Genomic DNA, 72089 nt, shown 5'->3' with positions numbered 1-72089 from the left:
GCATATTCTGCTGGTATATTTTAGCTGTTTTTATGCTGAGATGAATAGGCTATTTGAAGTGAAGGGAGAACTGGTAGTTCCTGTTGGAATAAAAGGATCATAAATCCGTTCATGCCAAACTGTGAACACAGTTAGACAATGCACTGAAGGCAATTTTTATTTGGTAATTACTGTCTTTGTTCAGAAGCTTTGCCAATGCTAACTGATTGAAAAGCTCCCAGAACAAAATAGTGAAAGGATACAGCTCCCTCAGTAGCCTAAACTGCGTGTGAATTATTCCTGCCTTTTGTGACACTTTGGTTTTCTTTTTAAGTATAGAGTTAATGGGCTTTTTAAATTTGTGTCTTTCAGTTGGGGGAGGATGGGAAAGTACCATTATCTCCCGTCCTCCTCACCTTGACTAAAAGAGGCCTTTGAAATGAGACCAAGAGTCTTTCCTATTTGAGAACTTTGCGTTTATGGCTGCTTCATGAAAGGGCAAGAGTAAGCAAGTGAGCTAAATGGTTAGAGACTCTCTTGAAGACAGGAGGAATGAATGAGCCCATGAAAATATCTCCTCACTTCCAGTTGTGCAACGAGGAATTCATGGGGATGAAAGGTACAGGTCGGGAAATACAGTCGATGGTGCTGTGATGGTGTTGTATGGTGACAGGTGGGAGCAACATTCGTGGGGAGTATAGACCTGGTGAATCAGTAATGGTACACCTCAAACTAACGTAACACTGTGTGTCAACTATACTTCAATTAAAAAATAATAATAAAGTCTGTTACGGAAGTGCAGGGAGGCAGGAATTTCCCCACTGAGAAAAAAAAAAACGAAAACCTCCCTGCTGAAAGCAAGTGCACACAATGCCCAGGGTGTCAAGTACTCTCTCTTTGGGGGCATCTTGAATCTCTATTGTCATATCATTGACATGACATATTGGGCCTTGTGAGTGACTGCCTTCAGCATGTCATTGCTGAGAGGGAGAGGGAGAGGAAGAGGAGAAGGGGAGGCAGGGAGGGAAAGGAAGAACTAGGAATTACTATTCAAGCCACTCAAGACTTCCATGCAAGGCTGTGGGTAAGATAGTCTTTTGTGTCTTGCTTGAAGACCCATTCAGTTCAGAGAACGTGTATGAAACACTTGGTAGGTGCCCAAAGTCACTTCTGGACTGGCTTGCTAATGTTGCCACTGATCTAACTGTGCTACACGCTGCTTATTGTGTGGTTCTGGGTGGCCTGTTAACTGATACATACTTTACCACCGTTATTGCAGGTGCAAGATGAGTAAGTCACAGCCTCTCCATGAAAGAGGCTTGTAATTAAACAATTTCAGTGGTGCTTCTGGTCCAAATAGCCAAATGCAGATTGGATAGGGAAGCAAAAGTCAACAGAACATTAAAAATCCATAAAAGGAGTTAAACACTTAGTAAAATTTGTCCCCAGTCAAGCATCTCGTTTGACTGGACACTAAGGCACATCCCTGCCTACTGCGTCAGGGTCTTTACTGGTCAGTATTTGACGGTGAAGATCTCAAATGAAAAGCCATTAAATTTAGCAAAAGGGTGATTGATGCTACTTTATGGCAGCCACTGGGGGTAGAAGATAAATGAGGCACAACCTCTCCATTAAAGAGTTCTTGATCTAGTGAAGGGGCCTGATGATTGGTGGCTCATTGAACGCAGATGTTGTAAAAGCTAAGGATTCAACGCAAATAGTTTTATTTTATTTTTTATTTTATTTGCAAATAGTTTTATTTTTTTTTTTTTAAAGATTTTATTTATTCATAGAGAATGACACACAGAGAGAGGCAGAGACACAGGCAGAGGGAGAAGCAGGCTCCACACAGGGAGCCCGATGTGGGACTCAATCCCGGGTCTCCAGGATCACACCCCAGGCTGTAAGCAGCACTAAACCGCTGAGCCACCGGGGCTGCCCTGCACATAGTTTTAAAACCAAAATCACAAAGCTTGCTAACATAAAGAAGCTCACAGAGCTGATGATGCAGGAGAATGGCTCCAAGTGTCACCAGCTCGACCCCAAGATCTGACCTCTATGGCCCACCTGCTTGTACTTACTGACCTTTGTCCCACCTTTTCCCCTAAGCTCTTCTTTCTGGCTTTTTTCTTAACCCAGGCAAATGGAAAGCAAAACTGCCCCTGAAGCAATAGTGACTGCCCTGACCTCCAAGAGGCCCAGACCACCCAGACCAGTTCGAGATTAACCCCCGACTCCAGCCTGCCGAGAGGGGCCACAGAGTGGCCTCACTATAATATTAAATTACTTTTGTAATATTTACCATTACCTCATTATAATATTACCTCATTATAATATTAACATTTCCACCCAAGGTGGCTTAGCGGTTTAGCACCGCCTTCGGCCCAGGGCGTGATCCTGGAGACGGAGGATCGAGTCCCACGTCGGGCTCCCTGCAGGGAGCCTGCTTCTCCCTCTGCCTGTGTCTCTGCCTCTCTCTCTCTGTCTCTCATGAATAAATAAATAAAATCATAAAAAAAAAATTTCCACCCAAGAAGGAGCACAAGCCTTATTTACATAACCTACAAAGCGTGTATAGGCATGTTTCTCGAAGGCGCATGCGTGAGCTTAGACCCGCCCCTACATCCTGACGATGAGGCTTCCCTATCTAAATATTCATCCTAACCCTTCATAAAAGGAGCCCATCCGTCTTCTCTCGGGGAGTCATGGCTTTGGACACTACTCCCTGTGATCTCCTTGTTTGCTGCTAATAGAGTTTACTTTGTGCAGCAACGCGACCTGGTGTAGTTTCTGACTCACCCAGGAGAGAACTCCATGTTGGTTCAGTCACCGATTCTTTGGCAAAGCCAAACCCAAAGTCGAGTAGGGTGGACATTGGAAGAGAAGAAAATTAACAAGGAAACTATGGAATACCCTGGGTGCATGCACACGATACACTGTCCAGAACAACGGCCAACCAGAATAGGTGTCCTGTGTCACCCCACAGCAGCCGTCGCATCCTCATATCCAAATGAAGGATAAAAGAATATGCCACCTCCAAAAATGCCTCTTTGGCATAAGGGTTATTTTGAGCTGATTGTTTTTGGAAAAAAGCAGACACAGAAGAAGCCCTAAGAACAAAATTTGCTTTCTTGTAAGGGAAATTCCCATTGCCAAGGCAAATCTCTATTCGTAAAGGGTGTCTCCTTCTCTGTATCAGGAAGAGAAACTCTTACCAAAGAAGGCAACCTTACCTTTGTTTACTGTGCTTTTCCTGACAAGCTCCCACAACTGGCCTCCCCAACACCCCACCTTTCTTTTACCTTTATCTGAAGATGGTGGCCTGGACCATTTAAGGAGGTTTTGCTCAGTTTTCCCGAGTATCTCCCACGTTATACCTGAAGTATTCGTGTGGGGTGTCCTGAGCAGGTGGGGGCTGGCAGCATGGGTGGTGAAAGAATTCACCCAAGACAGAATGAAGGAGATAGAAGTTTATGGAATACACTGGGAGCGGGGCAGGCAGATAGCAAGGGAAATGTTGTCTACCATGAGGCAGTGGTGAGGGGCTATAGTTACAGGGCACAGTGAGGGAGTGTGGGGAATGTATGGGATTTTCCCTTTTTTGGTAATCTAGGGAACTGTGCCTGGTTGTAATTGGTCAATTAGGGCCTAAGGCTATTTCGAAGGGGGGGTCACTGAATGAGCCTGTTTGCATCAGTTTGGTGGTCACTGTGGGCCCTTTGGCCTTGCTCGGGTCTCCATTGCTCAAGCCTGCTGCCTAAAAGTGGCCTCTACATCCATGCTATTAAACTAATGTCATTAGACTTCGGGCAGAAGGCCCTTTGGGCAAAGCATCTCTGGATGGGAACGGAAATTATTCCTCAAGCAGTAAGGACCACCCTGAGCCAGCGAGCCCCTGTCCATGATGGACTCCAAGACTGTGATCCATTTGCCCTTTGCTGCCCACCTGCACGTACCCACCAACCTTTGCCCCACATTTCCCTTATATAAACCTGGATGTGTTTTTGGCACTTTGGAGATGGTCTTTGATATGCTAGTTCACTGTCTTCCCCGTGTTGGCCTCGCTGAAATACGTTCTTTCTTGTTTTGCCACCACTTGTTTCTTTCTCTGCCTTTGGATTTTGTCAGTGGTGTGTGGCTGAACCTGGTCTGTTTGGGACCCCCGGAGCCAGGCACTCTTGCACCCCTACACCCCAGCTACAGGCAGAGGGAAAATTATTTTTCGCCACTTCAATGTCAGAATATGGAGTTTGAAAAAAAGATTTGAATATCAAAGGCTTTAGAGAGGTCTTTCAGGGAAATTGATGAAACCTTCAAATGTTTTTGTAAAAATGACCTTCCTTATGACTTTGCCTGGAAGTCAGCTGTGAAGAGAGAGCCACAAAAACTATCATAGTATTTTTTCAGAACAATTATGCCAAAAGAAAAATCAACAAGTATCATTGTTATTAATTTTAAGAACATATAGCAGTTACATCTTGAAGTTTTAATTTATGAAAGTGAATACAATTATTTTCCTACTATTTAAAAGAAATTGGGGGGGATCCCTGGGTGGCGCAGCGGTTTAGCGCCTGCCTTTGGCCCAGGGCGCGATCCTGGAGACCCGGGATCGAATCCCACGTCAGGCTCCCGGTGCATGGAGCCTGCTTCTCCCTCTGCCTGTGTCTCTGCCTCTCTCTCTCTCTGTGTGTGACTATCATAAATAAATAAAAATTTAAAAAAATTCTTTTAAAAAAATTAAAAAAATAAAACAAATTGGGGCAACTGGGTGGCTCAGCGGTTGAGGATCTGCCTTTGGCTCAGCTCGTGATCCCGGGGTCCCAGGATCCAGTTCCACATTGGGCTCCCCACTGGGAGCCTGCTTCTCCCTCTGCCTGTGTCTCTGCCTCTCTCTGTGTGTCTCTTGTGAATAAATAAATAAAATCTTAAAAAAAAAAAACCAAACTGGTTCTCTTGTTAGAATGAAATCCTAGTCTAATCTTTTTTATATATTTACTGTGATATTTGGTTCCTATTTTAGGTGGATTCATTTTAAATGGCTTTTTTCAGATACAAATTATCCTTGGATAGTGAAGTCTTCCAGTATTTATGAAAAGATATGATAAAACACATATAGAGAGATAAGTAAGCACAGACAGAAATGGTAAGATAGTTGAAACTGGAGGATTCTACTGTTGAAATATACCCTACGCATGCACATGTGTCCTGTTGATATTTTACTATAATACTCTTTCGAGTTAGATGCTGTCAGGGTTCAATCTATAGGGATATGATAAAGGCAAACAAATGACAATGGTGATGATTGGTTTCTGAAGTGGGGATAAATACTCAGCTCATGTTGGCTGTCCAAGATGCTGGAAGCCCAGATTTGTCTACTGCCTCTGACCTCTGAGTTGATCCCTTGCTCTAAGGCTGATAGTCCCATGATTCACCTTGGTCCTTCAGGTTCACCAGATTTTCAGCGTTTTGGGGAATCCAGGCTCCTAAGCCACTCTCTTGTTGGGAGAACTGATCAACCAGGGAAAGGGTAGAGTGTGATAAAGCTAATTTGTTAACGAGCACCCACAAAATGGAGACCACTCCAGTGGCCCGGCCCACATCACCAATCTAAAGGTAAGTCAGCCTGCAAAAATGGGAAATACCGTATCAGGGAAACCTGATACACCAGTCACAATCCTCCAGCTCTGCTTTAGCTGACCTACCTTACCCTAGAAAATAGGGCCTGGTAGCCTTTCAAAGAAATCTCTGAATCTTGGCCAATCAGGCCTTGTTTCCATGCTGTCTCTTTTCAGGCTCTATGAAACTTGCTCTTGCCCCAAATCTGTGGGGAATAGTGCTCCACTGCTTGTGAAGCGCCATACCCTCCCATCCATGCATTGTTTTCCCTTGAATAAAGTACATCAAACTTGTTACTAAACTATATTATTTTGGTCATCTGACAAATGTTTGGTGATAATTCTAGAATGCCCTGAGAGCAAGCATTTGTATTGATTCCAGTTTTTCCTTTCACCTTTCTAAAAGCCTTGATTCTGGGTGATGAAAATCTGAGATCTGAAGAGGGATTGTCCAAGGCTGTTACTTTCCTGACAATGTTGGCTCGGACCATCACTTAACGTGCCAGTGTTCTATTCCTTGCGATGGAGTGGAGATGTATTAATATATATCAATGTCCACAGTGGTCTTGGATACCAGTGACTGGGAGCAGAGCAAAAGCTCCTTTACGCATGTCCTATCAGAGCTACCTAGAGTCAGTCCAAAGTCGGGAAAAATGACCCAGTAATGTCACATTACTTTCCTAAGCTTTTAGTCTTATCTGATTCCTTTTTCACTTTCCTGCTGCTAACTCGCTGGATGTTCTATTCCAATGGCTACGAGGCTTTTGAAGATTGGTGGTTTCAAGGTACATTCATCTTGTAGCCAGATACTTCCGGCTTCCATTGGAGCCATAGTACAGAGTCGCACTGCAAAGACTAAATTCACATCTAAAAAAAGTATGAAGGAGCACCTGGGTGGCTCAGTCGGTTAAGCATCCAACTCTAGATTTCCACGCCGGTCATGATCTCAGGGTTGTGAGATCGAGCCCCGCAGCTGGCTCTACGCTCTGCATGGAGTCAACCTGAGATTCTCTCCGTCTTACTCTCCCCCTCCACCCCACTCTGCCCTCATTTGCACTCTCTTTCTGTCTCTGCCTCAAAGTAAATAAATAAAAATAAAAATAATTAATGAAAAAGTATGGAAAATATATATAACTTTACAGAAGTCTCTTAGGCTGAGGGGAACATGATTCATAGCACACAGCCACATTTCTAAAAATCCCCAGAATCATCCACCTCTGCAGTGTCAACTCATCACAGGGTGACAGCTCTGCAGCCCCCTTCCCCCCAGAAACTCTTAAAACACTTATCTGAAGCTCCCTGGCTCTTTCCTGCCTCACAGCTGGTTCCTTTCCATTCCTGATGGTTTCTTCCTTAGAGCAGCTCCAGGCTTTCTCCACAGAAACCCGCCTAGCCTTTCCTTCCTCCCATGCTGCTCCAGGTGGAGAACAGGACAGCTCTGAAGGTTCCTTTACCTCCACAGGGCCTTGAAATGTATGTACGCATATTTTGTCTCTGTCAGAATCCCTTAAGCGAATTCTCTCACTACCTTGAGCAAAAATCCTTCTAAAATGATTTTTTCACACCATACTGAAAGTTCTCCTGAAGTTTCTCCCCAAAGCAGGCTTGGCAAATGTTTTCTGTAAAGGACCAGGTGGTAAATATGTTTGGCAGTGCTGGTTAGTGAGTTAGGGACAAACAAGGCCAGGTAGGGAGAGAGCTACCTGAGCTTTTTAAATCACTGGTGCCCAGGCCACACCCCAGGCCAATTAAATTAGGATCTCTGGGGCATGGGACCCAAGTTGCAGTATTTTAAAATTCTTCAGCTGCAGTAATTTAAAATTTTTAAATTCTTCAGCTGAGTCCAATGTGCCGGCAAGGTTGAAAACACCTGCTTTAATAGCTCCCAGGAGCAAGCCAGTCCTATATCCCAACCTGGAAGGGCATGATTCATCTGGTCCTGGGTAGGTAGCAGGTGTGCATGGATAGGGACCTCCTTACACCTTGGGGTGACCAGGCAGGGTCTCCTGTGAGCAGCCCCATCACTCTACCCCAGTGTGCCCTAAATATGTGCTCACCTTCCATTCGTACTTTGACACAAAAAGTTGGGAAGCGATGCCTTAGGAAATAAGCAGCCACCAATGCAATCGCTATGTTCAAGTTATTGAAATTCCTTGCACAGGAATAAGTGGAGCTTTTTTTTTTTTTGGATAAAGCTAAATTTAACTATTCACTCTCTTTTAAACTGAGAAATATCAAATACATTCAGCTGACACTTTTTCTTGGTCGTACACGCTACATTTAAAACTGTGATTTTAACAGGATTGTCTCTCTCTAGTGAGATTCAAAGGACCTTTGTATTTTCTGCGAGTAAATCAGAAATTCGTTCCTGAGTCCACGGCTGTGCTTCTTTTAAAATCTTCCAGAGTACATCGGCCAATGGAGGACTGGATTAGACTTGTGCTTCTCTATTTTAATTGGAACCCAGATTCAAGTAGATGAAAACACCATTTTAAGTCATTCTGAAGTCCAATTGTCCATGACCATTTTACTTGAAGTACATCAATTTCTGGAAGCAAATTCTCCGTGGCGAGGACTCCATTGTACCTGATTTACTGCTTCCCCACTGTCATTTAAGAAAGCTGTGTAGGTGGCTTTGATAGAAACAAATCAGGAGACAAATAGCTGCTTTTTCCTCCCTTGGCAAGACTTAGACTGTTGCGTACTTTTTTTTAAAGATTTTATTTATTTAATTCACAGAGAGAGAGTGTGTGTACACAAAAGTAGGCAGAGTGGCAAGCAGAAGCAGGCTCTCCACTGAGCAGGGAGCCCGATGTGGGGCTCGATCCCAGGACCCCGGGATCATGACCTGAGCCCAAGGCAGACCCTCAACCAACTGAGCCATCCAGGTGGCCCTGTTATGTACTTTCAAGTGTATTCAAAATATTGACCTAACAAGAAAGTACGTCACTCAGATTTCAGCCCTAGCAAAACCATTTTAACCAGTACTGAGCTAGGATTATGAGGATCAAAGAAGCAGTAAACTCCGCTGCACATCCTTTTCTCCCTCCTTTTGGTTCATGGAGCCCATGTTGGCTCATGGACTTTGGGCTGAGTCTCTGCAAAGCCAGCTCATTGTCTCGTGTATGTCTCATGAGTAGCTCATGCCACCTACCCTCCCAAGGCCCCACTGGGTTGATTCCAAAAAGGTTATACAAGTTTACTGCAGCAGGCTCAAGGGCTACTAAGGATCCTTGGAGAAAAGAGAGCAAGTAAAAGGTCTTTCTGACATCTCACAAGCTTCTTTGGAGAATTTCTCATGAGGGCAACGACTCAAGGTGGTCCTCTCCAAATTTTTAGTTCTTTCCGTGGCAGTTCTAGGAAGAACGTAAGAACAATGACCTATTTGGAGGGTTAGCAGGGCCTCAAAGCTAGGATAGCAAAGACATTAATATTATCTTGAGAAAACATTATTGGCACACATGAAAAATGAGGGAGGGGATCTGGTGGAGATTGAGGAAAGAGATAAAGTCCCCTCGCTTGTTAGCCATCTCTACCACCTCCCTTTGCAATAAATAGCACGGCTATGGAGTTCTTTGGATTCCCAACCTGAGTGATCTTGTGGCCTAGAATGAGGCTGAGAATCTTGCAGGGGTTAGCTCGACTTGAGTGAAGAATTGAATAGCAATGGGAGTAGGGGGAAAAAGTAGGCTGCAGAGGGTAACAGGTTCCATTAGTGTCTCTACCCAGACTTTTCTAGAAGACCCACTTTCTTTTCTTTGCTTAATCAAGGCCCATCATTCCTACTAACTTCTGTCTTTACCAGGAAGCATTCCACAACTGTCCCAGGCCTCAGTAATTGGCCCTCTTTAGGCTTTCATATTTATTCTGAAATGAAAACAGTTACTCTACTTAAGAAGTGAAGATTCTGATTTATGTATCTTCATTTTTCCCCTGGGCTAATCCCTGAGACACCTTTGTGAAACCTGCAAGTCTCCAAAATGAAAAACAAAACCCAATTTGGAAATCATTGGCCTCTACCATTTTTCTGGCATGTAACATAGGATGGATACCCTGTGTTGTGTTTTATTTATGGATTTTCTGTATTACAGACATAACACATATTCATTATAAACATTTAGAAGAGGGGCGCCTCGGTGGATCAGTTAAGTATTTGACTCTTGATTTTGGCTCAGGTCATGATTTCAGGGCTGTGAGATCCAGCCCTGCATTAGGCTCTGTGCTGGGCATTGAAGCCTGCTTATGATTCTCTCTCTCTCTCTGCCCCTCCACTGTGCATGCATGCATGCTCTTTGCTCTCTTTCTCTCTCTTTCAAGAAAAAAAAAAAAAAAAGAGGAAGCTACAGATACACAAAAAGAAAAAAATGAAAATCAGTGTAATTCTCAGACTCTGAGATGAACACTAACATTCTGGACTTTGTCATTTTGATTGTTAATCATTAATCCGAATGAGTATCTAGGCTTATATTGTACATACTGATTTAAAATTAGCCTTTTTTTAACCTAACAATTCAATACGAATCGTTTCCATGTCACTGATTATTTTTATCAGAGAGAATTTTTTTCATCTTTAATAGCTTTATTGAGATATAATTGACCTGCAATAAACCACATGTATTTAAAGGGTACATTCTGGTAGATTTTAACATATGTATATACCTATGAAACGATTACTGCAATCAAACCATTACTGCAATCAAGATAATAAACCCCCCGAATTTCATAGTGTCTCTTTGTAATCCTATTTCCCCCTTTCTATACCCTCCCCTGCCCCCAGGCAACTACTGGTCTATTTTCTGTTATTATAGATTTTTTTTGAATTTTCTATAAATAAACTCATACTCTGTGTACTCTTTTGTCTGGGTTCTTTCACCCAGCATACTTATTTTGAGGTTCATGTTGTTGTGCGTTTCAGTAGTTAAATTAATAGTTAATCTAGCAATACTATTGCTGAATAGTATCTATTATATGGATATATCACAATTTGTTTATTCACACACATGCTAATGGACATTTGGATTGTTCCAATATGGGGCTATAACAAATCTGCTATGAGCATGCATGTATAAGTCTTTCCATGGTCATCTGCTTTCTTGTTCCTTGGGTCCAAGGTAATTTGTTCTCTTTTTTTTTTTAAGATTTATTTATTTATTCATGAGAGACAGAGAGAGAGGCAGAGACACAAGCAGAGGGAGAAGTAGGCTCCATGCAGGGAGCCCAATGTGGGACTCGATCTCGAGACTCCAGGATCATGCCCTGAGTCAAAGGCAGACACTCAACCATTGAGCCAGCCAGGTGTCCCAGGTCCAAGGTAATTTGAATGGCTGCATAGTATTCCATTGTATGGATATATCATAGTTAATTTAACCCATATTTTTTATGTTTAGATTGACCTTTGATTTGAGTTCCCTGAAATCAAGTTCTGAAACAAGGATTGGGGTTCAGGTAATTTATTTGAGAGATGATTCCAGGAAACAGAAAAGAAGGGGGACAGAGAGTGAATCAGGGAAAGGAGCAATCAGGGAAAGCTAAAAAGCGGTGTTAGTGAGCTGTTATCACTGTGGGCAACTGAAGCTCAATCCCATGGGGTCTTTCTTAGGAATCATACAGAATAGTTCCTCAAATGGTTTCACTGGAGGAAGAAGTTGGGGCATTCATACTCTAGCTATTTCTCCCATTGGAAGAGGGTGGTTTCCTAGAAATATTAACTATCCCTCAGTTCTTTGCTATGTTTCATAGAATGGCCTTCTTATGGCATCCAAGAAAATCCTGAAGCAGAAAAGCCTTGAGCCACCAATGTAAGCTTGGGGTGGGAGGCTGGAACAGAGCATGGACCTGTCCACCACAGGTATGCTAAGAGCAAGGGTCTGAGGAGGGTGGCATGGAGCATACATGTGCCCGCCTCAGTGATTTCTTATCTTGCTGTTATACAGCATCAAACATCTTTGCACTTGCACTTTGGTATATACCCTTGATCATTTCCTTGAAATAAGTTCATACATGTGGAGTTTCTAGAACAAAGGGGATATACATTTGAAAGGTTTGATCTTGGTCACCACCTTACTCCCTGCAAAGGCCTCAGTTTACCTTCTCACAGGTTGTTCATCAGATGTGGGGTTTGGAAATGAACATATTTAAAGCACAAAGATTTGTTCCTAGTGATGGGATTTTGGGCCCCTGAAAAGAAGCCTGACACTAATTCCTGAGTCATTTTTCCCAGTCAACCCCTTGCATTGTGACTTCTAGACTTTCTAGGTGATTGCCACTTTGGTGTTCACAAGTACTAGGTCCTGAGCAGTGTCTTCTTGAAGACACTGGTTTGGTGTTGGGTCCATACTTGTCCCTGCATCTGACCTCTGTCCTGTATGTCTCTGGCATAACTACTTGTGCTTTACCTGACAGCCTGTCTTGATTGAAGCCTACCACATAGTCAGGATGTTGACTGTTAGTAATCCCAGAACTCAGGCCAGTTGGCTATCGATTTAATTATGTCTGGCATGGCTCAAGAGGCTGCCTCAAGACCCTAAATCTTAATCAAGACTCATGGGAAAGAGGTATTTTGTTTTTTTGTTTTTTGTTTTATTTTTAGTAGAGAAGGATAGTTGGTGGCATTTCATTTTGGGCACAGAACATGATTACATATCCCAGGCCATGACCCAATTGTGTCTCAGAGCTTATGAGCTCTTCTCTGTCCTGGCTGTCACCTGTTGGGCTGGCATTGCCGTGGCCATGACACTTGGCACTTGCCTTCCCGACAGCTGTGCTCCAGCAGGTGGTGTCAGCTAGCCTCATCACCCAGCTGTCCACATTGACATTTGATCACTTGAAGCTCTTCATTTGCTTTCATGGGCTCATTTTGCCCTCTGTCAGCTCACCACAGAGCAGTTGTTTATAAATCTGTGAGCCGCCATTCCCCTGACATACATGCTTAGCTTCCCAGAGCTGACCACAATTATCTCTGCTTCAACACCCCCAGATGGCTGTATTTTGGGGACTTAATATGACTTACTATTTTTTGGCTTAGTATCAGGTAAAGGAGGTAGAGTGGCGAGTGGAGATAATTCATGGGTGGAAGATAGAAGTAGGGTCAAATCTGGAAGCTTCTGAAGAGGATGGACAGTACTTGTTTAAGAAAATCAAAAGTCCTGATACCAGAGACCGACATGAAAGGGATCCCAAACATTTCCTTTTCCAAATAATCTCTACTTCATGAACAGCAATTTTATATTTGCAAATTGTACTTTTTTGTGGGGGGTGGGAGGGAGGACCATCATATAGGCTGTGATGACAGATCAACAGTCTATAGACCATAAGGTGGGCTACCAAGAGAAACTGAAATTTTCCATAAGGGCATGTCCAATAAATATGGTACTCCTGTGAGGAAAGAATATGAAAGAAGACGTATAGAGAAAGAAAACTGACTTTCTTAAAAAACTGTTTTTACCAATGAAAAGTCCAGAGAAAAGACAGCTATACAAAAATCTATTACTGTTCATTAAACCAGCAATGCCAAATAAGAAACCATATGGAGCCTACAGGGGAGGCCGATTCCTCACACTCTAAATATGCCAAATTATTGAATAAATTCTAACAAAAATACTTGTAAAATAATAAAGGAACTCAAAAAGAAGAATGTGAAATCCACAGGTACCAGAAAGAAGAATCTCCAAACCAATAAAAAATAGCATAAACAATACAAGTAGCAAGAAGAAACCCATATGACTAATAAAGCTATGAACACCATTAGTAATCAGGAAAATTCACATCAAAACCAAATGAGAAAAAAAAAAAACAAATGAGAGATCATAACCAACAGATTAATAGGCATTTAAATCTTTGACAATATCAACTACAGGAAAGGATTTCGAAAAGAGAATGGAATGGGCTGCTTATGAAAACGGTGCTTCCCAAACTATTTGTGGTGAAGAATCAGGTTCTTTTATTCTTTGTTCTAATAAAAATGTATTCTATTACTGATCATATGCCATATCCAATCATAATTACACCATATATATTTTTCACAATATAATACTAAAAATGTTTACAATTTTTACACTTATCTCCAATGTTTCTTAAGAAACTTTTCCTAAAATGTATTTTCACAATGAAAAGCTTTTGATATCATACTCTGAAAAGTATAAAATACTGATTAAAGAAATTAAAGATAACAGAAATAAGTCAATCAGAGGACAAACATTATATGGTCTCATTCATTTGGGGAATATAAAAAATAGTGAAAGGGAATAAAGGGGAAAGGAGAGAAGATGAGTGAAAATATCAGGGAGGGAGACAAAACATGAGAGACACCTAACTCTGGGAAACGAACAAAGGGTGGTGGAAGGGGAGATGGGTGGGGGGTTTGGGGTGACTGGGTGATGGGCACTGGGGGGGGGCACTTGGTGGGATGAGCACTGGGTGTTATGCTATATGTTGGCAAACTGAACTCTAATAAAAAAAATAAAGATAACACAGAGAACTGGAAAGATATTCCACGCTCATGGGTTGGCAGAGCAAATATTGCTAAAATGTCTACACTATCCAAAGTAATCTACACACTCAATGCAATCTCTACCAAAATCCCAACAGCATTTTCCACTAGAACAAACAATCCTAAAATTTGTATGGAAGCACAAAAGACCCTGAACAGCCGAAGCAATCTTGAAAAAGAAAAGCGAAGCTGGAGGTATCACAATTCCAGACTTGAAGTTACATTACAAAGCTGTAGTGTAATCAAAACAATATGGTGCTGGCACAAAAATGGACACAGAGAGCAATAGAACAGAATAGAAAACTCAGAAATAAACCCACGATTATATGGTCAATTAATCTTGGACAATGCAAGAAAAAATATACGATGGGAAATAGTCTCTTTAACAAATAGCGCTAGGAAAACTGGACCACTTTCTAACACCACACACACAAATCAATTAAAAATGGTTTAAAGATCTAAATGTGAGACCTGAAACCATAAAAATCCTAGAAAAGAGCACGGGCAGTAATGTCTCTGACCATAGCAATATTTTTGTAGACCGGTTCCCTGAAGCAAGGGAAATAAAGCAAAAATAAACTACTGAGACTACATCAAGATGAAAACCTTCTGCACAGCAAAGGAAACAACCAACAAAACTAAAAGGCAACCTATGGGGTGGGAAAAGATATCTGTAAATGACAGCCAATAAAGAGTTAGTATCCAAAATACCTAAAGAACTTAACAATTCAACACCTCAAAAAAAACCCACAAATAATCCAATTACAAAATGAGCAGAAAACATGAACATTTTTCCAAAAAAGACACACAAATGGCCAACAGACACGTGGAGAGATGCTCAACATCACTCTTCATCAGGGAAATGTGAATTAAAACTACAATGAGATATCACCTTGCACCTGTCAAAGTGGCTAAAATAAAAACATAAGAAATGACAGATATTGGCAAGGATGTGGAGAAAGGGAGACCCTTATGCACTGTTGGTGGGGATACAAACTGGCGCAGCTACTGTGGAAAACAGTATGGAGTTTCTTCAAAAAGTTAAAAATAGAACTACTCAATGATCCAGCAATCGCTACTGGATATTTACCCAAATAATATAAAAACACTAATTCAGAGATGCCTGGGTGGCTCAGTGGTTGAGCATCTGCCTTTCGCTCAGGGCATCATACTAGGGTCCCGGGATTGAGACCCATGTCGGGCTCCCTGCATGGAGCCTGCTTCTCCCTCTGCCTCTTTCTGCCTTCTCTCTGTGTCTCTCATGAATAAATAAATAAAATCTTAAAAAAAAACAAAAATCAAAACAAAAACACTAATTCAAAGGGATACATGTACCCTGATGTTTATAGCAGCATTATTTAAATAGCCAATATATGGAAGCAGCCCTGTGTCCATTGATGGATGGATAAATAAGATGTGATATATATACATGATGAAATATTACTCAGCCATCAAAAGAATGAGATCTTGCCATTTGCAATGATGTGGATAGAGCTAGAGAGTATAATGCTACGTGAGGGAAGTCAGAGAAAGACAAATACTATCTGATTTCACTCATATATGGAATTTAAGAAACAAACAAGCAAAGGGAAAAAAAGAGAGAGAGGGAGAAAGCTTTTGATATCATATAATCAATACTCTCCAGTGGTGCCTGAGTGGCTCAGTCAGCTAAGCGTCTCTGACTCTTGATTTTGGCTGAGGTCATGATCTCAGGGTTGTGAGATTGAGCCCGTGTCAGGCTCATGCTCAGTTCAGAGCTTACTTGACCCTCTCCTTCTGCTCCCCACACCCCCCCGCCCTGCCCACACACTCTCTCTAAAATAAATAAAGAATAAATATATTCTCCAAATGGACTATTTCCATTATTGTTTTTTGCTTTAGCTTTATTATTTAAAATAATCAGGTTTTTAAAAATTCCAATACTTTTATAAAATATAAAATTGCACACTTAGATATTGTGGAAATATCAAATTATGATAAATGTTTCTGAGTACTTACTCTCAAGTTCTGTTTTTATGTCATCACGGACCAGTAAGTAACAGTTCATGAACCAGACTCTGAATTCATAGACAAAGGACTGATTGAAAGTATCTCTTAAAATTAAGCTAAATTTAAAAAATATATGCTTGGGCAGCCTAGGGGGCTCAGCGGTTTAGCGCCGCCTTTGGCCCAGGGCATGATCCTGGAGACCCGGGATTGAGTCTCACGTCGTCGGGCTCCCTGTGTGGAGCCTGCTTCTCCCTCTGCCTGTGTCTCTGCCTCTCTCTCTCTGTCTCTCTGTCTCTCTGTCTCTCTGTCTCTCTCTCTCTCTGTGTCTCTCATGAATAAATAAAATCTTTTTCAAAAAATTAAAAAAAAGAAATACGTGTATTTATATGTATGTGCATGCATAGATACCTGACCCCTCACTCCAAATGGTTAATGGTGTTTACCTCTTGTGACAGGATTGGTGGGAAACTTGGACCTCAAATATTTTATTTTCTAATAAGTAAATAGTTCTGTTTAGAATATTTCTCAGTCTGTCAAGTGGAACTCAGCTGACACAATTCCTGCAATTTCCATTTATTCCTGATTATGTCATCAAAGACAGACAGTAACATGTGAGGAAAACCCTACTGCCTGCTTGGGGCTGAAGTAGAAGCTCTGGGCTTCTGAGAGAGCAGAATTGCGTAGACATGTGGCCAGATCCAGAGACAAGCAGCCCCAGTCTGTTTGGGCCTCCCCAGAACTCAGTACAAGACAGATTCTCTCTGGCCCCGACCAAATTCCCTGCTCTGTGCCAGGGGCTGTGGAGACCAGACCCAGAGTATGAGACATGTTTGCACAGAAAGCTGTCTTCGCAAGTAGCTTACCAGCAGCCTAGAGAATCCACACAAAACACAAATGAAGTCATTTCATTAGCACCACGCGTTACTTGACAAAGACGTGTTACTCGACAAAGAACCGAACCAGGAAGCAGGATGCCATTAAAATCAGAAAGAAAACAAGGATCTTTGCAGAATTGTATTAGTTAATACAATTCCAAAACAGCTATAGGAATATTGTTATTGAAAATGAGAAAACAAGGGGCGCCTGGCTGGCTCGGTCAGTGGAGCATGCAACTCTTGATCTCAGGGTTGTGAGTTCGAGTCCCATGTTGGGTGTGGAGATTACTTTAAAAAATTAAAAAAAACAAAGAAAATGAGAAAACAAAATGTATTATTTGGGGATAATTGCCTATTGAGAAACCCCAAATAATTAAAAATGGTTATCTTTATGGAAGTTTAGTAAAATGCCTGGTTAAAGATAAATGTACAAATGTAACCAGCTTTCCTGCTCTCCCCAAAGTAACTAGTCAAAAAAATACGCTATGCTGGGGGAACAACACTCTACTTCAAAATATCTAGATATAAATTTAATTTAAAAAGTGAATCTATGTGAGGAGGGTTACAAACTTTACTCGGAGAAATCAAAGAAAATATGAATAAATGAATATATAGCCCATGTAACAGGATGTAAAAAGACCGAATATTATAGATATATGTATTTTCCAAATTAGCATACTGATTTATTTGTTTTTTTAAAAGATTTTAGTTATTCATGAGAGAAAGAGCACAAGCAGGGGGTGGGGGGTCAGAGGGAGAGGGAAAAAAGCAGACTCCCCAGAAAGCAGGGAGCCCAATGCGGGGCTCAATCCCAGGACCCTGGGATCAGGCCTGCACTGAAGTCAGATGCTTAACCGACTGAGCCACCCAGGCACCCCAAATTAGCATACTGATTTAATACAACTCTAAGAGTAATTAAATGAACTTCTTTGCTAGATATAAAAGCGTACCGATAATTTAAAAAAATTATGTCAGTAATTGAACCCTGGTTCAATACTTCATTTAGAAAGAGATGCATTATTATATTGTTCTACTTTTGCGTGTACACACACACAAAAACACATTTAAAAATGACAGAAATGGGAACATGGTGACATTAGCATGAAAATGGATATATTCATCAATGGAAACAGTGATCATAGAGAAACAATCCTAATTTATTTGAGAAGATAATATATAATAAAGAAAGCATCACAAACTAATGGTCAAGAGATTATTCATCAAAGAGTTAAAAAGAATGGACTATCTGTGGTGCAAGTGTTAAATTTAGATTTCACACCATACAAAGAACAAAATGCAAATACTTTAAAGAATTGCAAAAAATAGTGGACAAATTGTTCATAGTTGAATATTGGAATGGGGAAGGACCCTGTAAGCATAAGTCAGAGAGGGAAGCTAAAAGGGATAAGATTATTATAGAATAAAGAAACAAGATTATTTCCTTAATAAATAAGAAAAAGAACTAAAATAAAATAAAAATGAAAAACTTAATAAAAAATAAGAAAAGGACTAAAATTATTACATTTAACTACGTAAAAATATAAAATTTACTTATGTCAAAAAAGATTACATACACATACCACATAATATTTCAAGGGGATTTTCTCTTAGCGCTGAATAAATATTTTAACTTTTAGGGGCGCTGGAGTGACTCAGATGGTTAAGTGTCTGCCTTTGGCTTTGGTCATGATACCGGGGTCCTGGGATCTAGCTCTGAGCCAAGATCCCTGCTCAGCAGGGAGTCTGCTTCTCCCTCTGCCTCTGCCCCCTCCCACTCGTGCACGTGCTCTCTCAAGTAAACAAATAACATCAAAAACAATATTTTAACTTTTAGAATTCTACTGTTATATATCATATTTAAGGGTTAGAGCATAAGAAGCATTTTCCCAATTAATAAAAGAACTCAACAGGAGTAATTGTGATGAAAGCTTCTAGCAGACCAGTAAAGGAAGGGAATTTCTTTCCTTGACAAGGCAGGTCAGTTACCAACCTTTGTGTCAGGTATCAGACTTCTCTGGACACTTTGGAATCATTGCCATTTCCAACAGGATCAAAAGAATAAGCTCATGGGCCAGTTTGGTATTGGAAGTTGTAGATAAGTCCAAACAATAAGAGGTTTAAGAATTTTTTAAAGGAAGCTAAAATAGTCCTTATTTGTAAACAATATGATTATCTCTGTAGAAAATTCAAGAGAATTTATAACAAACTTTTCGAGTGATAAGGTCTGGCCAATGTGTGTCAGTTCATAACCCTCTCGGGAGCTTCCCGGGTGTGGACTGAAACCAGCCTCCCTCCTTGGAGAGCAAGGAGAACAGAAGAGGCAGGCCACTCCGTTGGTAGCTGGCAGCTTTAATAAGCAGAGGGAACCTACATAGTGGATCTCCACACCCACCCACCCAATCTTAGAAGTTTATAAAGAGGCCTCAACTGGGTTTAGTCACGTATACTGTGCAGGTGTTCTCACTATCACATCACTGTCTCAGGCCCATGTCCTCGGAGCAGCCTGTGGGAGTGGGAAAGACAAATGGAGCCCACATTCCCAGGACAAGGGAGGGGACAAGGAGCCTACGGATGCCTGGGTCCAGCTCATGGATTCATCAGTGGTCATGTCTTTTCCATAATGTTCCTCAACGCTGTGTTGAATGAAAAATCAACACAGTAACATTTTTAGCATTTCTACTCACAGTAATGACCAATTAGAAATGTTTTAGGGACACCTGGGTGGTTCAGCAGTTGAGCATCTGCCTTTGGGTCAGGGCACGATTCTGGGGTCTGGGATCAAGTCCCGCATTGGGCTCCCCACAGTGAGCCTACTTCTCCCTCTGCCTGTGTCTCTGTCTCTTTCTGTGTCTCTCGTGAATAAATAAATAAAATATTTTTTTAAAAAAGAAATGTTTTAGAATGAAGTTCTCATTTATCATAGCAACCACAACTACAAAATACCTAAGAATAAATTTGCACAAGATGTGAAAAATCTTTTATGGAGAAAATTACAAAACAGTACTGTAGGGTGTAAAAGATGATCTGGATAGATGCAGAGATCATAGGTTCCCAGAAGTAGAGATCAAGAACATGGCACTTGTGGGCTCCAGAGTGTCTCAGTTGCTTGGATGTCTCACTCTTGATTTTGGCTCAGGTCATGATCTCAGGGTCCTGGGATCGAGCCTCGCATCAAGCTCCCTGCTCAGCGAGGAGCCTGCTTCTCCATCTCTCACTCTCCCTCTGACCCTTCCCCCTCTTGTGCTCTCTCCCTTTCTCTTTCAAATAAATAAACAAACAAACAAACAAATAAATAAATAAAATCTTAAAAAAAAAGAACATGGCACCTATCTCCAAATTAATCTATAAATACAATGGAGTTAAAAGAAAAGTCTCAACAGGGTCTTCCATGGAATTTGACAAGTTGATCCCAACTTCTGTATAGGATAGAAAAGAGATGATACTAGTCAGAAATCTCCAGAGAAGAGGGATCAATGAGATACAAAAGCAGATTTATTATGAGGAATTGGGAATTGGCTCACATGACTGGGGAGGCTGAGAAGTCCTACAATCTGCTGTTTGCAAGATGGAAACCCGGGAAAGCTGGTGGTGTCTTTCCAGTGCTGAGAGCCAGGGCAGCCGATGGCATAAATCCCAGTGCAAAGCCTGGAGAAGATGGATGGATGTTCCAGCTCAAACAGGGAGGAAGGGAACAAATCCTCCCTTTTTCTGTCTTTTGTTCCATTTAAGCCCTCAGTGGATTAGATGATGCCCACCCAGAAATAATGTTTAATCTGGGCACCCCGTGGCTGTCAAGTTGAGCCCCCAAATTAACCATCACAATAGCTAGGACACAGCCAGAAGGCTTGCTCTGCGGTATGTATCAAGACTTATTAAAAAGATACAGTAATGTAGACGGAATGCTATTTAAGTTGGACAATATAGACCCAAGCAGATATAGAGGCTTGATGTAGGACAGAGAAGACCCTATAAATTAGTGTGGAAAGTATGAACTAGTTAACAAATGAGTCTGAAAAAATTAGTTCTCCTTCTGGAAAGAAAATTAAGTCACTATCTTACACCTCACAAAAATAAATTCCAGACAGACTATCTAAATGTCAAAAGAAACTATGAAAACTTTCGGGAAAAAATTAAGGAAAATCTCTTTATCATCTTGAATCTTTGGAAGCTTCTGTAGACAAACACAAGAAAACAAACCCCTGAATTAAGGAAAAGGTAGACAAATATAACTACTCTAAAATTATAAACCGAAATGCAACAAAAACCATCTTAAATAAAATTTAAAAGACGAGTCTTGGGCAGCCTGGGTGGCTCAGCAGTTTAGCACCTGCCTTCAGCCCAGGGCCTGATCCTGGAGTCCTGGGATCAAGTCCCACATCGGGCTCCCTGCATGGAGCCTGCTTCTCCCTTTGCCTGTGTCTCTGCCTCTCTCTCTGTCTGTCTGTGTCTCTCATTAATAAACAAATAAAATCTTAAAAAAATAATAAAATAAAAAATAAAAGAGAAGTCTTAGAAAGAAGGTATCTGCAGTGCATATAATTGACAAATGTTAGTATCTAAAATATATGGAAAGACTTTTGCAATTCAGCAAGAAAAAGGCCCCCAAATGGGCAAAATATATCAAGAAGCAAATTCACAAAAGAAGCAACCTGAATGTCAATAAGTGAAAAGCGGCCCTATTTCTCTACTTATTGGGAAAACACCATCTCATGGCCAGCAGATTGGGAAAATGAAGAAAAAGGAATTTTCCTACCTTGCTGGGACAGATGTGACATGATAAGTCATGATGGAATGGAATTCCTGGGCAGCCCGGGTGGCTCAACAGTTTAGCGCTGCCTTCAGCCCAGGGCCTGATCCTGGATACCCGGGATTGAGTTCCACGTCGGGCTCCCTGCATGGAGCCTGCTTCTCCCTCTGCCTGTGTCTCTGCCTCTCTCCCTCTCTGTGCCTCTCATGAATAAATAAATAAATAAAATCTTTAAAAAAAAAAAGGAATGGAATTCTTCACTCTACCCTTGTGGCTCTGTAACCTAGAGATCTCTGAGCTGTGCACAGGGAAAGGACTCCCCAGATCGTCCTTTATAGCCTTGTGTGTGATGGTGGAAAATGGAAAGACTAAATGTTCATCAAGAGAACAGGTAAGTAGATTGTACCATATTTAGTAACGGAATATTATAGAACAGTTCAAAAGAGGGAGCTAAAGAAACAAGGGTAAGACTCACTAAACAATGAATGAAAAGGCAAGCTGCTGGGATGACACCACGTGTGGCACCATTTTCAAAACTAATATGGACACACGCACGTATGGCGGAGCATAATCTATATAGAAGATTGATAAGGGATAAGATATACAGTAAAAATAAAAACATCTTTAGAAAACTTCATTATTCATATTTACCGTGCTATAAATCTAAGCTAAAAAATAATATTTGCTCTGAGACATAATTTCAAATAGGGGTGCCTTCCCCCGTCCGGTGCCCAGCTCCAAACGAATTGGAGCTTCCAAGTCTGTCCTGGATTGATATTCTGGGGCCACCAGTGCATGTGCTCCAAACACCAAGGGGGCATAGACGATTAGGAAGCTCTGAGGTTGTCCTTCGTCAATGGCCAGAATTATAACTGGAGCGCTCCAAGCTCAATCGGGCATGGAACAAAGCTACTTCTTCTATTCTGTGTACATTGTGGGCATAAAACATCTTGGACACGGTTAATGCGTAGCTTCCATCTGGCATTTTTCATATTATGTAAAATTGTTATGTCAGCAACAGATGGTAGAGCTAAGTGTTAGGAGATTTTACTTATGCCCAATTATCAGGTTTGCAAATCTGAACACGAAACAGTTCTCACAGGTCTGTGGAAACGCATGAGGTGCTAGATCTTCTCCTGTTGAGCTGCCTTACCAAGTATTAGCTCTTGTCTGTCTCTCCTTTCTTCTTTCCTAGCAAACCCTGATTCTGCTCTGGTATCCTATTCTGAGCTCCTGAGCTGATTCTTCCGCCGTTAGTCCAGCAAGTGCTTGGCACGTGTTTTCAGTAAATTGAAGGAGGACTCAGCAATGGTCGTGCGAGTGAAGTGTCTGCATCTCTTCTCTCTCTCTTGTGCCATCTGATCAAAGAAGATGCTAGATGTGATTTATTCCAGCCGGCATTTAGTGACCCTTCCCTAGAGAGTGCTAGTGACTGTGAACACAGAAGACTTCCCATATTTCAAATGAAGTCTTCTGTTCTAATTCCGTGTCCTTAGGTCCCATAACACTCAGTCTTGAGAATGAATGATGTCACAGGGCTGTGACGTCACTCAGGATCCGACGTAATCTATGACTGATGTAGGAAAATGTTTCTCAAAGCATGTCCTCAAGAAAGCTAGTTGTGCGAAACATCCTAAAAGACTGGCCTGCATGGTCATTTGGTTTGGGAAAATGCTACATACCAAATTCTTCCTTGTAGCTTGGCAGTAGGTGGTAATGTGTTCAAGTCTCTGAGAAGTCCTGCAAAACTAGTCCTGCTCTCCAAATCTATTTCATCATGGAGCTTTTCTTTCCTTTTTTTTTTGTCCATATTCATGTTCTGGATAACACCTATCAGCATCCCAAGCACTACCATTCCCTGACTATCCTTTGGGCCAGGCTGTGGCAGTGAACCTGGGCTTGGGGTCAGGTCTTCACGGTTTTAGGTCCACTTCTTTCTCCAAATAGCAGGGTGAACTTGGTACATCATTCGTAATTCTCTTTTAATTTCCACATTTGTTACACGGAAATAATATTAGCCTGTAAGCTTCTAGTGAGACCATGAATGTGAAAACATCCTGAATGATTATAGTGTGTATATATGCAAGGACCCAGCCTTGGACAAACACTTCAAGAGCCATCTTTATCCGAGTTCCAACTCTTCTTTTTGCACTGCTTGTGAGCCCATGTCTTTGGGCCCACATCAAAATAGACATAGGGGCACCTGGGTGGCTCAGTGGTTGAGCATCTGCCTTCGGCTCAGGGCCTGATCCCGGGGTCCTGGGATCGAGTCCTGCATTGAGCTCCCTGCTCAGCGGGGAGTCTGCTTCTCCCTCTGCCCCTGTCTCTGCCTCTCTCTGTGTGTCTCTCATGAACGAACGAATGAACGAACGAATAAATAAATAAATAAATAAATACATAAATAAATCTATCTTTAAAAAAATAGTGATAAACCGACACAGGTGTTTGATCTGAGCTGCAGTTCATCCTTATAGCTGGGCTGTAAGCATTGAGCTCCCACCACCCCGTGGTTAACAGATATGAACCAGACGTGAAATAACATAGAGGAAAGTGCTCTGTAAACTGTGAAGTGCCATGCAGATTCATTAGTTTATGAATGATACATTCCCCCTTATTAAATATAAGGTTTTTAAAAAAGATTTTATTCATTTATTTGAGAAGCAGAGAGAGAGAGAGAGAGAGAGAGAGAACACACGAGCATGGGGAGGCAGAGCAAGAGGGAGAAAAAGACTCCCCACTGACCAGGGAGCGACTCGATCCCAGGACCCTGGGATCATGACCCGAGCTGAAGGTAGACGCTTAACCGACCCAGCCACCTGGGCGCCCCTATAATATTAGTTCTTTTCAAGATCTTGTTAAACAGTAAGTTGCCTTTCAAATGTTACATCTATTTTGGGGTTGAATAAGGAGTTCTCTTTGGACATTTTGAAACTATACGTGCGTGTGAGTGCATGCACATGTTCATTCATTCATTTATTCTCACAGCAAACACGTTGAGGGGCGATTTATATGTATACATTTTAAATAGCTGGTTTTATCTCTCTCTAAATTTGAAATGGATTCTAAATATCCACAAGGTGCAATAAAAGATAAATAATTGTAGGAAAAGGAGAGAAGAACTTAATTAGGGATGGAAAAGATGAAACAGTCCAGAGTGTCCAGCTCCACCAATAGATTCCAGAAAGTCCTGCCTGCTCTGCTTTTTTAGCCCTTGGACACAAGCTTGACTTTGAACTCTCAAGGCCAATGCAAAGACTAAAACACACTCCATTACAGACTTCTTTCAGGGAAAGCTAGAAAGTGAATGAGGGTTTGCTATATTCCGAGTTTTAAATGTTACGACTAATTTAAATTTGTTCAAAATCTGCGGACAAAACAAAACATTTGTGAAAGCTGAGTCTAGCTTACAGCTCTCAAATTTGCAATCTCAGATGCGTGCGTTGCGCGAGGGTGGCTTTCATTCGGGGGAGGCGAGGATGCTGGGGTCATTCTGTATAATGGATGCAGCACAGAGTCGCAATGGCCTGAATGTGTCCTCCTCAAATTCACATGCTGAAGCCCTAATCCCCAGTGTGCCCGTATTGGGAGACAGGGCTTTTAGGAGGTAATTAAGGTTGAAGGAGGTCATAAGGGTAGCGTCCTACTGCGATGGGATTGGTGGCTTTTTAAGAAAAGGCTCTTTGGCCATCCAAAGAAAGGCCATGTGAGGACACAAAGGAGAGGAGGCCCTCAACAAACCAGGAAGAGCACAATTACCAGAACCTGACCACACTGGCACCCTGATCTGGGACGTCCAGCTTCCAGAACTGTGAGAACATCTATTTTGATTGTTCAAGCCAGCCAATCTATGGTACCCTGCTAAGGCAGCCAGAGGAGACTAACGCAAGGAGCTCAAATTTCCTGGCCCCTGTGAGGGACGGGCTGCTGAGCTCCGGGCAGCCGCACTAATGACACGTTTACCCCTTCGGTATTCTCCAGATCGGTTTTGGCAGGAAATGAAGAGAGAAAAAGATTTAGGAGGAGTCTTCAGTTTGAAGGCTGGGAACTGAAGGGACACAGGGCTGGTCAAGAGGAGCGGCAACGAGCTCCTGGATTCCAGAACACTCAAGGCATTAAGCCTCGTGTCCCTAACACATCTGCTGCCGAAGGTGTATTTTGTAGTTGGCATAGACTTCAAGAACCTTAGCGACCTCCACTTTTGGGTGATAGCCTTTAAATAGCTCAATCTAAAAAAATAAAAATAAAAATAAAAATAAAAATAAAAATAAAAATAAATAAATAAATAAATAAATAAATAACTCAATTTCCAGGCAGGTCCTTCTTGTGGTTTCAGGCAAGCAAAGAGGATTCTTAGGTCCTTCTATTTGCATCTCCCTGAGTGGGTACAACGGAAAGCCCTTGAACCCTCTGAAAGGGAACGTGTCTCTTTCTGTGAGTAACATCACCTGATTTTTAAGCTACTTGGAGAGTATATCACACTATCTGACCACTTTGTGCATTTGGGACTAAGTCCTTTCTAAGAGCGGTGGAAGAGTGGCTTTCAGATGAGTCCCACTGAGGATACAATTAGAATTTGCTAACGAATGAAAATCAGTCCATGCAAAATAAAGATATCGTTCGGGAGGCTTCTAATATATTTTCCCATTGCATGGGACTTGACTTGACATGACATGACTGGACTTTCACACTTAAATGAACTTACGCCATGCCTCGGCCTTCTCTTTCCTCTCTCTCCCCTTCACTTTTGGCTAGTCGAGGGACTTTTCAGGTATACCTGAAAATACTAGCAAATATGTCCCCAGATTGTGGAGGCAGCATGTCATTGTATTTAAAAGTATGAACTCTAGGGACGCCTGGGTGGCTCAGTGGTTGGGCATCTGCCTTTGGCTCAGGTCGTGATCCCAGGCTCCTGGGATCTCAAGTCCTGCATCAGGCTCCCTGCAGGGAGCCTACTTCTCCCTCTGCCTATGTCTCTCTCTCTCTCTCTCTCTCATGAATAAATAAATAAAAGCTTTAAAAATAAATAAATAAAAATAAAAGTATGAACTCTAGATCTAGGCTTGTGGGTTCAAAGCCCAACTGTGACAGTCCCTGTTACTTTGGGCAAGTGGCTTAATTTCTTGATCTGCAAGGTGGGGAATGGCATTAATAGGACTTACCTCTGGCACGGATACTGTAAAGATAAAATGAGTTAATACTTGTAAAACTTTTGGAACGTAGCCCAGTGGATAAGTCCTACGTGCTTATTAAATAAAATGTTTCTATGGCTTTGTACGTGCTTTTCTTTCTGCTTAGATGCTTACCCTCCACTTCGTGAATACCCACCCTACTCCTGTGGCATTTTTGAAAAACAGATTTATTGAGGCATAATTGACGTGCATGTATTTAAAGTTTTGACATATGTGTGCATTTATGAACACATCACCATAATCAAGGTAATGAACATATCCATCACCCTCTAAAGGTTTCTCATGCCCCTTATAATTCCTTTCTTCTCACCCTGTACCTCCTTTTCCTGCAACTGCCAGTCCGCTTCCTGTCTCTAAAGATTTGTTTGAATTATCCAGAGTTTTATAAAAGTGCAATCGCAACATACAGCCTTCGGTGTCTGGCTTCTTTCACTTAGCGTGAGGTTTCTGAGGTTCATCCGCCTTGTACCATGTATCACTAGTTAGTTCTTCTTTATTGCTAAGCAGTATTCCATTGTATGGATATACCACAACTTACCAATTATCTGTTGACAGACATTGGGATTTTGTCTACTTCGTAAAAACTGTTTTTCTAGTGCCTTGATCAGGGCCTGGCACAGAGTAAGTACTTAGTAAATAATTTAAAACAAATGAACAAAAGAATGTCCTTCTGGTATGCTTCAACTTGTCCTTGAAGCTCAAGTTTTCACTGAAATGATTATTACGCAACCACGATCGGCTACGTTTTCAAAGAATATTTGATCATATATATGTAAGAATGCAGAGGGCTGATAAGATTGAGGGCAAAAAAGGCAAAGCCTCAAAGTGCTTAAAGCCATGGTAGGCATGGAGAGAAAGATTCTAAGAAAAACAATGGATATAATATCTTTGGCTTTACGTTTAATGCTTTGCATATTTTCCAAATTTTTGACAATGAAGACATGTTTTTATTTTCAAAAGTGCAATTATAGAGAATAATCTGCGTGAATGTTCCTTCCTCTGTGAAGCCTTTGCCATCTCTCCCAGGCAGGATCAATTATTTCTTCTGTCAAGGCAACAAATCTCAAAGGCTTATAAGATTCTCTCACTCTTGGATCTGCAGGTTGGCTAGCTGGGGTGCTTTGCTTCAGGCTGGGATTGACTGGGCTGCTCTCATTCTTGGCCTGTGACCTTCCCATGACATGGCCTTCTCCTGGAAGAGGTGAGTGCAAACACACGGTGCCTCCTGGAGCTGAGGTTCAGAACTGGCCCAGAGTCCTTCACATTCACATTCCACGGCCACAATGAGACACACAGCCAAATCCACATCAGTGGGGCTGAGAGTAACCCTTCCCGTGAACCCTGAAAGGGATGGGAGACGACAACTTGCTGAACAGTAATTTCACCTACTACATCATAGGGGGCAAAACACTGGTGTTGGGGTCTTTCAAACCTGACTTTGGAAGCTGACTTGACCACTTAGGAGCCATGTGCTTTAGGGGAATTGGTTTCCCCTTTTGTTAACTGGAGCTAAGACAATGTCTGGAAGAGAGGAGTGGTGAGCTTTCAGGGTGATGAGGAACGTGTTTCACAGCCTTGGCTGCTGCCCTCTGGGTCTTCCCCCCCATTTGCCCTGAAGCCACGCTCCCCCTAGGCTGCAGGCAGCCAGCAATGAAGCACAGCAGAGAAACTCTTTCAGGCCCATGGCTGGAGGATGAGAGACTCCTGTGACAGGCCACTTGGACTCCAAGACGGCCCATCACTCTGGAAACATTCCTGCCTGCACTGCAAGGCCACCTGAGGCTCTTTCTCCTCGATCCTACCACCCCCTCCCTTCCCTTTCCATGTCACAGACCAGCATTGCATTCGGGAGACTTCTTGCCCCCTCTGCTTCCTCCCCTTTGTCCTGCAGAGGGACACCCCCCTCGCACCCCCAGGACATGCCCCGGCACATTTCACTCCTCATTGCACCTTGCCCTTTGCTTCTTGGTGGATGCAGACGGAGATGCTCTCCAGCGCCTAAGAACAAGCACGAAGTCAATACATTTTGCTCCTCAATGATCGTTTCTTCTGCTTACTGTCGAGGCCTTTGGCACATCTACCACCACCGGCACACTTCAGATACTTGTTTTTCAGCTGCGGGAAAACACGCAGACATAAAATCAGCAATTTTAACCATTTTTCAGTGTGAAGTGCAGTAACATTAAATACCTTCTCAAAGTCTATCTACAACCATCACTATTGTCTGTTTCTAAGACTTTTCCATCGGCCCAGAGACTCTGTAACCCCAAAGTGCTGACCCCCCGCTTCCTCTCCCCCAGCCCCTGGAAACCCCTTCTTTACTTTGAGTCTGAGAGAGCTGTTTTTATTACCTATCTCCCTGCTTAAGTGAACTCAAAGAGAGGAATTTTATTCTACAGTAAGTGTTTGTATTGTACGTCGCGAACTAAATCTTGACTGCGGTGGAATGAGAAATATAAACAGGCACGGTTCCCACAGCTTTCTGAACTTGAATTTTGGTTGGCTTTATCAGTTCTTGACATTTTTGTCTCATACTAGAACTTGTAAGTAAAAAAGGGAGGATGCGATGCTTGTTACAACGGGTTATAGCTCCCACCATGCCCCCCGTATCCTTTCTCTCCGCCACTGCATTTTCTATGGACTGTGGCCCACAGTTGTTTAAGCAGAAGGGTCAGATGTGGTTCACCAGAGAATTCTGTGACACGGTTGAAGAAGAATCCAACGCCTCCTCTTTCTCCCTGTTAGTTAGCTTGGAAAAGTTAACCCGATGCTCTGTGGAGGTCTCGTCGAGAAGGGTCTTTCCTTGCCCTGGCATTTGACCTTGCTTCTGCTGCAGTGGAATAAACTGGCCCATATCTTAGCGTAGAAATGTGCCTATGGCTTCCTAATTGAAAGGACCACCCGCCCCCCCCCCCAAAAAAAAGAAAGAAAGGACCCTGGATCACTTCAAAAGAAAACCCACCACCATGACCTTCTGAGAAAATCCACAGTGCAGCAGCTGGGAACACGGTAGAGTTTCAGCTCTGCGCACAGAGGCCTTCCCAGGCCTCAGGAAGGCATGGGGGAGCAGGAGGGGAGAAAGACCCCCATGGAGAGGCAGCTTGGAATTGGGGGCAGTTGAGACCCATCACTAACCCCAACTGGGTGTGGGGATTTGGAGCAATGATTTCAGCAGGGTTCCTCTGGTATCTGGTCTTGGTGATGGGAGCCGTCGTGGGCACAGCTCTGACTGCCATACGCTAGGTGCCAATGACACCCCATGTGCCCCTTAAGTGAGGACAACCACAAACGTCCTCCAGCCACTGTCAAACGTCCCAGGGGGTGGGAGGTGGGACCCAAGCACACCTGTCTGAGCATCATTTAGATACAAATGGCTGTGAAGGAGTCTTGCCATTGCATTATGCCCGGGTTTCTGCATTAGGAATGTGGAGATGCGGTTTTTCCAGATGTTTCTTTTAAAGCTTTTCTGTTTGGATTTCTGTGCCAGAATGAGGAAACGGAAGGAATGTTTCTGAAGATCTCTGTTCTCTCATATCCTTCCTTCCTTCTTACTCACACCTGGTTGGGCTTTTTTTTTTTTTCTTTCTTTCTTTGCTCTTCCTACTGAGAAATAACTATTGTCTTACTGAATTGATTTAGGCTCGCAGTTTATTTTCCTACTGCGCTGACCCGAACAGATGTAGGCTTTTCCATCACAATTAACAAAAAATAAGTTTCTTGACAGGTGGTTTACACTAACCAGACTTCATTTAAAAAAAGCATTTCGGGGGGGGGGTTCATTTGGGGGGGGGTCATTTTACGAAGCATCACAAAAGTCCTAAAGGTGTGTTAAATACTCTTTCAGGCAAAGGACTGTTAGGCGGAAGCCCCCAGGCCTTGGGTTTCCTTGAGGACTCTCTGTGGCTTGAGGGAAAAGCAGCAACTCTGTCCAGAAGCATTCTCTTGGCCTAAGCCCACCAGGGAGCTAAAGCTTAATTAATGTTTGTAAAACATTTTTGAGATGGAAAACACCATTAGCTCAAACCACTGCTATGAAAAGTGTTATTTTCAAAACCTCACCGACACACTAGCATCTGTCTTAACTAGTCCTGAGGGAGACAGAAAAGACTAGAAAGTACCAAAGGGTGACAGAGATGGAGGTCCTAACAGGACTCCTGGCGCCAGGCAAGGTGGTGCTTGAGATAATGATATATTCCTAGCTGGCATGCTGAGTACAGTCCTGCTCTCCAGAGCAGTCTTGAGCAGCTAATTATTTATGTGAGGGAAGAATGGAAATGCTTCTATTTGTTCTACGCCTCGGATGTTGCCGAAACAAGAAAACAACAGTCTCCAATCCGGAGTGAGAACCAGGAGACCGAATTAGCCAGCTGCTCAGTAATCCGCTGAGAGATTCAGACAATAGGGGACCTGGTCAGAGGTCATTAGGGCCCCAGGGACACCCAAAACACAGAGCTAAGGGGCTCAGAAGTCTTGGTGACATCCCCTCGGGGCAGGGAGATAGAAAGGCAGGGGGTAGATCCCCACTTCACTGACACAACTGTGGCAGAGATACCATGTATTTGAGGAGCTTTGGGATTCATAAAACCCCAAGGCAAAGGAAAGCTGAACCGAGGACACCTCCCTTCCTCTGAGTTGACCTGGTTGGGGGGGGTAGGTGGGGCAGAACGTCCTAGAATCTGGCCCTCGCCTCACCTCCTGCAGCCTGGCACCCCTGTGTTGCGCACCATCTGTGTGGCCAAGTGTTGGGCTTGGGAGGTGGAGCACAGCAGGGTGGAGAAGGAATGTGGAAGCTGCTGGAACACCTATCAAGGACCTCTACCAAATTGTGGCATCTTACTCCTCCCTCCCTGGCCAAACCAATTCCAACCCGGGGTGTGAGTCTGCCCCAAATCGCCACTCCCTTGTGTCTGGAGACTTGTCCCAGCTACTTTCAAACTGCAAAACCCTGAGCAAATGACATTAAGGATGAGAGGGGAACTTGGATAAACTTGCAAAAATTCGCATTTGTTTGCGAGTCTGTTCTAATGTTCTGAAAGCGAACACTTTGATGGATTTTGTCCTGTAATACTTTGGGAGGAAGTTGTAAAAACGTTTCCTGAGAGTTTCAGCTTAGTAGTAAGTTGGAAGTCCTATCATCGTTTACCTTTCGTTCCGGGGTTGGTAATAAATGGATATGATTTTTCATTAAATCACGGTCCCTGTGGCATTACTATGGGGACCACTGGATTTTAAATTTGAGAGGGCCTCACCAGATACTGATTTGCTGTACTATGGAATTGAATAAACTGGGCAAAGACCCACAAATTAGGTCACTTTGTTCTCTTTCAACGACCACCCACTGCATTTCCAAAGAAAGCCAAGCCCCTCCCCATGATGCACAAGGCCTTGAACAATCTAGCCCTTGCATGTCCGTGGGCCACTCTCCCCCCTCACGCACTGCCTTCCATCCACATTGCTGTTTCTGTCCTCTGGACACGTCTACTTGCTTTCGCTACTCCTAGAACGCTCACCCCTTCGATCTTCCCCTGACTGGCTCTCTCTTCATTGTTTAAGCTCTCCTCCGGAAGAACATCCCTGACCACTCAAACTGAAGAACTCCCTTTCCCTAATTACTATTACCTTATCTTATATTTTATAGCACCTATGACTCTAATTAAAATTTGACTTTACTTGGGATGCCTGGGTGGCTCAACAGTTTGGCACCTGCCTTCGGCCCACTGCGTGACCCCGGGGTCCCGGGATTGAGTCCCACATCGGGTTCCCTGCAAGGAGCCTGCTTCTCCCTCTGCCTGTGTCTCTGCCTCTCTCACTCTGTGTCTATCATGAATAAATAAAATCTTAAAAAAAAAAAAAAAATTGACTTTACTTGTATCTTATGATATCCAGGGTGTCCATTTAATGCATTGTCCAAACTGAGACAACCTTGAGACTAAGAGCTATTAATAATTATGCTGGGACAATGAAATGCTGAAATGACAGGATGTATGGATCATTGGAATTGTAACACTAGAAAATGGAATCTTCTTTAGGGCATGGATGTTGTCTAGCTTCTTCACTGTTGATCCCTGGGGCGTGGAACTGTACCTATCACGGGTAGGCACTCATTGTTGAATGAAGGACTTCTACATGCACAGATTTACACATTTATTTCTTCCTGGTCATTTTTGTTATTTTCTAGATATTAAAATATGTGCATATGTATTTGTAATTTTAAGAGAAAGAAATCTTCCCAAAGTTATATCAACCTTACGGTACCTATGTAATAGGTATTAATATGGGTGATGACAAACACTTTCAATTTTCCTTCGTTCTCTGTTTCACCGGTGATGTAATGGTTGGCTTTTTCTCTTTTTTTCGACCTCTTACCTCTGTGACAGTATTGTCTGTAAAAATTTCAAAAACTACAAGGAAAAAAAATGGGAAAATGAAAGAATATTTCCTTAAAGAACATACTGGACCCTGAGCTACAGTTCCAGGTTTGGCCTACCTGTTTTAGGAATTCCAAGCTCTCAAATACCTCTGTCCAGAACCTGGTACCCTGCCACAACCCATGCCAGTAAAATTGTGGTCCACTCCTTCCCCTTCTACCTATGACTTGATTCCAGTAAAAGTTAAACATACTGTGACACTGGTTGACAGAATGTGAATTCACACACACCCGTGTGGCAAGAAGTCTGGGAAATGGGAGTTTTTAGCCTTCATGCCTTCACACAGTAGAAGAATGGTGGTTGAATGGGCTGATCCATAATCATCCAAACTATCAAGAAGCATTCATTTATTTAAAAAAAATACTGGGATCCCTGGGTGGCACAGCGGTTTGGCGCCTGCCTTTGGTCCGGGGCGCGATCCTGGAGACCCGGGATCGAATCCCACATCGGGCTCCTGGTGTATGGAGCCTGCTTCTCCCTCTGCCTGTGTCTCTGCCTCTCTCTCTCTCTCTCTCTCTCTCTCTCCCCCCCCCCCCGTGTGACTATCATAAATAAATAAAAATTAAAAAAAATAAAAAAATAAAAAAATAAAAAAAATACTGAGTACCTACTATGTGCATGGCCTGGGGTGAAGGCATCTTGTTTGTTCGTCCTCGTTTCTTTTTCTTTCTACATCATTATCATCCACCGTAACAGTTTAAACCCTTTATTTCTCTTTTCCTATGGAATTATAGTTACCTATTGGAATGTACTCTGACATATGTCCAGTGGTGTTGAAATGCACAGCATGGTTCCATTCTCAGATGAACAATGGCTGTAAATGGATCTCGGAACAGTTATATCAGAGGAAAATGAAAGTTCACAGGGATCCCACTTGGCTGAACTGAAATTCAGACTAGATTGCTTCCCTTGATAGGAGACATTTGTAGCTGGGGGTTTAGGACAGAGACCCAGGGCCAAGGACAATTTTATACCAAATATATGAACAAAAAAGCCAAGTACATGATGAGTAGTCTGGCCAATTGGAAGTGCATTTCCTGAGCAATATTGATTCAAACAAGCACTTGTCTTATTGCTTTTTAATCAGTCTCGGGTTTTCAAACCAAGAAAACAGAATAGTGGAAAGAGCACTTCACAACTAGATGGCTGTGTGACCTTGATTAACCTCTCCACACTCAGGGCTCTCTCATTCATGGTGGTATTGGGCTAAATGATCACTGAATTCTGTTTCAGCTCTCATTTTTTTTTTTTTCAGCTCTCATTTTCTATGTGCTAATGATACAAGCTAAATAATAATACAGTAACTGAATGATTAGATAAGAGATATTCAAGTTCCCCATTAAGCTCTATTATGTTTCACATATTTTCCTAACATAACACTTAATGCTTATTTATACCAGGAGGATGAGAGTACAAATGTTTGTTGCCCACAATATATACACCAATATTCCTCTTCCTTGGTTCCCTCAACCCTCTAACTAAGAATTGGGTCTATAGCCTAGTTTTCTTTAGGAATAACCACATTTCATAGGAAGTCTATCTGTATTGATAGCTCCAAGATACTAACATATTTCATAAATGTGGGCCTAAGATTCCTGGTGCAGATGTCAATATGGAGAAATTGAATAAACAAACAGATACAAGAAAATACGACGATGAATAATATTTACTAGTCATTGAATGTTAAAATTCTTTTAACAAATTATACAACTGATCAAAAAAAGCATTCCATTTCTTTCTTTTCCACAAACACCAATGTTGATAGATATGCCATCATCTCTTGACTGGATATGTGCAAAATCCTACGGTCATCTGTATTGTCAGAACACCATCATCTTTTCCCAGAATATCTAAAAAATCTAAAGAGAAATAGTATGTTGTAGATACATGACATCTTACCTGGATACTTGCAAAAATATCATGGTAACTAACATGGTTAAGGACACACCGCTCCTTATCTGGACAACTAGAACATCCCAAGGCCACTAGCATGGTAAGGGACAGATCAACTCTTACCTAGATACATGTAAGATTCAAAGGTCAGCACTATAGATACAGACATAATCATCATCGGCCTGCATACCAGTAAAAGCCCCATCCATGGTCACTAATATAATCAGGCAAATACCATCTCTTACCTGAATACCTAGAAAGGTGCAGGATCGAGATCACAGTAGGGATAGGTCATCTCTTGCTTGAATAACTGCAAAATCTCAAGGTCATTATCTTGTTTCAGGGCACCATCATCTCTTATCTGGACATCTATAAATTTCCAAAAAATACCTTAGTTACAGACACCTTCATAGTGTGACAGCATATCTGCAAAATTTCCCTGATCACTGCTTACAACTTACAAATGCAAGTAAATATGGCCACTATGTTGGCTTCAGAACACCAACATTGTCTACCTGGGTATGTACAAAATCTCATGAGCTCTAACTTTGGTACAAATGGATTATCTTGTACTTGGTGCAAATAAAATTTTGCCTTCAATACGCACGGAGGTTCTCATCAACAATCTCTTAACTGGAATCTACAAAAGCCAAAGAGAGAACAGTGTTTAACGATAATTCATAACATGGGCCCCTGAAAATCTACTGAATACTGCAGACTTAAAGGGAACCATAAAACCTATCCAGATACTTGCAAAAATCCAGGGACAAGACTTTGAATAGAGACATGATCTCCTCTTGAGTGGATATTTGCAAAAACACAAATCAAGAGATGATTTTCAACTAACGATAGCTGTAGATTTGATAGCAACATAGCAACACAAGGTTAGGAGCACTATCCATACGTACCTAAATACCTGAATATTAGATGGCCTATAGCATGGAAAAGGCTATCATTATCACTTACCTGGATACAAACAAAATCCTTTTAATGATCATTATGAGGATTACCATGGTTTCTTAACAATTACCTGAAAAACACATTTTGACATATGTGTCAGGACACACCTTTATTACCTGGACCTTGATAATAATCTTATCACTAGCATCACTGCAGGAGTCATTAAGTGTACCTAGAATCTTAGGTAGGTCTATCTCATTGTTAGAGACGGCATTGTCTGTTGAATGCTCACCTGCAAATAATCACACACACACAAACAAAACACACACAAAAAAACCCCAAACCATGGTACTATTATGATTTTCACTTCATAATAATTACATGGATATCTGCAAATTGCTCAACACTCACATGGTTAAACATACATTTTTTTCTAAAATATAAAACAGTAGGATAACATGGTTTCTACAACTGGTAAAATATTATCATTACTTACCTGAAAACCTACCCAAAAGAATCCCATGGTCAAAGAAGAACAGATGTCACTTATGTCAGTATATAAAGACTAGATGGTCTGTGATGTGATGAAGGTGCGTAACATCACTTACCTGGATACCAGAAATGTCTCCTGTTAATGATCATTAGGTTCAGGCACCTGGGTGGCTCAGTGGTTGAGCGTCTGCTTTCAGCTCAGGTCACGATCCCGGGGTCCTGGGATCCAGTCCCTTATCTGGCTCCCCACAGGGAGCCTGCTTCTCCCTCTGCCTGTGTCTCTGTCTCTCTGTGTCTCTCATGGATAAATAAATAAAATCTTAAAAAAATAAACATTAGGGACATGAACCTGAAAAACACATTATGATATATGTGTAAAATAACACAACTTGTTCTACCAGGACATCTGCAAATAATCTTTATCACTTTCATCACTGTAAAACATCAACTGTACCAGAATACTTGTAGTACTCCAAGGTCAAGATCATAGTCAGGTGAGACATTTCCTAACAGGACACCTGCAAAATTCCCATGGTCATTACTGTGGCAGGAAACATTATCATAATTGCCTAGATATGATATTACTCAACACTCACAGAGATAAATAAAAATGTTCTCTAAAATAGAAAATGGTAACTCATGGTTTCTATACAAGCAAGGGATCTATATCATCTCCTACCTGAATGAATGCCCCTAAAGAAATCATGATAACAAGTGTTAGGGACACCATCATCACTTACCTAGCTATCTGGAGATTGGATGGCCTGTGTAATGATTTAGGCCTGTATCTTCCCTTTCCTGCATACCAGCAACATCCCTGCCCCCGTTAACAACCAATGTTAGGTTCACTGGGATCTCTTGATAGGAATCTGAAAAAAATGTTATGAAACATATGTTAAGGGACATAACTTTTTCTGCCAGGACACCTGCAAATAACCTTGGTCACTTCATCACTATGAGACATACCAACTCTGGATACTTACAATACTACCTGGATACTTACAGTACTCCAAGGTCAACACCAATGCCAGAAAACTATCATTTCTTGACTGGACACTTGTAAAAATCACATGGGTAGTACTGTGGTGGGGAAAACCATGATAAATACCTGTATACCAATAACCTCCTAACAGGCATAGTGTTAAAGAGATTTGATCTAAAATGTAAAAAGCAAAAATTTATAGTTTCTAGAATTGGTAAGGATTCTTATTTTTTACCTGAATACCTGCAACAAAATTATGGCAACAAAAAGTGTCAACACGTATTACTACTTATCCAAATATTTGTGGTTTAGGCCTAGAGCATCACTTACCTCAATATCGGCAATGTCTGCCCATTCACTGGTATGGATAGGTTCATGTGATTTCTTGGGGTGTCCTGAAAAACATATGTGGTTTATGTGTTTGGTATATGTCTCATTCTATCCGTGCATCTGCAAATTCCCTTGTCGCTTGTATCATCTGGGGACCCATAAACATTACCTGGACTCTTCCAGAACTCTAAGGTTAAACACTAGTAAGGTTTATCTTCCTCTTGGAGGGATACCTGCAAATACTCCATGGTTAATAATAATAATGTGGTTCAAACAATATGATAAAGGACCTGGATATTTGCCATTTGTCTGCCACTATGAGTGAGAAATACACTTTATCGCCATACAAGAAAACAATAAAAACTATTATTTGCGGGACGCCTGGGTGGCTCAGCGGTTGAGCATCTGCCTTTGGCTCAGGGCATGATCCTGGAGTCCTTGGATCCAGTCTCGCATCAGGTTCCCTGCATGGAGCCTGCTTCTCCCTCTCTCATGAATAAATAAAATCTTTAAAAAAAAACAAAAACAAAAACAAAACTACCGCTTGCTAGTATTATCAGAGTCCAACTAACATAACTTAGACTTGCCAAAAACAAGGGAGGTAGGGGACTTGAGCAAGAATATCTATAATGACTTAATATTATACCACGTATAAACCTATGTACTGTCAAAGACCCGAGAGGGATACCTGCAAAAATATATGGTAACAAGTGTTAGACACAGTATCACCACTTACCTATGTGTTTGAAGAGCATATGACCTGTTTCGTGGTTTAGGCCCACATCATCACTTACCTTAATATCTGATATGTGCACATTGTTAACTACCACTGAAAGGCTTGCAGTGAGGTCTTCACATGAACCTGAAAAAAAATTGCAGAAAACATGTTTGGTACACATCTTTTTCTAGTGGGACACCTGTAAATTCCTTGGTCAACTGTATGATTTTGAGATTCATCAATGTTACCTGGATAATTGCAGAACTCTGAGGTTGCTACCCTAATAAGAGACATCTTCCTGGGGTGCCTGGGTGACTCAGTGGTTGGAGCGTCTGCCTTCGGCTCAGGTCATGACCCCGGAGTCCTGGGATGGAGTCCCGCATCCAGCTCCCTGCAGGGAGCCTGCTTGTCCCTCTTCCTATGTCTCTGCCTCTCCCTCTGTGTCTCTCATGAATAAACAAATAAAATATTAAAAAAAAAATAAAAGGAGAGAGATACCTTCCTCTGTTGAAAGGATACCTGCAAAAATTTCATGGGCAAAAAAAAAAAAAAAAAATTTCATGGGCAATAATGTGGTGATGGATAATATGATAAATTACCTGGATCTCTGCCTATCCACCACTCTGGGTGTATAAAACATATAATCTCTGAATAAGAACACAGTAAAATTTCATACTTATGAGTACTATTTGGGCCAAATTAATTTCTGAACTGCTTACATGCCAAAAACAGAGTTAATATAGAGTCTTGAAAACCCCATTCACATATGAAAAACAAGCAGGTCTCTAATGAGTTAATACTATATATTCTCACACCTGCATATTAGGAAAGGAAAGGACACGTGCAAAACAACTAGGTGACGCTGTGTTAGGTAAACCATACTCACTCAGATATCTTAAGATCAGGGACGCCTGGGTGGCTCAGTGGTTGAGCGTCTGCCTTTGGCTCAGGTTGTGATCCCGGGGTCCTGGGATCGAGTCCCACATTGGGCTCCCCATAGGGAGCCTGCTTCTCCCGCTGCCTGTGTCTCTGCCTCTCTCATGAATAAAAACAAACAAACAAAAGATATCTGAAGATCAGATGGTCTGTACTGAGGTAAGACCCACTTTATCACTTACTTGGTTGCCAATAAGGTCCTATTAACGATCACTGTCAAGTTCATCACGATCTCATGAGTACCGGAACCTGAGGACACAATGGACAAGTGTGCTGAAGAACAAAACTTGTTTTATCTGAAAAAAAAAAAATCCTGCAAAAATCTTGATCACTTCCGTTGCTGTAGGAACCAAGACTACTAGGATGGTGGCTGAATTTAAAGGTAAACACCATTGTTAGAGACACCATCATCTCTTTCCTGAATACCTATAGAAATCTCATTGTAAATACTGTGGTGTAGAACAGTTGAGTAAGTTACCAGGACACCTACCTCTCCCTCACTCACTACTAAGGTTGAATATACATTATATCTAAAACCTAAAATAATAAAGACTCATGCATACTAGCATTGGTTGGGACAACATCATAACTGAGTAACAATAACAACAAAAAAACCCCCCCAAAAAAACAAAAACTCATGGTAACATGACTGTTAAGAACACCATTAATGCTCAGATAGCTGAAGATCAGATGGTCTGTAGGGTGCTTAAGGCACACATCATCACTTACCTGATACAAGCAATGTCCCTTTAATGATCATTAGGAGGTTCACCACGATCTCTTGACAGGACCCTGGAAAACACATTGTGGCAAATGAGTCTATAGTTACACCTTCTATACTTGGACGCTAAAAATAACCCCGTTCACTGCCATCACGGCAGAACCCATCAACTTTGCCTGGAAGCTTGTGGTACTCTAAGATCTATTCCATTGTTAGAGACATCATCATCTCTTTTGACTGCTCTTCTGAAAAATACCAAGCAAGGCTATTACTGTTACTCACAGCTCAATTATAATTATGTGGATAACTGTAAATTGCTCAATAATCATGTGGTCAAACATAATTTCCTCTAACATGTTAAAGAGTAGGGTAATGTGGTTGCTAGAATTTATAAGGTTTCTATAATTTCTTACCTGGCTACCTGCAAAAAAATGTGTGAGGAACAGATCACCTACATAAATACATAAACGTTAACTGGTCTATGCTGTGCTGTAGGCCCACAGCATCACCCACCTCCATACAACGATGTCCAACATTAACTACCATTGATAGGTTTACCTCCTGTGATGTGTTGACACAAATCTTAAAACGTACTGTAGTACATGTCTCATTTTACCTCCACACCTTCAAATTCCCTTGGTCACTTGTATCATTTTGGGATCCATTAGCAGTACCTGGATACTTGCTTGCAGAACACCGAGGTCAAACCCTAAGAAGAGACACCTTCTTTTCTTGAAGGGTACACCTGCAAGGGTACCTGCAAGGAGTACAACATAATAAATTACACATACTCCTCTTTCATTAGCATTAAATACATATTATCTAAAGAAGAATGGAAAAATCTCATCCTTACTAGTATTACTAGAGACAAAGTAATTTCTTAACTACATAATGACAAAAACTAGGTAAATATAAGAAGTCTCAAAAACAATAATTTTGTAGTTACTGAAATTGAGAATGTCTCTGATGAGTGACCATCACATCACCTCCTACCTGTATACTAGCAAAGGCCTTAACAGGATACCTGCAAAAAAACATGGTAACACTGTGCTGAGAGACACCATCCTCACTTACCTAGATATGTGAAGATCAAGTGATCTGTACTGGGGTAAGACCCACTTTATCACATACCTGCTTACTATCGAGGTCCAATTCACAACCATGGTTAGGTTCAGTATGATGTCATGACTTCTGGAAACTTAAAAAATAAGTGTTTAGGGCCTGAATGACACAGTTTGTTTTACCTGTAAGAAACAAATAAAAACAGAACAAAAAAAGGTACCAGCAAATCATTTCATAGCCACATCATTAAGGGAACCACCCAAACTACCTGATCTTTCAAAACTTCAACGTCAACATCGGTGTTAGACATATCATCTCTGAGCACCTGTAGAAATCTCCTGGTCAACACTGTGGTGTGGAACAGGATGACAACTCATCTGCACATCTTCGTATCTTTCTGTTATCACTCAGGGTAAGCATACATGATATGTGAACTCCAGAACAAATTAAGGTTGTTCTTGGGACAGTATCATTTCTTAACTGAGTACCTGCATAAAAACATAGAAACACAAGAGTCAGGAACACTGTCCATCCTTCCCTATATCTGAAGATCATATAGTGTTTAGGGTGCTAAAGGCCCACGTCATTGCTTACCTAGACACAAGCAAAGTCTTATTACTGATCATTAGCATATTTACCATGAATTTTTATAAGAACCTAACAGGAGGGATCCCTGGGTGGCGCAGCGGTTTGGCGCCTGCCTTTGGCCCAGGGCGCGATCCTGGAGACCCGGGATCGAATCCCACGTCAGGCTCCGGGTGCATGGAGCCTGCTTCTCCCTCTGCCTGTGTCTCTGCCTCTCTCTCTCTCTCTCTCTCTGTGACTATCATAAATAAATAAAAATGTAAAAAAAAAAAAAAAAAAAAAAGAACCTAACAGGTGCATTGTAAAATAGGTATCTAGGGATGCCTGGGTGGCTCAGTGTTTGAGCATCTGCCTTTGGCTCAGGGCATGATCCCGGGGTCCTGGGATCAAGTCCTGCATCGGGCTCCCTGCTCAGTGGGGAGTCTGCTTCTCCCTCTGCCCATGTCTCTGCCTCTCTCTGTGTGTCTCTCATGAATAAATAAATAAAATCTTCTAAAAAATTAAATAAAATAAAATAGGTATCTATAGATACATCTTTTCTACTGGAGACTGCAAATAGCCTTGTTCACTGCCATTGCTGCAGGACCCATCATCTAACTCTACCTGGATTCTTGCAGTACTCCAAAGTCTATGCCATTGTCATCACACCATCATCTCTTCCTTGCTCACCTGCAAGGAGACCATGGTTACTACTGTGATGCACAACTCTATCATCATTCTGTGGATACCCACATGTTGCTCACTACTCACATGGTTAAAAATAAATTTTTCTCAAAAATATAATACAGTAGAATGACATGATTGCTAGAATTAATAAAACATTATCATTATCTACCTGAAAACCTGAAATAAATCACATGGTAAATTCTCTGGGTATGTGGATGTCAGTTGGTCTCATGTGGTGAAGGTATACATCATCACTTATCTGGATACCAGAAATGCCCCATTAACCATGAATTTCATCTTGATCTCTTGATGGGAAGCTGAAAAACGCATGATATACGTGTAAAAAACCAGTACTTGTAGCATGACCCCTCAAAGCAATTAACTTGAACACTTCTCTCATTATGAGAACATCAATTCCATCTGAATACCTGCAGTACTCCAAGGTCAAGTCCATTATGAGATATGACATTTCATAATGAAACACCTGCAAAATTTCCATGGTTACTGGTAGGAACATGATGATAATTACCTGGATGCAGCAATCCCTCATTACTCACAGGGATAAAATGAATTTTCTCTAAAAAATGCATGGTTTCTAGAATTGGTAAAGACTATCATTTCCTACCTGAATACCTACAAAGAAAAATGGTAACAATTGCTAAGGAAACTTTCATCACTTAGCCAGCTATATAGAGATCAGGGCTAGGCCCACATCATCACTCACCTACACACAAGGAATATCCCCACTGATGAGCAGTGTTAGGTTCATCCCAATTTCTTGACTGGAAAGACATTATGAATGTGTGTTAAAGGACATAACTTTTTCCCATCAGGAAACCTGCAAATAATGTTGTTCACTTCATCATTATGAGACGCCATCAACTCTACTGGAAACTTACCATACTTCAAAGTTAATACCAATGTCAGAGAACACTGTCATTCTATTACAGTTATCCTATGGATTGTACTATCATGGAGAATATCATGATATAAATACCTATATCCATGCAGTCTGTCAACATTCAGAGGGTTAAAATGAACATTTTTCAGAAACATAGAAAGTAGAGAAACATGGTCTCAGGAATTCATAAGGACTCTATCATTTCTTACCTCATACCTTCAAAAAAATTCATGGTAACAAGAAGTGTAAGTACACTCATCACTTACCTAGGTATATGAAGGCCAGATGGCATGTACTGTGCTTTTGAGCCACCAGATCCCTTCCCTCCATACCAGCAATATCCTACACAAATTATCATTGATAAACTCAGCATGAGGTTTTGACATTAACCTGAAAAAACACATCGTGGAAAATGTTTTTGGTACAGGAATTATTCTACCTCCACCTTGCAAATTCTCTTGGTCGTCTATCGTTTCAGAAGCCGTCAACACAACCTGGATACTTAATTGCAGGACTCCAAGGTCAAACCCTGGGAAGACACATCGACTTCTCCTGAAGGGATACCTGAAAAAATTCCCAAGGTCAAGAACATGATGAATGTACTGGGATAAATCGCTCGGATTATATATTATCTCTAAATAAGAATATGAAAAATCTAACTTTTATTAGATTAGATTAGTATTAGTGGGGTCAAATTAATGTCCTCACTGCATCTATGCCAAAACAAGGTAAGTATGAGTCTTGAACACTAATTACCTAGATAGCTGAAAATAAAAGTGTCTCTGGTAAGTTAATATCTATCATATTATCTCATACGTGTATACTAACAAAGAGAGCTGAACAAGATACGGGCAAACAAACATGGTAACACAAACATTAGAGACATCATCCTCACCTACCTTCATATTGAAGATCAGATGGTTTACAATGTGACAAGATGTCATGTGCCTGGTTAAGAGCAAGTTTCCATTGACAAGCACTATTAGGTTGACCGTGTTTTCTTGACAGGAAACTGAAGAAATACATAGGATAAGTATGTTTAAGGACATGACTTACTCCACTAGAACACCTTTTTACTTCTGTTATTATGGAACACATCAACTCTATCCTGATACTTGCATTAATTCAGGTGAACACCTTTGTCAGAAGAAAGCCACGGTGTCTGAACTGGACTCCTGCAAAAATACTGTGGTTACAACTGGGGTGGGAACTTGACAATTACAGATACAATCAACTCTCAACACTCACAGGGTTAAACGTGTTATCTCTAAAACGTAAAAAGTGTAGGGGCACCTGGGTGGTACAGTTGGTTAAGCGTCCAACTCTTGGTTTCAGCTAGAGTTGTGATCTCAGGATCTCAGGATCGTGGGATCAAGCCCCTGCTTGAGACTCTTCCTCTGCTCATCTCACCGATGTGCTCACGTGTTCTCGATCTCTCTCTCAAATAAATAAATTTAAAAAATAAAATGTAAAACGTGTAAAGGCATGATCACTAGATTTGGTAAGGACTATCACTTCTTACCTGAATACCTGAAACAAAATCATAGTAACAAGAAGTATTAGGGACACAATCACTTACCTACATGTAAGATCAGATGGTCTGTGCTGTGGTTCAGACTCGTATCATCACTTACCTCAATACCTGCTATGTGCCTCATTTGCCGTGACTGATATGCTCCCCATGACGTCTTACATGAACCTGAAAACACAGAGTAGAAAACTTTTATTTACATTTTATTATACACATTTTATTATACCTGAATACTCCAAGTTTTCTTGGTCAATGTGTTGTTTCAGGACCCCTTTCAGCACTACCCATTGAATAGAAACTCTAGAGTACTAAGGGCTAATGCTTACTACTAACACTGGTAGGGACAATATCACTTCTTAATTGAACATATACAGAAAAACATGCGGGAACCCTGGGTGGCTCAGTGGTTTGGCGTGATCCTGGAGTCCCAGGATCAAGTCCCATAGGGGTGCTCCCTGCAGGGAGCCTGCTTCTCCCTCTGCCTGTGTCTCGGCCTCTCTCTCTCTCTCTCATGAATAAATAAAAAAAAATCTTAAAAAAAAAAAGAAAAACATGCTATCAAGAATGTTAGGACCATCCACACTAATCTAAATATTTGAAGATCAGATTGTTTGTAAGTGCTTTAGGCTCATATCATCACTTACCTGGATGCAAGAATAGGTCTGTTAATGGTCATTATGAGGTTTATCATGATTTCTTGATAGGAACCTGAAAATCAGATTATGACAAAGGTGATTATGGGCACACTTACCCCATTAGGACCGTGCAACTAACTTTGTTCAGTTTCATCAATGCAGGACCCATCGATCTACCTGAATTCTTGCAGCACTCCACCATCTACACCACTGTGAGAAATGCCATCATCTCTTGAATGATTATCAGCAAAAGTACCATGGTTATTAGTGTGATGCACAACTCCATGATCATTACACGGATACCCACAAACTGATCAACACTCACATGGTTTTCTTACAAATATTGTTCTAAAATAGATAACAGTAGGATAACATGATTGTTAGAATTCGAAAAAAAAAAGAATTGGGGATCCCTGGGTGGCGCAGCGGTTTAGCGCCTGCCTTTGGCCCAGGGCGTGATCCTGGAGTCCCAGGATCAAGTCCCACGTCGGGCTCCCTGCGTGGAGCCTGCTTCTCCCTCTGCCTATGTCTCTGCCTCTCTCTCTCTCTGTGTGACTATCATGAATAAATAAATAAAATCTTTAAAAAAAAAAAAGAATTGGAAAAACATCATTTCTTACTGGCACGTCTTAAAAAGAATCACATGGTGGAGCACCTGGGTGGCTCAGTTGGTTATGTGTCTGCCTTTGGCTCGGGTTGTGATTTCAGGGTCCCAGATCGAACCCCACTCAGTGGGGAGTCTGCTTCTCCTTTTCCCTTTGCACCTACCCCCCTGCTTGTGCTCTCTCTCTTGCTCTTCTCTGCTCGCTCTCTCAAATAAAATCTTAAAAAAAAAAAAAAAAAGAATCACATGGTAAAACAAACTAAAGCAATCAACAGGGATCCCTGGGTGGCGCAGCGGTTTGGCACCTGCCTTTGGCCCAGGGCGCAATCCTGGAGACCCGGGATCGAATCCCACGTCGGGCTCCCGGTGCATGGAGCCTGCTTCTCCCTCTGCCTATGTCTCTGCCTCTCTCTCTCTCTCTCTCTCTCTCTCTCATAAATAAATAAAAATTTTTAAAAAAAGCAATCAACACCTTACACGTTATTTATACACACACATACACACACAGAGATCAGAGGGTCTGATGTGGTAAAAGCACACATTACCACTTACCTGGATACAAGAAATGCCACCCACTGTTAAGGGCACTTCATGATCTTGAAGGAATTTGAAAAATAACATTTTGATATACACGTAACAGGATGTGACTTGTTGTAACCAGAACACCTGCAAATAACCTTTGTCACTTCCACAATAGTTGTCATTTGCCTCAACAATAGTTGAGAATGTCAACTCTACCTGAATGCTTCCAGTACTCTAAGGTCAAGACCATTGTTGGGATCCCTGGGTGGCTCAGCATGTTAAGTTAAGCATCTGCCTTTGGCCCAGAGCGTGATCCCCGGATCCCAGGATCAAGTCCCACATCGGGCTCTCTACATGGAGCCTGCTTCTCCCTCTGCCTCTCTCTCTCTGTGTCTCTCATGAGTAAATACAATCTTTAAAAAAAAAGAAAGACCAAAAAAAAAAAAAGAAAAGAAAAGAAAAAATAAAGACCATTGTTGTTAGGTAAGACATATTTCTTTATAGGACACCTGCAAAATTCCCGTGGTCACTACTATGGTTGGGAACATCATGATAAATATCTGGATATGGCAATCCCTCAACACCCACAGGGTTACACAAACACCTTTTCTAAAATACACAAAGTAAAACTCAACATTTCTAGAATTAGTAAGGACTACCAATTCCTACCTGAATGCTTGTAAAGAAATTATGTTAATAATTAATAACTCTTAGAGACACCAACATCACTTAGCTATCTGGAGATCGGATGGCCTGTGCTGTGGTGTAGGGCCACATCCTCCCTTATCTGCATATTAGCAACAGCCCTGCCCCCATTTATGACCAATGCTAAGTTCATCATTCCTTGACAGGAATCTGGAAAACACACTATGAAATGTGTTTATGGAAACAACTTTTTCTAGCAGGACACCTGCAAATAACATTGTTCACTTCGTCATTATGGAACAAACCAACTCTAGCTGGGTACTCAAAATTAAAAGTTAGCACCAATGTCAGAATACCATCAGTATTTGGATACTACTAAATATCATATAGATAGTACTATGGAGGAAAATAGAAGATAAACACTTGTATATATGTAATCCCTCAACACTTTCAGTGTTCAATATAAACTTTCCTAAAATATAAAAGTGAAAACTCATGTTTTCTAGAGTTGGTAAAACCGTCATTTCTTCCCTGAATACTTGTAAAACAAAAATCACAGTAACAAGAAATGTGAGGACACATAATCACTTAACCATACATATGAAAATCTGATGGTCTGTGCTGGGGCTTGGGCCCACATCATCACTTATCTTCACACCACCTGTGTCTCACAGGAACTACCATTGATAGACTCACCATGATATCCTGAAATGAATCTAAAACCTACAGTCGGAAGTCTGTTATTGTTTTTTATGTCTCATTTAACCCATACACCTGCAAATTTCCAGAGTCACTTGTGTTGTTTTGGGATCAACACTTTGGGTACTTGCGGAACTCCAAGCTTTAAGCCAGGAAGAGATTAGTTCCTCTTTGAAGGGATACCTACAAAAAAGCCATGGTCCATAATGCTATGATAGACGATATGATACATTACCTGGGTACCTGCATATCCTCCCATCACTACTAGTTTTAAAGACACAGTATCTCCAAACGAGGATACAACTCTCATTCTTACTAGTATTAGAGGAACACGTTAATTTCTTACCAGAATCCATGCCAAAACAATGTAAATATCAGAATCTTAAACATATTAGTATGTCTCTAGTGAGTTAACGTCATGTTATTGTGGACCTGTGTACTAGGAAAGACCTGTTAACAGGATATATGCGAACAAACACAGTAAAACAAGTGTTAGGGACACCATCTTCACTTACCTAGATACTGAAGATTAAATCGGTCCGTATCGTAGTAAGGCCCACTTTAGCACTTACCTGGTTGCTAGGAAGGATCCGTTAACAATCACTGTTCGGTTCACTGTGTTCTCCTGACAAGAACCTGAAAAAGCACAAACAACAATGTGCTTGAAGTGCAAATTATCCTATGGGGACAACTAAACATAACCTTTGCACTCCCATTATTATGGAGCACCTCAACTCCACCGAGGGACTTGGGTTATTCAGGTCAACACCATTGTCAGGAGAGACCATCATTGACTGGACATGTGGCAAACTCTGTGGTTACTACGGCTGTGAATTCCATGACAATCGCCTGTGTGAGTTCAATCCCTTAATGCTAACAGGTTATTCATTTTCTCTAAATATAAAAGTGAAAATTCATGGTTTTTATTACTGGTAAGGACATCATCTCTTGTCTTAGCACTTCAATATAATGGAAACAAGAAATTTTATGATCATCCTCACTTACCTAGCTATCTGGAGATCAGATGGCCTGTCCCATGGTTTAAGGCCACAGCCTCTCTTATCTGCATACTTGCATAATGCTCCCCGTTACTGCCCACTGCTAGGTTCATCAAGACGTCTTGACAGGAAGCTGAAAAACACACTGCGGAAAACGTGTTTGGCACAAATTGGCCCAAGTTCATTCTAACAGTCAGCTGCAAATTCCCTTGGTCATTTGTATTACTTTGGGACTCATGATCAATACCTGAATACTTGCAAAACTCCAAGGTCAGCCTGGGGTAAGAGCAAGCTTCCTCTCTTGAAGGAATACCTGCAAAAATCCCATGGTTAGTAACACAGTGATGGATAATACGATAAATGCCCTGGACATCTGAAAGTCCCTCTATCACCCCAAAACTCACTATCTCTAAACAATAATAAATTCTCAGGCATAATAACTAATTGTCAGGGACAATTTAATTTCTTAACTTCATAAATGCCTAACACTATGTTACTTTAACAGCCTCGACAACACCGTTAATCACACAGATTTCTGAAAATAATGTCTCCTGGGGTTAATGTCACATCATCTCACACCTGTTTACTAGCAGAACTCCAGAGTCTGTCTGCAATAAGAGGGCAACACAAATGTTAGGTAAGACACATCATTCCCACTTGCCTTGATCATCTGAAGATTAGATGGTCTTAACTGCTGTGGTAAAACTCTCTTTATCCCCCAACTGGTCACTAACTAGCTTTTGTTAATGACCATTATGGTGTTCAAAGGGATTTCTTGACAGGAACCTGAAAAAAGAGGTGTGTGTGTGTGTGTGTGTGTGTAAGGCAACAACTTGTTCTGCCAAGACCCCTGTAGGTAACTTTGCTCCATTCCCTCACTATGGGAACCATCAACATTACCTGGATCCTGGCAGAGCTTCAAGGTCAACATGGATATTAGAGACGTCATTGCCTCTTGACTGACCACTTGGAAAAATCTTATGGTCAATACTGTGGTGTGGAACCTAAATAACTTAGACCTGCATCGATCTCAGTCATTACTTATGTTAGACACACATTATATATAAACTCTGGTTTTTTCAAATTTTATTTCTTTTTAAGGAAGCTCTATGCTTGAACTCACAACCCGAGATCAAGAGTTGTGTGCTCCGGGACGCCTGGGTGGCTCAGCGGTTTAGCGCCACCTTCGGCCCAGGGTGTGATCCTGGAGTTCTGGGATTGAGTCCTGCATAGGGTTCCCTGGGAGGAGCCTGCTTCTCCCTCTGCCTGTGCCTCTGCCTCTCTCTTTCTCTCTGTGCCTCTCATGAATAAATAAATAAAATCTTAAAAAAAAAAAAAAAAGAGTTGCGTGCCCCACCAACTGAACCTTAATCCTGTAAGAGCTAATGCTTACTAGCATTGTTCGGGATTCTGTTTTTTACTTGAATAACTACACCCCCAAAAAACCCAAAGCAAAACCAGGGTCATCACACAAATGTTAGTGGTGCTATCATCACTTACCTAGAAATCTCCAGATCAGAAAGTCTGTGGGGATGCTTGAGGCATATCATCAATTACAGCAATACAAGTGATGTCGCTGATAAAAATCACCATGAAGTTCACCACGGTCTCTTGATAGAAGCCCGAAAACCACATTGTGACAAGTGTGTCCATGGACACATATTTCCCACCAGAACACCTGCAAATGACCTCATCTCTTCCTGGATACCTGCGGTACTCCAAGGTCTACACCACTGTTAAAAGCACTGTCACCTCCTAACTGCTGTCAAGTAGCATATGGTTGCGACCGTGACATGGAACTCCATAATCATTATGTAAATACCCACAAATCACTCAAAACTCACAGGGTTAAACATACATTTTCTCTGAAAGAAAGAAAGGTACTAAAAAAATATACAAAAAATAAAAAGAAAGGTACATGGTTACTAGTATTGATAAGGATACTATTGCTTCTAAACTTAAACACCTAAACAAACACACAATCGGGAAGCAAGAAAAACATGACGATGGAACATTTAGGCAGACTAATATTACTTACTTACATGTATGAAAGTTAGATGGCCTGTGCTGTAGCTTCAGCCCACTTCATCACTGACCTTGACACCAGCAATGTCCCATATTAACTACCAATAATAGGCTTATCATAATGTTCTGACATGAACCTGAAAACCAAATTTTGGAGAATGAATCCTTCTTCCATTACACCTGCAATTTCTCTGGGTTACCTGTGGAACTCTCAGGTGAAAGCTGAGGACATACCTTCCTGTCTTGACAGATACCTGCAAGAATTCCATGGTCAATAGTGCTATGATAGACAACATAACAGAATACCTGGCTCCCTCTGTCACTGCAAGTGTTAAATACACAGTATCTCTAAACAAGAATACAGAAAATCACATTCTTACTAGTGCTATTAGAGACACATTAATGTAATGGAATACATGCCCAAAATAAAATATATGTAAGAGTCTCAAACATTCATTATATAGATACCTGGAAATAAAAATGTCTCTAATAAAAAAAATGTCACATCATCTCATACCTGTATGCTAACAAAGACCTTCGTATAGGATACCTGCAAACAAACATGGTAACACCAACATTAGGGACACCATCCTCACCTACCTTTGTATTGAAGATCAGATGGTCTGGATTGCCAGAGAACCCACTTTATCACTTACCAGGTTAAAAGCAGGGTTCCATTAACGAACACTGTTAGGTTCACTGGGTTTTCTTGACAAGAATCTGAAGAAACACATAGGCCAAATGTGTTTAAGTACACAACTTGCTCTACCAGAACACCTGCTAATAAGCCTTTTTGCTTCCGTTATTATGGAACATATCAACTCTACTTTGATACTTACATTAATTCAGGTCAACACCTTTGTCAGAAGAGACCATAATGTGTTCATGGGACTCCTGTGAAAACAATGTGGTTACTACTGGTGTGGGAACTCCTTGACAATTATAGATACAAACAAATGTCAACCCTCACAGGGTTAAACATAAGTTAGCTCTAAAATGTAAAAAGTGTAAAATCATGGTCACTAGAGACTTGGTAAGGACTGTCATTTCTTACCTGAATACCTGCAACAAAATCATAGTAACAAGAAGTGTCAGGGACACAATCACTTACCTACATAGTAGCATCAGAAGGTCAGTGCTGTGGGTTAGGCCTACATCATCACTTACCTCGATACCTCGATATGCCCTGTTAAATATGGTAGGGGGGAGCCTACCAATCAGGAGGTCTTGACCTAAACCTGAAAAACAGTGTGGAAGATGTGTTCAGTCTACGCCTTGCTTTACCTGGTCTACTGCAGTTTTCATTGGTCAAGTGCATCACTGTGAGACTCATCAGCGCCATCTGGATTCTGGCAAAAGTCCAAGAATAAACCCTGGTAAGAGACACCTTATCTTAAAGAGATACCTGTAAAGATTCCCTGCTTAACATTGTGAAGATGGACAATATGATAGATTATCTGGATACCTGCTTATCCTTTTATCAGCAGGAGTGTACAAAATACAAGCTCTGAACAAGAATACAGTAAAATATTGTGCTTATTAGTATTGTTAGGGACAAATTAATCTTACTGCATACAAGCCAGAAATATGGGTAATATAAGAGTATTCAAAACATCATTAATTACATACATACCTGAAAATACAGAGGTCTAATGAGTTAACATGACATCATCTCATACCCATACAACAGCAAAGACTTCAGCATGATATCTGCAGAAAAACATGCTAATTAACACTGTGTTTGGGACACCATTCTCGCTTACCTAGACATCTGAAGAACAGGTCATCTCAACTATGGTGTAATATCCACAATATCACATGCCAGGTGATTAGTAGGGTCCCATCGATAAGCATTTCTAGGTTCACTGTAGCGTGGCTAACAACCATAACCTGAAAAAATACAATTGACAAATATGTTTAAGACAAAAGTTGCTTTGTTCTTCCACAGGAGGCCTACACACTACTTCTGGGTAGTCATGTCTTTTTTTTTTTTTTAAGATTTTATTTATTTATTAACGAGAGACACAGAGAGAGAGAGAGAGAGAGGCAGAGACACAGGCAGAGGGAGAAGCAGGCTCCCCGCGGGGAGCCCGACATGGGACTCCATCCCGGGACCCCAAGATCATGCCCTGGGCTGAAAGCAGGCACTAAACCTCCAAGCCACCCAGGCATCCCCACTGTCATGTCTCTAATGATCCCTGAGAAGCTCCAGCACATTTTCTAAGTACTCAACACCAATATCGATGGGTGGCAGAAAGCAGCCTTTGCCATAACTGCAATTAAGGGTGTGGGGTGAAGATATGCTCATGTTGGTGGGGAAAGCATGGTGTTGAGGAAAGCAGACATCAATCTCACCAGGGGGGCAGGAGAGCTCACTGAGGATGAGGTGGACTGTGTGATCACCATTACGCAGAATCCATGTCGATACAAGATCCCAGACCAGTTTTTGAACAGACAAAAAGGACACGAAGGATGGAAAATACAGCCAGGTCCTGGCCAATGCTCTGGAAAACACACTTTGTGAAGACCTGAAGTGACTAAAGAAGATTCAGGTCCACAGAGGGCTGTGCCACTTCTGGGGACTTTGTGTCCAAGGCCAGTACACCTAGACCACAGGCTGCCATGGCTGAACTGTGGGTGTGTCCAGGAAGAAATAAATCTGTAGGCCTTGTCTGTTAATAGTTTATACACCTAAAAAAAAAAAAAAAAAAAAGAAAGAAAGAAAAGAAAAGAAAAAGAAAAGAAAAGAAAAGAAAAGAAAAGAAAAGAAAAGAAAAAGATAAAAGTTGTTTCACCTGGAAAAAAGAAAAGAATATCTATAATTAACACTGATTATTTCCATCATTAGAAAACTCATCAATACTACTTGGCTCTTGGTAGAACTAGAACTTCAAGGCCAATACCATTGTTAAAGAAACCATAATCTCCTGAGTACCTGTAAGAAATTTCATGCTCAAGGGCAGCCCGGGTGGCTCAGGGGTTTAGCGCTGCTTCAGCCCAGGGCATGATCCTGGGGTCCCGGGATCGAGTCCCACGTCGGGCTCCCTGCATAGAGCCTGCTTCTCCCTCTGCCAGTGTCTCTGCCCCTTTCTCCCTCTCTCCCTCCCTCCCTCTCTCTGTCTCTCATAAATAAATAGATAGATAGATGGATAGATAGATAGATAGATAGATAGATAGATAAATAATAAAATCTTTAAAAAAAATTCATGCTCAAAACCGGTATGGAACAGTAGGATAACTTCCCTGGACACCTACATATCCCGCTGCCACCACCAGGGCTATAAACACATTATATCTAAACTTTAAATAATTACTAGCATGGTTACTAGCCTTTGTTGAGACTGTATCATTCCTTCCTTGAATACCTGTAAAAACAAAAACATAGTTATAAAACAGTTGGGAAATGCATCCACACTTAACCACATATCAGATAGTTAGATTATTTCTAGGGAGCTTGAGGCCCACATCATCACTTACCTGAATATATGCGCTGCCAAAGCGAGCACGAACACTTACCTGGATAAAAGCCAAGTCCTATTATTGATCATTATGAGGTTCACCACGATTTCTTGACAGGAACTTGAAAAACACACTGTGACAGAGGGGTCTATGGAATATCCTCTCTACCAGGACATGGGAAATAATCTTGTGTGCTTCCATTATTGTAGGACCCATCAACTCTACTTGGGATCTTGCAATACTCCAAGGTCTATGCCATTGTCAGACACCATCCTGTTTTGATTGCTCACCTACAAAAGTACCATGGTAACTTGTATGACCCACAACTCTGTTTATTCCATGAATACCCATGAATCACTAAATATTCACATGGTTATATGTAAATTTCCTCTAAGATATAAAAAAGTAGGATAATAGGGTTTGCTGTAATTGGTAAAAACTATAATTTCTGCCTGAATGCCTTAGAAAACCCACATAGTAAAACAAATTCAAACAATCAACAAAACTTAACGGAAACAGATTCGTGAAGATCAGAGGGTCTGATGTAGTGAAAGTATACCTCATCATATACCTGAACACCAGAAATGTGTCCCCTTTAACGACCATGGTCAGATTCACTGCAGTCTCTTGACAGGAACCTGAAAAACACATGATATATGTATAAAGAGACACAGCTTATTCTACTAGGACACTGGCAAGTAACCTTGGTCATTTTATCATTATGAGACATATCAACTCTACCTGAATACTTGTAATACTCCAAGATCAAAATCTTCACCAGATAAGACAATATTTCTTCATGGGATAACTGCAATATTTTCATGGTTACTGCTATGATTGAGGACATAATGTTCATTACCTGGATATGGCAATCCCTCATCACTCACAAGGTTAAGCGAAAATCTTTTCCAAAATATGAAAAGCGAAAACTCATGGTTTCTAGAATTAGGACTATCAACTCCTACCTGAATACCTGCAAAGAGATCATGGTAACAACTCTTAGCGATACCATCATCCCTTACCTAGCTATCTGGAGACTGGATGGGCTATGCTGTGGTTTAGGCTCACAATCTCACTCACCTGCAAACATACCAGCAATGTGTGCCATTAACATCAGTGCTCGGTGCATAGCGATGTCTTTTTCAGGTTGCTGTCCAGACACGATGAAATCTATGTTAAAGGAAACAACTTTTTCTAGCAAGGTATCTGCAAATAACCTGGTCATTCCATCATTATGGGACACACCAACACTACCTGGGAATTTTCAGTAATCAAAGATCAATACTGATGTCAGATAAAGTCAGCCTTACTTCACTGGACACCAACAGAAAACCCATGGGTAGTACTGTGGTGGAAGACACAGTGATAAATAGCTGGCTGCGTGTTATTCTTCAACACTCACAGGGCCAAACAAACCTTTTCTAATATAAAAAGTGAATGTATCTAATGAGTTAATATCACATCATGTATCTGTAAACTAGCAAAGAACTTAATCGGAAACTTTCAAAAAAATACGGTACATTGTGTTAGAAACACCATCCTCACTTAACTAGATAGCTGAAGATCAGATACCTGTACTGAGATAAGACCCAGCTTGATCCCATGCCTGATTACCAGTAAGCTCCCCCTGACCACTGCTGTCTGGTTCACTGTGATGTCAGAACTGCTAGAACCTTTTGAAAACACACTCAACAATCAGTTGCTGGATACAAATTGTTTATCAGCAGAAAGAACTTTTGCAAATAATCATAGTGTATTTGCAAATAATCTTGGTCACTTCCATCATTGGGGGAACCATAACACGACATGGATTTTGGCAGAACTTTAAGGTCAATGCCACTATTAGACACACTAACATCTCTTCTATGAGTACTCCCAGGAATCTCATGGTCAAATACTTGATGTGCAATAGTATAGATGTTACGTGGACCTGCACAGCCCTTTATCACTACTGAGGTTAAGTACACATTGTATCTAAATTTAAAATATAAATAAAAAAGGGCATATACTTGCTAGCACTGATTGGGACAGTATCATTTCTTAGCTGGATATCTGCATGGAAACCCGGTCACAGAACAGTTAGGAACACCACCTACACTTACCTAAATATCTGAAAATCGATTTGTAGGGCGTTTAAGGTGCATATCATTACTTACCTGAATACAAGCAAAGTCTCATCAGTGATCCTTTTGAAGCTTACCATGACCTCTTGATGGTAATTCAAACAACACTTTGTGAAAAATGTGTCTATGGACACTCCGTTTCTACCAGGAGGACACTGCAAATAATCCTGTTCATTGCCATCACTGCAGGACCCATCAGCTCTTTCTGGCTGTTCCATTACTTCAAGGTCCATGCCAAAGACACATATACCATCATCTCTTCCCTGCTCACCTGCAAAAACACCAACATTACTACCGTACCACACCACTCCAGGATTGTATTTATGTCATAATTCACGAACACTCAAATGACTAAACAAATTTTCTCTGAAATAGAAATGGTAGAATGGTGTGACTGCTGCAACTGGTAAAATGCTGTCATTTCTTACCTGATTATCTGAAAAAAACACATGGCAAGTAAGTTCAGTCGATCAATAACACTTAACTAGATACGTGAAGATCAGATGATTTGAAATGGTGAAGGTGAACATCATCACTTACCTGCATAACAGAAATGTCCTCAGAAAATGATGTGTTAGGTTCATTATAATCTCTTGACCTAACTTAAAAAACACATGATGATATATGTGTAAAAGGACACAGCTTGTTCTAACAGGACACTTATAATAAGCTTGGTCATTTCTATCATGAAGCATCAACTCTGCTTGAATATCTGTAGTTCTCCAAGGACAAAGTAATACAACTTTTACAGGACACCTACAAAATTTCCATGATCACTACTGTGGCTGAGATATAACGAGCAATACCTGATATATGTAATCCCTCATCACTCAGAGTTAAATAAGAATTCTTTCTAAAAACTGAAGAAAAACTCACGGTTTCAAGAATTAGCAAGGAATGCTTTTTCTTACTTGAATACTTGCAAAGAAATAATGGTTAATAACAAGTGTTAGGGACACCATCATCACCTACCTAGTTATCTGAGGATCAGATGGCCTGTGCTGTGGCTTAGGCCCACATCATCACTTACTGTGACATTAGCAATGTTCCATGGTAACAACCACTGATAGGAGTCTGAAAAAAAAAAACATAGAAAATATTTTTGGTGCGTATTTCATTCTACCTCTATACCAGCAAATTCCCTTGGTCACTGTATTATTTCAGGACCCATCAGTACTACCTGTATACTTATAGAACCCCAAGGTCAATCCTAGGAAGAGGCACCTTCTTCTCTTCAAGGTATACCTGCAATAATTCCATAGTCAATAAAATAGTGAAGGACAATATGATAAATTACCTGGATATCTGCAAATTCCTTATCACTACTATATTAAGTAGACATTACCTCTAAACAGGAATACAAAAGAATCTTATTCCTATCAGTATTATAGGGGACAAATTAAACTCTTAACCAGATACATGCCAAAAACAAAGTGAATTTTTTTTAAAGATTTTATTTATTCATGAGAGACACAGAGAGAGAGAAGCAGAGACACAGGCAGAGGGAGAAGCAGGCTCCATGCAGGGAGCCTGATGTGGGACTCGATCCTGGGACTCCAGGAATCACACCCTGAGCTGAAGGCAGGTGCTCAACCGTTGAGCCACCCAGGCGTCCCCCCAAACAAAGTAAATTTAAGAGACTTGAAATCATAAATTTGTAGATGTCTGAATATAGAAAAGTCTTTAGGGGTGCCTAGCTGGCTCAGTTGGTGGAGCATGTGACTCGATCTCTGAGTTGTAAGCTCAAGACCCACGTTGCGTGTAGCAATTACTTAAAAATAAAATCTCTGAGCACCCCAGGTGGCTCAGCAGTTTAGCACCACCGTCAGCCCAAGGTGTGATCCCGGAGACCGGGGATGGAGTCCCATGTCGAGCTCCCTGCATGGAGCCTGCTTCTCCTTCTGTCTGTGTCTCTGCCTCTCTCTCTGTGTGTCTCATGAATGAATAAATAAAATCTTAAAAAAATAATAATAAAATAAATAAAATCTTGAAAAAAAAAAAGGTCTGGGCACCTGGGTGGTTCAGTCTGACTCCTGATTTTAGCTCAGGTCATGATTTCAGGGCCATTGAATTGAGCTCTGAGCCAGGCTCCATGCTCAGCAGGCCATCTGCTTGAGATTTTCTCTCTCTCTGCCCCTCCCCCTCCTCCCCCACACTCACACTCTATCTAAAATAAATAAATAAATCTGAAAAGAAAAGATCTTTAATCAGTTAATATCATCTCATACCTGCATACTAGTGAAGATCTTAACCTAATACCCCAAAATTTTTTTAAAAATACACATTAACACAAATGTTAGGGACATCCTCCTCACTTACCTAGATACTCAAGTTCAGATGGTCTTCGCTGCAGTAGGATTCATTTCAACACTTACCTGGCTACTAGCAAGGTTGTATTAAAAAACATTTTTAATTCACCCTGTTTCCTTACCAGGAACCTAAAGAAACACATACAGATATGTTTAAGATACAATTTGTTCTACCAAGATACCTGCACCTAACCTTGTTCCCTTCCATTATGATGAAACACACCAACTCCACATGCATCATCACGGCAATTTGAGGTCAACAGTGTTGTCAGAAAAGACTAATATTACTTGACTGGATACCTGGAAAAACCCTGTGGTTCTCACCGTGGTGTCAGTCCACCACAATTACCTAGATAGAATCGACTCCTCGATACTTACAGGATTAAACATAGATTCTTCCTAAAATGTGCAAAGTATAAACTCATGGTTATTAGAATAGGTTAAGGACTCTATCATTTTTTACCTGAATACCTGCAACAAAATCATGGTAGCAAGAAGTGTTAAGGACACCATCAACACTTACCTAAGTGTGTGAAGATCAGATGGTCTGTGCTTGTGGTGTAGGCCCACATCACTTACTTCATTATTTGCTAGGCGCCTCCTTCACTACCACTGACAGGCTCACAGTCACAGTCTTACCAGAAATCTGAAAAGCATGCCATGGAAAGTATTCAGTACACATTACTTGGACACCCAAGGAATTCCCTTGGGCAGTTGTATCATTTTGTAACTCATCAAGGTCAATAACTGAAAATAACTGTAGAACTTTGAGGTTAAACTCTCATATGAGACACCTTCCTCTCTTAGAGGGATATCTGCAAAAATTCCATGGTTACTCGCATATCTGTTACCACTGTGGGTATAAAAAACACATTATCTCTAAACAAGAAGATAGTTAATGCTCATGCTTCCTAGTATTATTCAGGACAAATCAAGTTCTTAACTGTAAAAATGTCCCCAAACCAGGTTATTAGAAGAGTCTTAGGAACATTATTAATTACCTAGATGTCTGAAAATAACAAAAGTCTCTAATGAGTGTATCATATCTTTATTAGCAAAGACCTTAATAGGATACCTGCAAAAAACATAACACATGTGTTGGGGACACCATCCTTATCTAGATACTGAAGATCAGATAGTCTACACTATGGTAAGACCCAAGTGGGTAAGTTATCACTTACCTGGTTACTAGCAGTGTTGAATAACGACCATTGCTAGATTCACTGTGATCTCTTGACTGGAACCTGAAAAACAGATGCAATGACTGCGTTTAAGAACACAACTTGTGGGCAGCCCGGGTGGCTCAGTGGTTTAGTGCTGCCTTCAGCCCAGGGCGTGATCTTAGAGTCCTGGGATCGAGTCCCACGTCAGGCTTCCTGCATGGAGCCTGCTTCTCCCTCTGCCTGTGTCTGCCTCTCTCTCTCTCTCTCTCTCTCTCTCTATCTATCTCTGTCTCTCATGAATAAGTAAAATTAAAAAAAAAAAAGAACACAACTTGTGGGGTGCCTGGGTAGTCCAGTCAGTTGGACATCCAACTCATGATTTCACTCAGGTCATGATCTCAGGATCGTGGGATCAGGCCCTGCAACCTGCTTCATGCTCAGTGTAGAGTCTGCTTAAGATTCTCTCTTGCTCTGCCACTCCACCCCTACTCACTCTCTCACTCACTCTTAAAATAAATAAATCATAAAAAAAAAAAAAAAACAACGAACACAAGTTGTTCAGAGTACTTGGGTGGTTCAGCCAGTTAAGCATTTGACTCTAGATCTCAGCTCAGGTCTTGATCTCTGAGCTCCATGGCTGCCTACCCTGCCCCAAAAAAGAACACAACTTGTTCTACCAAGACTCCTACGAATAATCTTGGTCACCTTCATTACTGGGGAAGCTTCAACACTACCTCGATCTTGACAGAACTTCAAAGTTGACACTGTTAGAAACACCATCATTTCTTTACCAAGTACCTGTGGAAATCTGGTCAGTAGTGTTTGGTATTGAATAGCAGGATAACTTGAACACCTGTTTATCCGTCAGTCCCTTCTATATATAAACATACATGATATCTAAACTCTAAAATAGTAAAGGCTAATGCTTACTAGCATCAGTTGGGACAATACCATTTCTTACCTGAGTATCTGCCAAAAAAAAAAAAAGAAAAGAAATGATAACACAAATGTTAGGGACATCATCCTCATTGACCTCAATATCTGAAGATTATCTGATCTTTAAGGGGTTTAAGGCCCCATATCAGTATTTATTGAGATACTTACAAAGTCTGTTAGTGATGATGATTAGGTTCACTATGATCCCTTGACTGGAACCTGAAAAACACATTGTGACAGATGTTAATCTATGGACACACATCTTCCATATAGACACCTGCAAATACTACCTTCACTTCTATCATGGCAGGATCCATCAACCTAAATGGATTTCTGCAATATTCAAGGTCTAGCTATATTTAAAGACCTCATCATCTCCTGACTACACATCTATGAAATACCATGGTTACAACTGTGAGGTGGAATTCCAGGGTAATTACCTAGATAAATGCAAATTACTCAATAGTCACATGATTATACATACATTTTTCTGTACAATATGATAGCAGGATAACATGGTTGTTAGCACTGGCAAAACAGTATCATTGCTTGCTTACCTGAATACCTGCTAAGAACTCACATGGTAAAACAGGTCTGGGCAATCCAACATCATTCGGCCAGATATATAAAGATTAGATGGTCTGTTGTGATCTGCATATTGTCACTTGCCTGCATACCAAAGATGTCCCCCAGTTACTGACTTATGATTCATCATGGTATCTTGACAAGTACCTGAAAAACATTTTGTGAAGTATATATTATATATAAAAAAAATTTTTTTTTAACCAGAACATCTGCAAATATCCATGGACACTCAATAGAGCACATCAAGTCTACCTGGATACTTGGATTAATTCAAGGCTAATACCATTGTCAGATAACACCATCATTTCATAATATAAAAATTGTAAAAAATCCCATGGTTACTAAGTGGGGGCAGGATACCATGACATTTACCTGGATACACATGATCCCTCAACACTCACAGAATCGGGTGCACCTGGGTGGCTCAGTTGGTTGAGTGTCTGCCTTCAGCTTAGGTCATGATCTCAGGAGCCCAGGATCGAACCCCACATTGGGCTCTTTCCTCAGTGGAGAGCTGCTTCTCCCTCTGCCTGTTGCTCCCCCTGCTTGTGCTCTCTCTCTCTCCAAGGTTAAACCTTAGAAAAAGACATCTTCCACTTTTGGAGAGATGACTGCAAAAGTCCCATGGTCACTAAGGTGTGATCACAGTATGTATCAAAGGATACCATTTATACTGTTAGAATACCTGTAAATAACCTTGTTTACTTCTATCATTATGGGACATATTAACTCTACCTGGGTACTAGCAGTATTCCAAGGTCAACATTTTTAGGAAAGACCATCATTTCCTAATTGTACATCTGCAAACAACATAATTATCTGTATACCTTCAGTCTCTCGACACTTGGCCCATTATTTAGGGGCCCATCAATGACACTTGGATTTCGCAGAATTCCTAGGTCAAATCCTAGTAAAAGACATTGTCCTCTCATGGAGGCATATTTGCAGAAACCTCATGGTCAATGACATAATATTGAACAGTTTGAAAAATTAACTGGATACTTGCATATCTATCTACCACTAGGTGAGTTAAATACATGTTATCCCTAAACAAGAATTCAGTAAAATTTCATGCCTACTAGTACTGTCAGGGACAAATTCGTTTTTAACTGCATACATGCCCATAACAATTTTACCATGGAGTCTTGACAACATCATTAATTAGATTCTGGAAATAAAAACATCTTCAATTAGGGGCACCTGGGTAACTCGGTTGAGCAGCTGACTTGATTTCGGCTCAGGTTATGATCTCAGGGTTATGAGATCATGTCCCATGTCGGGCTCCACTCTCAGTGGGGAGTCTGCTTGAAATTCTTTCTCCTTCTTCCTCTGCCCCTCCCTACTCCTCTAAAATAAATAAAATCTTTTAAAATAAGGACATCTTCAATGAGTAAATATTATATCATCCCATACCTGTACACTAGGCAAGACCTTAATGGGTTGCCCACAATAAAACAAAAAACATGAGGATACAAGTATTAGGGTCACAATCCTAATTTCTTGATTTCAGATTATTAGTTGGTCTGTAAGCATTGCACAATCTATATTATCAATTACCTGGATACCCAGAAAGCTCCATTGATGAACACTTTACATGCCCCATGATCTCTACAATGGAATCAAAAAGTAAAAAACCAAACATGTGGCAAGTGTGTTTAAGGATGCAACTTGTTCTATCAGGATAATGACAAATAATCTTGGTCACTTCCATCATTAGGGAACTATCGGCACTACTTGGTTCTTGGCATAACTCCAAGGTCAACAACATTCTTGTTTGTTTGTTGTTTGTTTTTTTAAGGTTTATTTATTTATTTATTATTTATTTATTTGAGAGAAAGAGAGAGCACACAGAGGGAGAAGGAGAAGCCAGCTGTCCACTGAATAGGGGCTCAACCCCAGAACCCTGAGACCATCCCTGACCTGAGCCGAAGGCAGACACTCAACTGACTGAGCCACCTAGGCGCCCCAGTCAACAACAACATTCTTAAAAGACACCATCATCTCTTGACTGAGCCCCTCTAAATATCTCATCGTCATTAGCAGAGTATCTTACTTGGATTTATGTAATATCTCTGTTATAACTAAGGTTAAATGCACATTATATTGAAATTTTTAAACAATGAGGAGTAATGCTTACCAGCATTGGTTGGGACATTATATTTCCTACCTGAATACATCAAAAAAACATAACACAAATCTTAGGGACTCTATCCTTACTTACCTAGATAACTAAAGATCTGGTCTGTAGTGTGCTTAAGGCCCATAAGGTCACTGGATACCAGCAAGATCCCTATAAACAACCTTGGTGAAGTTCACTATGTTTTCTTGAATGAAACCTGAAAAACATATTGTCACAAGTATTTCTGCCTCCACATCTTTTCCCTCTTGGACACCTGTAAATAATGTGTGTGGCTTCCTTCATTGCAGGATCCATCGATTCAACCTGAACACTTGTTCTAAATTCCGTCTATACCTTTGTTAGCAACAATATTATTGTCGACTGGGCACTTGCAAAAATCCCATGGTTACTACTATATTGGGGAACACAGCACAAGTGCTTGGATACAGCAATCCTTCAACACTCTGATACACATCTCTAAACAAGAATACGGTAAAATCTCATGCTTATTAGGGACATAGGGACAAGTTGGTTTCTTATCTACATACCTGTCGAAAAATGTTGGTATAAAAGTTCTTGACCCTGTTATTAATTAAATATCTGAAAATAAGAAGGTCTCTAATGTGTACATGTCATGTCATCTCTTACCTGTATTCTAGAAAAGTTCTTCCCTGATATCTGAGAAAAAAAAAAAAAAAAAAAGAAACAAAACATGGTAACACAAGTGTTAGAGACACCATCATTGACCTAGATTTGTGAGGATCCGATGGTTTGTAGTGTGGAAGACTCACATCATTACTAACCTGAATATAAGGAAAGTCCCCATTAAAGACCTTTATTGGTTACACCATGATCTCTAAACAGGAATTTGAAAAGCACATTATGAAACATGTTAAAGGAGACTTTTTCTATCAGGAGATCTACAAATAATCTTGGTCACTTCTAGCATTATAGGACATAAAAACTCTACTGACAGTACTCCAAGGTCAATACCATTGTCAGATAAAACCATTATTTCTTGACTAGACATGTATAAAAAATCCCATGGTTTGTAATGCGGTAAGGAACACTATGATAATTTCCTAGATATGGTAATGAAACAACAATTAACACCCACAGCGTTAAACATACATTTTCTCAAAAATGTAGACAGAATGCATGATTTCTAACTTCGGTAAGGATTGTATTATTTCTAACCTCACTACCTGCAAAATAAACAGAATTACAATGGTTAGGTTAAGTCATCACTGACCTTCTCCCCCACCCCTTCATTGTTGCCAATTTTGTTTTGTGCATTTGTGTCAGATGTTTAAAGTTTAGGGGCTCTCTGGTTATATAATTTGCTTTGAGAAATGCAACCAAAACACAATTTTTTATTGTCTAAAGGTGCATTCACATCCAAATTACCTTGGGTAACTTTTGATGCTACATCTGTAGACAAAGCTAATAGTGAATTTTTTTTTTTTTTAAACAGCACCTTGTCTAAACAAGACTTTAAAGAAATGAATATCTTGAAAAAAATTTGAACCCTTGATTACTTTAACTGCAACATTGAAATGTTTGACTTAAATTATTTGATCATTCCAGTCAGTATACTGTTCTAAATTCTCATTGTGTAGGCTGATTTGTCGGTCAGTCCATAGGTCTTGTTCACTGAGCTTTATAATTTTTGTGCAAGTAAAGGCAAGGGACTGATTGCACTGCTGAGTAAAGAGATCACACATGAGTACCCTACTGCACTTCACCAAACAGTATGTGGGGATTTATAATTGCTTGCATTATTTCACAAAATAAATACCCCATGTCAAATACCTGATAAGCATCTAAGTTCTTTCTGCCGAATCTTGTTTAGATAGGGACAGAATAAACAGAGGGTACAGGGCACTTGGGCTCCCAGCGCCAATAGCAGCTTCAAGTTCTGGGGTGATCATTGGAAGGGTCCTCCTCCAAGATTCCACGGAGGCCTCAACGCACCCTGACAAGACAGGAGATAGGTGCTATTATGTTCAACCTGCATTTAAAAACCCGAGGGAGACAGTCTTGCTTCCGAGCTGGAACTTTACACCCTCGATGGCCTAGTAATCCTGTTAACGTGGGGCCCCTCCGGTTATTAAGTGTCAGAGCCTATTAGTCACCGCACTTGTGCATCCGTGTAGTCAGAACTGATGTAGTCAGAACATTTCCTCCTAAACCCACAGAAGAGATCGTTCACCACCTAATCCAGATTGGGGAGGGTGTGTTTATTCATGTGCCTCTGTCGGGCCCGCAATCCCACAAAATCAGATTTCATTTTCACAACTACCCTGATACCGGGAGCTGTTTGGGCCAAGTGCGACACCTTCCAAAGCTTTTAGCCCACACCTTGCACACAAGTATCCAAGTAAGCTGCTGATGCTACGTGGTGGTTCTTCTAAGTAGGTCGCAGCCACACTTTAGGCAGAGCTCAAGCCTGAAGCCAGCTCCTGTCTAGTATCCCTCAGCTGCGCAAGGCTACTCTCGTTGGCCCTCCCTTCAGACCCCCATCCATGCCTCCCCTAACCCAACGTGCACGAGTCACTCATCACCATGGAAAAGGCAGTTGGGACATAAAGGAAGGCACAGGAATGTGCTAGGTACTGAGCAACCGATGTCTCCCTAGGACTCTTCAACCCTGGCTTTAAGGGCTGAAGCACGAGCCTCACAAACCCTGAAGAACTTCCTACCCTGCACAGCCACGTCACTGGCCTTTAATTTTAAAATGGCGGCAGGGGGTGGGGCTCGATTATGCGCAAGCGTGAGCTGTGACGCCACGTCATGACTTCCGGCCCCACGCACACGCATGCCTGGTACTCCAAGCAGCTCGCGAGGTCGCTTACTCTCTTTAGTGAAGATTGAATGGTTTCTGCTCCAGTGTAACCCAACATCGTCGCTTAGCGGGATACCAGCAATGTCCCCATTAGCAACGAGTGTCGTTAGGCTCATCATGATCTCATTGTGGCCATTTTCCCTAGTACTAGTCCTGTACTAACTGGACGCGTGCCTGTTCCCTTGATCATTTCTACATATGCTATTCATCAGTGCTACCTGGTTACTTGCAGAGCTGTGAAGCTAAGGCCTAATAAAAGACCCCTTCCTGTCTTGAAAGGTTACCTGCAAAAACCCCATGGTCAATAACACAGTGATGGGCCATATGATAAAGTACCTGGATTCCTGCTTATTGATACGTCACTATAAGTATTAAAAAACAAAACAAAACCACATCATCTCTGGACAAGAATATGTAGCATTTCATGCTTACTAATATGGTGGGGCAAAGTAACTTCTTCCCTGCATACCTGCCAAAAAACAGGATATTAGAGTTATGATCACCATCATTAATTACCTAGATACCTGAAATTCAGAAGGTTTCTAATGTGAAAATGTCACATCATTTCTTACCTGTATATTAGCAAAGTCTTCACTTGAAAACCTATAAAAACCCAAATCCAAAACAAACCCTTGTTTATAGGGTTATAGTATCATTGGAACCATCATCTCTCACCTAGATACTGGGAAATCTGAAGATCTCTAAAATATCTTTTTCCTACTACCAGCAAAGTCCCCTATTCGCTGCCATTATTAATTTCACGGGCATCCATTTAGTGGAACCTGTAAAACCCATGGTGGCAACGATGGTTAGGAATACAGCTTTTTCAACTTACACCTTGCCACATCTCATGGGAACTACCAGCATTAGAGGACCCGTCAATTTTACCTGCATATTTGCAGAATATCAAGGCCAAAACCACCAAGACACCATCATCTGTTGACTGGTAGCTATAAAAATCCCATAATCAATAGTGAGATGAAAAACACTGTGATAACTTATTTGGAAACTTGCAAATCCTTGGGTCTTGACCAGGATTCAAAACATATTATCTCTAAACTAGTAAACAGTAAGGGCGAATTCTCAGAAGTATTTGTGGGAACACTGTCATTTCTTACCGGAGTATCTGCAAAAAACAAAACATGGTAACACAAATGTTAGGGATACCATCATCATTTACCTAAATGTCTGAAGATCAGAAGGTCTGTGGTGTAAGACTCAAAATCACTTACTAGATACCAGGAAAGTCCCATTAACAACCATTGTTAGGGGCTCTGTGATCTCTTCACTGAAACCAGAGAAAACACTGTGACAGATTCATTTAAGAACCTATCTTTTGGGACACTGGGGTGGCTCAGCGGTTTAGCGCCTGCCTTTGGCCCAGGACATGATCCTGGAGTCCCAGGATTGAGTCCCACATCAGGCTCCCTGCATGGAGCCTGCTTCTCCCTCTGCCTGTGTCTCTGCCTCTCTGTCTCTCTTTCTGTGTTTCTCTCACGAATAAATAAATAAAATCTTAAAAAAAAAAAAAAAAAAAAAAAGACCACAAAACCTATCTTTTCCTACCAGGACACTGACTAATAACTTTCGTCGCTGCCTTCTTTATGGACCCATTAGTGGTACCTGGACACTGGGAGAGCTTCAAGGTTAACACCGTTGTTACAGACACCATCAACCCTTGACAGTGCACCTGTAAATATCTCCTGGTCAATACTGATGAAGAAAATTGTGCTCACTCACCCAGATGCCTGTCAATCCCTCATTCATTCCTCAGCTTAAACACTCATGATCTCTACACTAGAAAACTGGTTAAACTAGATCTCATGGTTACTAGTATTTGTCGGCCCAGTATCATTTTTTTAACCTGAATACCTGCAAAAAACATGGTACTGACACATATTGGGACACCATCGTCATGTACTAGATTTCCGAAGACCAGATGGTCTGTACTGTGTTTAAGGCCCACATCATCACTTACCTGATTCCATGATCTTCACCAGTATCTCTTGATTAGAACCTGCAAAAACACATGGTGGCAACTATAAGTAGGGGTACAGCTTCTACGCGAGCCTCAAAAAATTCCATGAACCACGAATTCTACCTGGAGTCTTTAGTTCTAAGGTCCACCTTATAGTTGAAGAGATCATCATCTCTTGCATGGGAACTGAAAAAACACATGGTGGAAACCCTGCTTAGGGATACATGTTCATCCATTTGGACCCCTGCTGATTCCATCCGTCCATGCATTAGGGCAACCGCTAACTCTTCCTGGATACTTGGAGAACTCCAAAATCAGCACTGGAGTTTCACATGCCATCATGTATTCACCAGACACCTGCAAAAATCCCATGGTACTAATGTAGTAAGGACTTTGATATATTGCTGGGCTGCCTGCAAATATCTTTGTCACTACTAAGTTTTAAGACAGATCATCTCTGCATTAAAAAAAAAAAAAAAACCAGAGTAAAATCTGTTGGTTACTACTTTTGTTAGGGACATTGATTTCTTACCTGAATACCTACAAAAACACATGATGATAGTAAGAGTTTGGGACAGCATCATGACTTTTCTAGATATTTGGAAATCATGTGGTCTCTAATGTGTTTAAGGCCCATGTCATCTCTTACCTGGATATTAGCAAACATTTACTCCGTTTGGTTCACCATCATTTATTTATTGCAACCTGCAAAATCCCATGGTCTGCACCATGGTGAGTGACACCATGATAACTTATTTGAACAATTTCAAAATACCATGATGTCTATTACCTGGTTAAAGCACACATTATTTCTTGCCTTGTTATCTAGCAAATCCCATGGTTACTATCGTGGTTAATTTCACCTTCACTTCTTTACTGGAACCAAAAAAACCACGTTGAGAACCCATAAGTAGAGACACATCATCTCTTACCAGGACACCTGGAAATCTCACCGTCATTACCATGGTTTAAGTCACCATCATTATTTAATGGGTACTGAAGCAGAATATGCCTCTTTGACCTAAGAATTATTTTCAACTGATTATTTTGAGCAATTGCAGGCACAGGAAATGCTCTGGAAGCTGAGCAGAAGTTACGCTTTTGTAAGGGAAATTTATATAAGAAAGGGGGCCTGTCCCAGGAAGAGAGCTATTATGGGAGAAGTCTCTCAGGTGAAAAAGTTATCTGCATGGCAAAGCCAACTGTTTACCATACATTTCCTCTTCTCATCTTCCTGTGAATTGCCTTCCTCCCCTTGGAAGCCCCAGGCCCCTGTCCCTTTCCTTAGCTCAGGACAGAATATAAGCCTCAAACCCCTGGCTGCCTTCTTGCGTTTCATATCTTTGTGGGGTTCCTATATGTTCGCGTGTGCGCTAGTATCTAAAATTGTTTTTCTCTTGTTAATCGGTCTTTTTGTTACTGGGGAGTCTCAACCAAGAACCTGGCAGAGTAAAGGGAAGATTAGTTTTCCTCCCCTACGATACCTTCAAAGTCCCATATTTATTTGAGGTTTACCGTCAGTTCTTGACTCAAATACTTGTAAAATACCTTGGTCACCACAGTGGTTTGTGACACATCACCTTTACTTGGTTATCTACAGGAGCCTATGGTCTCTGCTAGGTTTCGAAAAAACCTATCTTCCATGGAGATCTACAAATTATCCAGATCAATGTCATCTTAAGGGACACTACATCTCTAACCTGGGTAACTATAAAATACGTTGGTACTACGATTATTAGTTACACATTTTTTACTTGGATACCTTCAAATGTTATGGTCATCGCGTTTTTAGGGACAGCAACAGCTCTTACCTGGATACTTAGAAAATTTCTCGCTCGCTCTTGTGGCTAGGAGTGCATCCGTCTCTTGACTGCATACCTGCAAAATCCCATCATCCTTTCTCTGCAAAATCCCATCTTCCTTTCTCTTTACTGGACCTCTGAAAAATCCCGTGGTTGCTTCTGTTTAGACTTCCCATCATACCTGGAATGCCACAAAATGTCGTGTTCGCTATGTAATAAGGAATACACCATCAGCTTCCACCTGCAGGCTTGAGAAACCCCAGTTTCGGTACTGTAATTAAGGCCACCATCTGTGAGCCGTATCTACTAAGCCCTCCCATGCTTAGACTGATCATTTCTTTCTTCTAGAACTGTAGTGTTCTATGTTTACCACCTCATTTCCTGCCTGGGTATTTACAAACTCCCACAGACATTATCATGATTGGGTCTCAGTCATTGTTCACTCTAGATTTACAAAATCCCATGGGCACCACTGTGGGTAGGGACATCATTCTCTCTCTCCCTGAATTCCTTTAAAAACTATGGTCACTACAATGGTGAGAGCCGCCATCATCTCTTACCTGAGGATCTGTCAAATGTTATGGTCACCAAATCTCTTGAATAGTTATTTAAGGCTCTTTATCCTTTGACTTTTTCTTGTCTTATCAGCTTCAGCCCCTGCCTTCCCCTCTCATCCTTTATAATGTGAACATTCTAAGTAGTTGAACTTCCCTGAACATTCCTTTCTCTCCTGGTTACAGGCAGTAGAATGCTCAAGCCAGCCCTTATCATCTACTGGGAGTTGATTAACTGGTATTTCTTTGCAACTCGGTGTTCAATGGCCTGGAAATTGGCTATGGCGGAGGTATTTACACCATGGAAATTGGCAAATGCTACACATTAGGGCTTTTCTTTTAGGTATTTCCCAGGATGTGCTGATGAATAAAGTAATAAATGAACAGGGAGAGGCTATTGCATAATGACAATTCAATCTTGCTTTCTAGTGAATTTGATGGGACCTTTGTGGATGAAATGTATCTTGTGCTACAGAGGCCTTAAAATAATTTTCCCCCCCCAAAAAAATAATAATAATAATAATTTTTCCCCCAGGACGCCTGGGTGGCTCTGTGGTTGAGTGTCTGCCTTTGGCTCAGGGCGTGATCCTGGGATCTTGAGATCGAGTTCCACACTGGGTTCCTGCGAGGAGCCTGCTTCTCAATCTGCCTATGTCTCTGTCTCTCTCTCTCTGTGTCTCTCATGAATAAATAAAGGAAATCCTTAAAAAAGTAATTTTTTCCCCAAATGTTTAGTTAATGAAAAAAAATAGAGAAATGCTTTTATTATAAATTACTTAATATAATATTAATGCTGACCAGGGCTTACATAATTTCAGTGTGTACAAAGTTTATAATTCACTGAAAAAAAGAACCCAATAACTAAACATTAATTAGAGCTAGCCGAAAAAATAAATTTAAAAAAATATATTTTTTTTGGGTCTCACCCATTTACCAGAGCAAATCTTTCCCTTACCATATAAATTTCTTATTGTGCTTTTGGTGACAATCTAAATTTCTATCAGTAACCATATTTAGTTTTCATGAGGTTCTTAGTCACTATTCTTTTGAAAATCAAGTAA

At 41.0% G+C, this 72089-nt stretch overlaps 2 long non-coding RNA genes and 1 pseudogene across 14 annotated transcripts; 1 reads left to right on the top strand and 2 right to left on the bottom strand.

Annotated features, from left to right (window-relative positions):
• Positions 1-34958: 34958 nt before the first annotated feature.
• On the bottom strand, positions 34959-39162 carry LOC118353742 (uncharacterized). 5 transcript variants are annotated; one of them, XR_004813128.2, is made up of 5 exons: positions 38874-39162; positions 38077-38769; positions 37908-37972; positions 35449-37464; positions 34959-35169 (listed from the first exon to the last, which is right to left on the bottom strand). It is a non-coding gene; the product is annotated as an uncharacterized LOC118353742 (long non-coding RNA). The 5 variants fall into 5 exon arrangements; XR_004813129.2 differs by having other exon boundaries at positions 35449-36233; positions 36336-38769; XR_004813126.2 differs by having other exon boundaries at positions 37908-38769.
• Positions 39163-39182: 20 nt separating this feature from the next.
• LOC112652930 (uncharacterized) lies at positions 39183-51847 on the bottom strand. 9 transcript variants are annotated; one of them, XR_007409398.1, is made up of 10 exons: positions 49138-51847; positions 45672-48768; positions 44396-45195; positions 42765-44060; positions 42533-42598; positions 41613-41832; positions 41414-41526; positions 40957-41039; positions 40291-40353; positions 39183-39810 (listed from the first exon to the last, which is right to left on the bottom strand). It is a non-coding gene; the product is annotated as an uncharacterized LOC112652930 (long non-coding RNA). The 9 variants fall into 9 exon arrangements; XR_007409395.1 differs by having other exon boundaries at positions 40291-41039; XR_007409397.1 differs by having other exon boundaries at positions 40291-41039; positions 41414-41480.
• A 1490-nt stretch (positions 51848-53337) lies between these two features.
• Positions 53338-53812, top strand: LOC112655567 (40S ribosomal protein S18-like; annotated as a pseudogene).
• The last annotated feature ends 18277 nt before the right edge of the window (positions 53813-72089 follow it).

The sequence above is a fragment of the Canis lupus genome, chromosome X, assembly GCF_003254725.2.
Source record: "Canis lupus dingo isolate Sandy chromosome X, ASM325472v2, whole genome shotgun sequence".
NCBI classification, from domain to species: Eukaryota; Metazoa; Chordata; class Mammalia; order Carnivora; family Canidae; genus Canis; species Canis lupus.
The sequence above is the reverse complement of the archived record's forward strand: the minus strand, read 5'-3'. Positions and strand labels throughout refer to the sequence as shown.